Raw genomic sequence first — 71060 nt, forward strand, 5'->3', positions numbered from 1 at the left:
AAGGCAGAAAAAGAAGATCAGAAAAAAGAAGAGAGATTGCAGCTGTGACGTGGGCGTCGCCGTTCCATTCAAGGGTCCTCGCCATGGCAACGGGGCAAAAAGCCCCTTGGAAGCGTGCTACTCATCCACCCGGACAGATGGAAGTCGAGCTTTGACTCTTGTTAGATATCCCAAATATTTCTCTTGGCGTGACAGCAACACCGGAATACGGTGCCGTGAAAAAATATTCTTGATTTCTGTGGGGTTTTTTTTGCATATATTTCACTCACAAAGGTTTTATATCATCACAACAATTTTACCATTACACAGGGATAACCCAAGGAAATACAAAATGCAAATATAAATTCCGTTTATTGGGAGACGAACAATATCTAGGCTTATCTGGTCCTATGTAAAAAGTAATTGGTAATTGGTGATGAACTGTCAAGAACCGGAACAGGATCAGGACCCAAATGCGTGACGTTTCTCACACAAGCTTTTTATCTTATGGGAAATGGGGAGACATGCACCTTATGCAGCAGTCTGGTGTGGAATGACAGGAAGCCAGAGGCCGACGAGATCGATACCAATTGCCCGAGCAGGTATCGGACGGATGGACAGGATTGAAGTAACAACTCAAAAACCTCGGCGTGAGGAAAAAGAGAAACCTTGAGAAGGGTTCAGGATGACCATGAATTACATTTAGCAGTATAGTACACAAACATAGTAAACACTAGGTAACATGTTGAAAATTTGTCCGGAAAGTGCATGACAGCAGCAACGCCCCTAGCCTGTAAACTTGTCCAAAAAGTCTATGACGGCCACGACGCAGCTTCCCATCTCTGCCAGCTGGTCCATGCAGGCGTTCACATGCTTCAGGTCAAACGCTGGTCCGCTGACTTATCTCAAATCGTCCTTCTCCTTCGTATCACCACTAGGCAGGCAGTCGGAAAAAGACAGGACAACACAGAATATGAGGTGGACATCAATCATAAGCTTTGGAATAGAAGTGTGTCGTAAGCCTTGATTTAAAAACTTCCTTTGAGGTTGCAGATCTTATCTCCGGAAGCAGGGCATTCCATAACACCCGGATGGAGAACGCTCTCAAGCCAGCAGACTTCTTGGCTCTCGGAGTCACCAGTAGACCGGCATTTTCCGAGCGCAGACTCCGTGCAGGAACATAGGGGGAAATCAAATCAGAGAGATAAGAGGGTGCAAGTCCATGCAAACATTTATATGTTAATAAGAGAACCTGAAAGTCAGATCTTAAGTGGACTGGGAGCCAGTGCAAGTTGGCCAATACAGGAGTAATATGCTCAAACTTTTTGGTCTTAGTCAAAAGTCTAGCTGCCGCATTCTGAACCAGCTGCAAACTTTTGATGTTAGACATCGGAAGACCAGAAAGCAATACATTGCAGTAATCAAGACGAGAAGTAATAAACGCATGAATTAAAACCTCTGCATCTGATTGGGACAGCATCTAACGAATCTTCGCAATATTACGGAGGTGGTAGAAAGCTATTTTAGTAATATTTTTCACGTGTGACTGAAACGACAGATTAGGATCAAATATAACACCTAGATTTTTGACCGAGTCACTATGGGTGATATTACATTTGTCTAGGGTAGTGTTTGAAAACTACTCACGATAGTGAGCTGGACCAATAATCAACATTTCAGTTTTTTCTGGGTTAAGGCGTAAAAAATTATTTGACATCCATCTTTGAATCTCAGTAAGGCAAGCCTCCAGATTTCTACAACTTAACTGTCCAGTTGTTTCCAGTGGCACATACAGTTGAGTGTCATCTGCATAGCAATGGAAACTAATATTATACTAATGTCACCAAGCGGGATCATATAAATACTAAAAGGAAGGGGGCCAAGTACAGAGCCCTGTGGAACACTACAGGGGACATTAGATTGTTTAGAGGTCAGATTGCCATAGTTAACACATTGCATCCTGTCTGACAGGTAGGACCTAAACCACAAGCGTACAGTTCCTGAGATACCAACGAATTCCAGACGAACAAGTAATATTTTGTGGTCGACAGTATCAAAAGCAGCACTGAAATTAAAAAAGTTAAAAAAGGCCCTTTGTTTGGAGAAACTTGCAAAATGTGATCATAGAAAACAACTCCGAAGTCAGTGCATTTTTAAGCATATTTTGGGTTATTTATCACCCAATAATTATTAGAGCATAGCATGTACGGTATTTCAAAGAAGAAAATCCTTGGACCAAGTATCCGCCTGATACTAATACCTGTTGTCAGTATGCATTATAAGCCAACACTTTAAAATAATATGGGTAAAAAAATAACCCAATTTGAGTTAACTGTGGATCGATCCATTAATAGCATTAAGTTGACCCAACCTCCTGGGTTTCTATGAAAAAATTCAACTTATTTTTTTAAACTACTAAAAAAAAACTCTACCCTTAATTGGGTTGTTTCTAATACAATAAAATACTGGGTTCATAATGAACAAAACAACCATCAAAACTGGATCATTTAATAAAAATATTGGGTCTTTTCTCTTAAAAGCCCACCAAAAATGGTTGTTAAGCACAAAACAAATGAGCAAAATTGGATATTTGTCTTTCAAAATTCAGGTTTCAAAAAAGCCCAAAAGGCTTGAGAAACTCTCAAAGTTGTTTTTTTAAATCTGAAACAACAAGTAATGGGTCTGACTATTTTTGAGCGTATTTTGGGTTATTTTTGACCCACAATTTTTCAAGTCATTAGGCCAAGGATCAGTCTGATACTGATACTAGTTGTCAGGACACATTATAGGCCCACTTTGTTGGGGAAAATAACCAAATTTCAGGTAAGTTTACATCGATCCATTTCTTGGGGTAATTTGACCCAACGTCCTGGGTTGCGATGAGACAAAAAAACACTCCAAATGTTTCTTTTTCTCTTTATAAACGACTAAAAAAAGGCTCAATTTCTTTTCAATTCTGTTGTTTTGAAAAACTCGTGTCTTTTATTCACCCAAAAGTGGGCAAAATTGTGATTTTCTTCCTTTTTTCCGCCACCCTCCAAAAAAATACCTCAATTTGTGCAAAACAACCCGTTAATTGTAATGTTGTTTTTTAAAAGCCAGATACTGGGTTTTTTTGTCTGGAGAGACTCACAAAATTCGGTCGTTTCATTCAAAACAACTCAAAATTGATCAAAATAATGGGTCTATTTCGTCGCACATTTTGGGTTATTTTCGACCCGAGAATATTTAGAGCCCAGCACACACAATTAACCGTTGGTTGTGTCCGTGTGTTTTGTGCTTCTGGTTGTTAGGTTGGGGAAAATTAATCAGGGGATTTTGATTTCTTGTTGTACGCTACATTTTTTAGACCAGGGGTCTTCAACATGGTTTCCAGGGGCACCAGAGTGCCCCCTAAGGGGTTGCATGGGGACGTTTTTTGATTTATTAGTAAAATGACTTTTTATTGGTTGACTGAGTCTATTTAACCCCATTTTTAATAAAAAACATGGTAATAACATGATAATTTGGCATTTTAGAAATTCTTCATGGACGATAAATCTAAGCAATTGGTTAAGAGAGTAGACTGAGAATCTATTTATGTATTAAAATGTACCTTTTCATCTTTTCATTGAGTTATTTTACAGGAAATACAACAAACTAAATTCCAATTTATGGTTTTTATAAACAAATGAGTGAAAAATGTGTAGGTTTTTTTTAAAGCTGTCTATCCGGCTACCTTTTTAACTTTGTAGCTAGCTATCTTCCTACCTATCTAGCTATTTAGCAAGCTATCTGGCTAGCTTTTTTGCATGCTACATAGCTAATATTGTATATTTTTGGCTGACTTCATGCTAGCTGTCTAGCTTTGTTATTATCTTTCTATCTGGCTTTTTGGATAGCTTTTTAGCCTTTTAGCTAGCTAGCTCCTTTTTAGTTTTTCACCTGTTTTATTTTCTAGATAACTATCAAAGCTACCGTTTTAGCTATTTAGCAAGCTGTTGAGGTCAGTTGCTATTCAAGAACTGTATATCGAACTGGGTGCGCTTGTTCATAACAAAAAGTAGCTTGATGCTTGAAAAAGGTTGGATACCCCTGTTTTATACAGTACTTTGAGTGTTTTTCAAATAAAGTACGATTTGCTTAATGTTTTATATTTTTGAGGTAACAAAATCCCAATACTGACATCTGTTGTCAGTAGCTAAGAAATTAAAGGCCGAAGACAGCCCCTAAGTAGGGCGAAATGAAGGATTGATTGATGGCCCTCTAAGTGATTGGCGGGGGATCAATCCCAGTAGGACCCCATGAATGAGATCAAGCCTCGCGTTTGTTTACACTCTGCCGTAGTGAGCTCCGGCACGTTGCAGGGAGCGCTCGTAGTATCGCAGGGGCCGAGGGGAGGCGACGAGCAGGGAGAAGGGGGGGATACTGCGCTCGTGCACAATCTCCCGTGACCAATGAGCGGGGTGCTGTCAGGGGTAACCGCGTGTGTCAGCCACTCTCGGCCAATAAAGAGCGGAGCCAGGCGGACTGCAGGCGGGGGACGCGGGGTCCCGGAGATGCTGGAGAGAGACGCTTCCTGCTCCCTCCGATTCTTAGCCCCCCACTACGGTGGTGATGGCGACCGCCACCTCCAACCACTTCAGCGTCCTGAGCAGCCCCGGCAGCCCCCGGCCGCAGTCGGAGTCCGGGACCATGCAGCAACCGCAGCAACAACAACAGCAGCAGTACAGGGACGCGCACGCCCTGCTCCAAAACGACTACGGCGCGCACCCGCTCAGCCACGCGCACCAGTGGATCGCCGCACTGTCTCACCACGGAGACGGCGCCCCTTGGCCGGGGGAGCAGGACGTTAAACCTGCGCTGCACGACGCCGAGCGCCGGGAGGAGTCGGCAGGGGAACCGCAACAGCGACACCATCACGACGGCGGACCCTGGCGCGCGGGGAACACCGCTATGACGGCGTCCGAGAGCCAGGGCATGCTCTACTCGTCCTCGGGTTTCGGGTTGATTCCCGGTGCCGAGCAACAGGGCGGGATGCACCACCACGCGCACCCGCACCACCACCACTCCCTAGGTCGGGACGAGGAGCAGCACAGCCCGCACCTGAGCGAGCACGAAGGCGGTCCCGCCGCGCAACCGCCGCAGGACCATTCCGACGAGGACACGCCGACCTCCGACGAACTGGAACAGTTCGCCAAGCAGTTCAAGCAACGGCGCATCAAACTGGGTTTCACCCAAGCCGACGTGGGCCTGGCCCTGGGGACTCTTTACGGGAACGTCTTTTCGCAGACCACCATCTGCAGGTTCGAGGCGCTGCAGTTGAGCTTCAAGAACATGTGCAAGCTCAAGCCGCTTTTGAACAAGTGGCTGGAGGAGGCCGACTCCACCTCGGGGAGCCCCACCAGTCTGGATAAGATAGCGGCGCAGGGCCGCAAGCGCAAAAAGAGGACCTCTATCGAGGTGGGCGTCAAAGGGGCCCTGGAGAGCCACTTTCTTAAGTGCCCTAAACCTGGCGCGGCTGAAATCAACTCCCTGGCGGATAGTCTTCAGCTGGAGAAGGAAGTGGTCCGGGTCTGGTTCTGCAACCGGAGGCAAAAGGAGAAGCGGATGACGCCCGCCGGGGGGGGCCTTCCGGGCGGGGAGGACATGTACGGGGACAGCCCCCCGCACCACGGAGGACAGACCCCGGTGCAGTGACCTCATGTTTGAGAACCCCCCCCCCCCCCCCCATCGTCCTTTTTCAACCTTTTCTCGAATTTTTTCGAGCAGGATTTACAAATTGTGGACGGAGGCGCTGCGGAACTATTATGGGATGTATTCGTCTCAGTAATGGGTCATTCGCAAACGAAACGGCACGATGGGCAGGCTCTTTGAAAGGAACGACGAGAGCTGGCTCCATATCGAAATGCTCACTCTCTCTCTCTTTCTAACTCTGATTTTTTTCTCTCTCTCTCTTTCTTTCCCCCTCCCCCCTCTCTTTCTTTCTCTCTCTCTCCCCCTCTCTCGCTCATTTTCTCCCTTTCTCTTTCTCTCTGTATCTTTTTCTCTCTTTTACTCTCTCCTTCTTTTCTCTCTCTCTTTTTATATTTCTCTCTCTTTCACTCTCTCTTTTCTCCCCCTCTCTCTGTACCTTTTTCTTTTTCCGTTTCCACCTTTCTCTATTTTTCCTTTCTTTTTCTCTCTTTTTCCCACTCTCTTTGTCTATTAATGTCTGTGTTTTTCACTTTATCTGCCTCTCTTTCCCTCTCTCGTTCATTCTTCTCTCTCTCTCTCTCTCTCTCTCTCTCTCTCTCTCTCTCTCTCTCTCTCTCTATCTCTATCTATATATATATATATGTTTCTCTTTTTCTCGCTCTCTTTCGCTTTCTTTCTATCTCGTTCTCTCTCCTTCTCTCTATCTCTACCTCTTGTTCTCCTTTTCTCGCAATCTCACCTTTCTGCCTCCACGACTCTCTCTTTCTCTCTCTCTCTCTCTCTCTCTCTCTCTCTTGTTCTCCCTTTCTCTTTCTTTCTTCAAGGCGCTCGTGACTTATCAATATGCGTAGCGTCATCCTTGTGTTGCTTGCTTAGTATCAAGATTTTTCAATTTCCGATTAGGTTAAAGTTTGCCATTTATGGGAACAAAAAAAGGCTATTATCATATAATAGCAAAATACATTTTCAAAATGAATTAATACGGTGCATATTTTTTCATCGTTAAATATTTCTTTCAAAACAAAAATCTGAAGCCAAAAGAGTCAGCTCTTCTCAGTGAGCCTAGCCAAAAAAGCCGCTTCTCTAAAAATAGACGGAATTCCCCTACTAATTCATCTACTTCATCAGTGCGTGTATGAAGACTTGGGAGCCAGCAACCCCCCTTTTGGGCGCCACGTTTTTGCGAAACACACAAACACTTACGTACACGAAGAAAAGGGAAAAAAAACGTCCGTGGGGGTTGTGTGGGAGAGGGGATTTTTTTTTGCGTGGGCTGGAGGAACCGCAGTGAGTAAAAGTGGGTAAATAAACGCCATCTTTGCGTGGAACAAAAGCAACAGTGGCTCCAGCAGCCTTAGACACCTGCCAGCTTTTTTTCTTACCAGTTATTATCATTATTATTATTATTATTATCATTATTATTATTATTATTATTATTATTACGGAGCGAGGACAAATACCGTGCGACTACCGCTGTTCACCCCCCTTTTTTAAATAAAATCTATCATTTTATAAAATTCAAACAACCTAGAAACAAATCTTGACCCAAGACTAATATTTTAGTTTACGGCTGCATTATTTAACATTACAATTAAGAATAGATCGCTTAAGGTTTTCGTTTCGGTAAAAGTATATTTAGTTGTTTTTAATTATAATATTTTGGAGACGGAATGTGTTTCGCGTGTAGAAATAGAGTGCTGGGGGTAAAAAGTAACGCTTTTTAATGTCAAAAATTAGAATGTATTTACGTATCTTTTATTTTTATAATTATTATTATTGCTATTATTACAATTACGAATAGCATGCTAACTTCACTAGCTATTTTTTTTATAAAACTTTATTGAACAGCGATTTACAAATTGGTGTTTGTTCATTAAAAATAATTTATTTCACGAGATAATTTTATGATATGATCAAATATGTACAACAACGTGGTTTCTATTTAATTTCAATATTGTATTTGAATGTATCATTATTATTTTTATTTATTTATTTCGAACTACATTTTGACGTAGGTTACGCCGTCGTTGATTATTTATTATTAGTATGGTTATTTTTGCATTTCTTACTTAAGGAGTACAACAATCCGGCAACAACAAGGAAGTATTCTTATGACTAATATAGCTTTTTGATTGTAATTATTTGACTTGAACAATCGTTTAAAAAACATTTTTCTGTGACATTTCCAACAGCAAAAAAAGACGTTTATAAAATACCCAACGAAGCGGCCATAATCACGGCATTATCAACAATACACCGATTTAGTTGAAATTTCTATTAGAATTACAACAATAATAACAATGAGAATGATAATAATAATAATAATAATAATAATTCTGGAAAGAGTTTAAAACTATTCGTGTGTTTAGATGTTTGTTAATTCTGTACTTTTCGTTTCTAAGTGAAGAAAAAAAAATCTGTGACACTCCTAAAGCAATTCAGTCCGCATTTGCCTTTTCCTATGGAGATAGAAGACATTATTTCATACGAAAATATAATAATAATCATTTTGGGGGACATTATGAATAACTCCCGTTTACCAGCTGTGACGTCATCGCCCCCTCCCCCTAACTCTGTTATGTGTCTCATTATTTGTTGTTGTTTCTTTTGTACAGGGTTTGTTTATGTACAGTCGTTAGTCCGTGTACACAAAAACACACACAAAAAAACACTCATTTCTACGCTACTGTGTTTTTCCATCCTTTTAACTGACGAAGCTCTGTGAATGTACGAATACGAGATTTTCACAGAAATCTTTTATAATGTCTATACGAAATAATCATGACGTGGGGATTTTTATTTGATGTATTTATTTCGTAACGAGTGTTTTTTTTTGTGGCCTCAATTTGAGTTTCTGCCTAAACTATGGAGGAGTGATCCTACCAGAAGTAGAAATATATGTATGAATAAATAAATACCTAAAAATAGATGATATACAAATAATTGAAAACATAAATAAATCACTTTATACCTAATTATTTGACATAAATGTGGTTGATCATCTATTCAAGCGATTAGTCGTTTAGTTCTTTTCTTGTCGTAATTTGTCGTTGTAGTATATTGTGGTCGTATTTCGTTTATTCAAATGAGGGGGCGTGTCAAACTGGCTGAGCTTTTCGCCTATTGGTTGATAGTCACTGAACCGCCCCCTCGTTTAAACATTTGTTATGACAAAGTACAACTAAATAAAATGACTAAATACGATGACCAAATACAATGACGATATACGTTGACAAATTACAACAGGAAAATATAATAACAAAATAAATAACAAAATACAGTACGGCGACAAAAAAAGGACATAATACAGCGACAAAATAAAACAACCAAATACCACGACAAACTTCGACGACAAAACACGTAGACAAAATGCAATGACAACATACGATGACAAAGTACAACGACAAAATGCAACAATGAAATACGATGGCAAAATACAACGATCAATTACAACGACAAAATCGAAAAACAAAATTCAACGACAGAATGCAACAATACATTACGATGACAAAATTTGACAAAATAAAACATCAAAATACAGCGACAAAATGCAAAAATAAAGTGCATTGGCAAAATACAACGACAGAATACATCACCAAAATACAAAATGAAAAAACTAAGTACAGTAAATAGCCAAATACAGCGATAAAATACAACGACAAAATCAAAAAACAAAATACAACGACAGATTACAACAATACATTACGATGACAAAATTCGACAAAATAAAACAAAAAACAGCGACAGAATGCAAAAATAAAGTACAATAGCCAAATACAATGACAGCAAACATGACGAAACACAACAGAAAAATACAAAGAGAAAAATTAACGACAAAATGCAACAACAAAGTACAATAGCAAAATACATAAATAAATGAAAGAATCGCATTCATGTCATACATTTAGGTATTTCGTGATTTATTTATCCGTTCATTCATTTGTACTGCATACATTTGTGGGTATTTCTATCTTAATACGTTGATTTCTACTTCAGGCAGGATCGTCCCTCCTTAGAAACCAAAACTTATCGACCTGAAATCTGTGAAAAGGAAAAAAAAGAGAAAGAAATCGACAATTGCACAATTTCTACATGCTTTTTTGTCATTAAATTGCATTGGTTTTATATGACAACATGGTGCTCATTAACGTTCTTCCTTTTATCGTTTTCAAATTGTATTTCTAAGCGAGTTGTTGTCCTATTCTGAAGCCAAATTTCAGATATTAGGTTTTTAATGTTTTATTTATTTTCGTGTGAAAAATCATACGATACATAACAAACACATTCAAACTATTTAAAAATAATTCACAAAAATATAAGAAAAAACCCATAATCACTTACTTACGAAAACACATTAAAAAAAAAAAAAAATGTTTTGAAAAAGGAATGTATCTGTGTGAGCCACTTTGGCGTTCCCGTAAGATGACGTCATAGATTTCAATACGAAGGTGAAAAGCGTCACCTTGCGGATGGAAACGTAAATGCAGCTACATCAAAAATGAGAGATTCCATTTTATATTGTCACGTATTTCTCGTGTAACTCAAGACAAGATGTGCAGAATTTACACTTAATATTCTTGTTATAGGAAGGAAACATAAGTGACTTTGATATGAGTGATTTATACAGGATCTTTGTTTGATCGAAAATATATTTCTGTACTAAAGGAAAGTGTCTTAAAGGGACAGTGTGTAAATGGTAAATAGCGAATTATTTAGTGCGTGTTTGTGGTTTGAAAACACTATTGATTATCTACATGGTAAATCTACATGGGATATCATATTTGATCATATATCATATACATTTGTATGTGTTTGATATAGCATGAGTCTCACCTTGAAGGAGCTGACAGTGTCGGCCATTTTGTTGCTACGGGTACCCAGAAAACCAAATACCTGTCTTTTTTATTTTTGTTTAAATCTTGTCATTTGTTTTTTTTCTTTCTCTTGTTTCTTTTTTTCTTCATTTCTTTTTGTATTTTTCTTATTTTATACTTATTTACTTCTTATCCTTTTTCCCCCTTTATCCCCTTTACTTTTCTCTTTACTTTTTACATTTATCACTTCTTTTTTTCTTTTCTTTTCGACTCTTGTACTTATTTTTTCTTTTTCCCTTTTAATTTATTTCTTCTCTTTTCTTCGTTTTCTTTCATTCTTTCCCTTCTATCTTTTTTTCTTTCGTTTTACCTTCCTTTCGTTTCTTTTTCTCTTTCATTCTCTTCCCTTGCCCTTGTTGTCTTTTTATTTTTTCTTCATTTCTTTTATTTTGTTATTTTATACTTATTTACTTTTTATCCTGTTTTTTCTTTGTCCCCTTTCCTTTTTTCTCTTGACTTTTTACATTTATCACTTCCCTTTTCTTTTTGACATTTGTACTTATTTCTTTTCTTTTCCCCTTTTAATTTCTTTCTTCCTTTTCCTTCTATCTTTCATTTTTACCATCCTTTCTTTACTTCATTTTTCTCTTTTTCTTTTTGACTTATGTACTTTTTTTCTTTTTCCCTTTTGATTTCTTTGTTCCTTTTCCTTATATCTTTTTCTATCATTTTACCTTTCTTTCTTTTTTTCCCTGGTCCTTGTTTTCCTTTTTCTTTCAATTATGTTTTCTTTGTCTTTCTTTTCCCCTTTCTTTTTCTTTCAGCAAAAGGCTGAAAAAAAGGAGAACATATATGGTGCAGTATGGTCAGTTTGAGTCTGCAGGGTTTGTGTTCTTCTTTGTGCTTTATAGCAGTCATTGACGGCTTCACAAGACAACATCGCTACACCTAGTGGTCAGATGAATCCGTTTTTCCTTCAACTCATCATCCCAAATAATACACAAGTCAAATATCACACATTTAATCAGTCATCTCTACAGACATTCATAAACATATGATGACATATAATCTCGTTTGGACCATTTCTTCTTATACGTCCTTGACCTTGATACTCGTCAAGGTCACACCAATAAAACACCAGCGCCTTACACTGGTTTCCTTTTCGATATCAAGTCAATGGAAGAAATGCTCTGATAGTTTTCTATTGCGTGTATTTACAAGCCAGGAGATAACACGATGCACACGTACAACATACAAGACACTGGCATATGGCTTCTAAGGTCTACGAGAACAAGTAGGTCCCTGGAACGGTGTTTTTGTTTCCTACACTACCTCAAAAAAGTCAGCTTTGACGACGGAAAATGGCTGGAACGTGTCCATGTTTGCATTTACGCGTAGTGGCGATCAACGTGGTCCAATTGCAGAAAAAATACACAAACAAAACCAGAAATCAATACAAACATGGTATACAAAAAAAAAAAAAAAAATCGAAAAAAGGACAGTATTCCTTGCTGTATCGCGGTTTACTTCTCGCCTTTCGCATTTTCAGAGTGCGTTGTGTTCTGCATTCTGATTGGCTAATCAGAGGAAGATGATTTCTATCGCCAACAAATTTGGACTTTTCGACCCGCTCTAAACTTGCACTGGAGCCACATTCGGTTCTTTGGCGCTTCCTAGGCGCTTTTGGTCTAATCTTTGGCTTTCTGTTGGACAGTCCCGGGAGGCAAATGCAGTTTCCGTTACTGCCACACGGTGGCGGCAAAGTCGTGTAAAGCGGATCTTTAATCCATAGAGTTGGGCAATAAAAAAGCAAGCTTATTTTTAATATTATAAGTTGACTGTACAGAAGTTATTTGTAAGAAAGAAAAAGGTGAAAATAAAATTAAAAAAAAACCAAATAGAAAGTACAGTACTTTTATTTGTTAAAAAATATACTTGAGCCTTCAAATATGTTTTTTTACTTTGCAGGTTTTGAAAATGCCAGGACGCAACCCACTCAAAAACAAGGAGTAACTGTATTTTAAGTTAAAAGAAAGGTACATTTTTGAAACAATAATGGCACATACACACATAAAACGAAATCGGCAAATAAATATATTACCACACAAGGCCAATTGTGAATTCAAGTGACTAAGGCAAGACAACAAATACAAATAAACGTCAAAGCATTAAAAAGAGTGGACCAGCCTTCAAATTTGCTCCCTAAATACGTTATTCATAACTGGTTATGAAGCCGCTGCTTGTCACTTTTCCAACATTCCCATTGAAACTATCCATTTAGAGCCCCCCGTTGTGCACATCTGTTGAACGACAGATGCGCGTGGTGAAGCCATCATGCGAAACTGCCTTAGTGCAGGGGTGTCAAACTCGTTTTAACTCGGGGGCCACACCATAGAACAAACATTCTCTCGGGGGCCAGACTAGTAGATTAGAGAGAAGGAAAAACAGAGAGAAAGAAATAAGAGAAAGAGAAGGACAGAAGAGTGTGGGACGAGGAAAGAGAGAAAGGAAGAAGGCGAGAGAGAGAGAGAGAGAATGTAAGAAACAAGAGATAAAAAGTGAGAGAGGGGGAAAGAAAGAGAAAGAAAGAAATCCAAAGAGAAATTGAAAGAGAGAAGGAGAGGAAAGAGTAGATAAAGAGAGAAGGGTAGAAAGAGAGAAGGGGAAAGCAAGTGGGCGAGAGGAGAGAAAAGAGAAAGAAAAAAGGAAGAGCGAGCAAAAGAAGGTAAAAAGACACAGAGAGAGAAAGAGACAAAGAGGAACAAAGAGAAAAAGAGAGTGTGGGACAAGGAAAGAGAGGAAGGGGGAAAGCAAAAGAAAGAGAGAATGTGAGAAACAACAGATAAAAAGAGAAATAGTGAGTAAGGACGAAAGGAAGAGGAAAAAAAGAAATCTAGAGAGAAATTGAAAGAGAGAAGGAGAGGAAAAAGGAGGGAAAGAGGGAAGGGTAGAAAGAGAGAAGGGGAAAGCAAGAGGGAGAGGGAAGGAGAGAAAAGAGAGAAATAAAAAAGAGCGAGCAAAAGAAGGTAAAAAGACACACAGAGAGAAAGAGACAAAGAGGAACAAAGAAAGAGAAAAAGAGAGTGTGGGACAAGGAAAGAGAGGAAGGGGGAAAACAAAAGAAAGAGAATGTGAGAAACAACAGATAAAAAGAGAAATAGTGAGAGAGGACAAAAGGACGAAAGGAAGAGAAAAAAAGAAATCTAGAGAGAAATTGAAAGAGAAAAGGAGAGGAAAGAGGAGGGAAAGAGAGAAGGGTAGAAAGAGAGAAGGGGAAAGCAAGAGGGAGAGGGAAGGAGAGAAAAGAGAGAAATAAAAAAAAGCGAGCAAAAGAAGGTAAAAAGACACAGAAAGAGGCAAAGAACAATGAAAGAGAACTATTTAAAATAGTCTCAATGTGTCTCTTCCAGGTTGTCCACCCACTGGCAATAAGCGAAGGAGAGAGAGAGAGAGAGTCAGAAACACAACTAAAGCGACAAGTGGACAGCTCGTTTTTCTCTTGTGCTTCCCTCAGCGTTGTCTGGCAGGCCGGATTCAATCCCATAGCCTGATCCGGCCCGCCCGTTTGACACCCCTGCCTTAGTGGGCCACAAATGGTCACCATCTCGCCCAAAAAAATACATTTTTAAAAAAAAATCCAATTTCATAATTTACGGTAAATTCAAGAACAAAATGGCACTTCAGTTCGGTGAAGTCCTTCACCAAGGCCAAACCATCCTGTCGGGAATCAAATTGCACAGCAAGGTGACGCTTTTCACCTTCGTAAAAAATAGAGAATAGAAGAGAAGAAAAACAAAAATAAATGTAAGAAAAAGCATGATAGAAACGGCCTTAGTGTTCTGTTTTAGAAAAAATAAAGGGGCCATTTTGACTGCTATGTGCATCATTATGAGGGATCAAATAGTCAATATTTACAGATTATCTCTACTCTATACAGGGGATGCAAATCTGGTCTATTTTAATACATACAATGATATATTTCCCCTTCCACTTATCATTCAGTTTCTCTCTCTTATATCAAGTATAACTGTACATACCGTTAAAGATTTCAGTTTTTGTCAGGTAACTTTCAGAAAATACAAGAATTTGATGATCTTCTAACGTGTAAGTATATATTTGATTTAGATTCAACAAAAAGATATTAAATCCCTTTTTTGGAATACATAAAAAAATAACTACTACTAGGAATCTTTGCGTTTAATCCAAATAAATTATATGCAAACATCTGTTTGACTTTAAATCCAATTCCATTACAATGATGCCATCTGCTGGCGAGACCGTGTGAAGGTTTGGGGTATCGGTGCTAGATTGCCGCTTGAGAATGAGATGCTGGGATGCCGGCTGGCTGCCGATAGTCTTATGTGTTACTGGGCTGCTACGCGCAGCCGTGCCAGACATCGAGAGAGAGAGAGGCAGAGACAGACAAATAAAAAGACGGAAAGAGAGATATAGAGAGACAAAGAAAGTTAAAAAGAGAGAGGGGGAGATAGACATAGATAAAGATACAGATTGAGAGAGATAGAGACAAAGAAACACAAAGACAGAGAGAAAAAGAGAGGGAGAACGAGGGGAGAGAGAGAGAGAACAAGAGAAAGACAGAGAGAGAGTGAGCACGAGAGAGCGACAGAAAGAGACGTAGATACAGAGAGAGGGAAAGAGAGAGAGACAGAGAGACACGCACACACACCACACACATGCAGATAGAAAAACAGAGACCGAAAGAAAAAGGTAGAAAGACAAAAAGAGGGAGGAATAGAGAGACAAAGGGTGAGACATAGAGAGAGAGAGTGATAGAGATGGACCGGGAGAGAGAAGGCAGAGTGAGAGACAGAGAGGGGGGGAGACTGAGAGAGATAGACAGAGAAAGAGCCATGAGACGGAAAAACAGAAAAAGGCATAGACAAAGATAGAAACAGAAAGAGAGAGAAATATAGACCGATAAAGAAACAAGGAGAGGTGGAGAGAGAGATAAAGAAAGATAAAGAGAGAAAGAGGGAGATAGACATAGACAAAGAGACAGAGTGAGAGAGCGATAGACAGGGAGAGAGAGGCAGAGTTAGACACACAGAGGCAGAGTGAGAGAGACAGAGAGAGAGGGAGAGAGACAGAGGTAGAGAAAGAGAGAAGGAAACAAACAGAGAGCTAGTGAGGGATAAACAGTTTGAAGATCAACAGGGAGAGAAAGGGTAAGACAGAGTGAGACAGAGAGAGAGTAAGTGAGGGAGAACGATAGATAAATATACAGAGAGAAACGGAGAGATTAAAAGGTAGAAAGAGAGAGACTGAGAATCTGGGGTAGAGACAGACAGAAAAAGTGAGAGAAATAGACAGACACAGGGAGAAACAGAGACAAAGAGTAAGTGAGGAAGAGAGAGAAATATAGAAAGAAAGAGACGGACAGAGATAGAGACACAGAGATAGATTAAAAGGTAAATAGAGAAAGAGAGAAAGAGAAAGCGGTGTACAGACAGAGAAGAGAGAGAGAGAGAGACAGAAGGAGAGAGAGAGAAGTAAACTTTTGTCCTTTGTCCTAGTAAAAGCGACATCTTTTCTACATCAACGGTCACCAAATTGTTGCCAGGGTTCAGGTGACATAACACCGATATATATATACACACACAGAGAAGTACCTGCAGAACACAACCACAAGGGGGGGACTTCCTTCTCAAACGGGAGCTATTTGAAAACTTTGGTCAACACGTGAGCGGCTCCATTTCCGAGCACTCGGTGTCCATGTCCGAGTCGTAGAGCGAAACGCCCGTCGGGTCGCTGCCCGGGGAAGGGGGCGCCGTTCGCGCCTCGTCGGGAGAGCGGGCGTCGTCGTCGGAGGTTTCCGAGCGAGAGTGGAGGCCGAGGTCGGGGAGCTCGCAGGGAGACGGCCCGCCTTTGGGGGCGTCTCCGTAGACCAGGTCCTCCAAGTCCACGAACCACTCGGGCCAAAATCGCCGGCGGATTCGCTCGCAGTACATGGCCAAGTTGATCAGCTCGCCTGGATGCCGACACAAAAGATTCTGGTTTCCACATACGAGCGCTTCCAAACACAAGAAATTCGATATACGAGTTGAATTTGGATGATATATCTTATTCGACGAAATCCGGTCCACGTGCGGTCCCAGAAGCTACCGCAAGAGATTGCTCACGACAGCTCACTGCCAGCATTAGTTTGTTCTAGTAAGCGCATGAAAACTACTCCAGGCGGAAAAAAACAATGACGCGTTCACAATTTTTCATGTGTGTACGTAAATTTAAAGATGCAGTAACTTTAATTTTATGTGTACGGTAAGCTCTTACGTATCATCAACAGTCTCTTGTTTTCATACCTGTCAACCTCTTGTTAATGGTTGCAATTTCCCATAATAAGCGATGAGCAATCACAACGCGGCACCTATTTACTCGTAGCAAGAAACATATGTAGAACACAGCGACAATATTAGCATTATACGATGACGTTGTCATTGGCTTACGGTGACCAAGACAATCCTGATAAGAGCTGAAATAGGCAGTCTTTCTTTTCAATTTTTTCCTGATAAAAATCGTTATGTGGCATACACAATTTGAAATGATCCCCAAAAAATACAAGGAAAACTCCGTCACTCCTCCTAGCAAAAGTAGACATACAAATTGAACAGCAGTCGAATATATCTCTCAAAAACGCTCCATCTGTATCATATGAGTCATATTCAAGTCGCCAAAGTCTCCTTTAATACTTGAAGAACGTTGACAATCTAATGCGTTACTGAGGCAGCTACCAATGACAAAACACTAAAAAGTTGACTTCTAACATCTGTGTTGCAATCTGGCACTATTCTCCACAGTATGGTTGCCCTAGTGCTGTCATCTACAAATGTAGGGCTCCAGTTTTACGTGACGCAGCACCCTTTTGCGTTTTGTTTCTGAGGATAAGTAAATAAGTAAACAACTTGGAAGAGAGCTAAAAGTGTCTCCGCTAAATAAAGCCTCACTCGCCTTTGATGAGTTGCTCGGGTCGTGTTCCGGGTAGAGTCCACATGGCAGGGGCCAGGTGACCAAACACTGTGGCGTCTACCGTTGAGATTCTGGAGCCCATGAGGTACTTCTTATTACCTGAGACACAACAGCAACAGTTGAAATATAATAAAGTCATATTTTTTGGAGTATTGTAATTGATGCAAAACCTTTCTGGAAATCACATTTAGATAATGTCCAAAGAAAAATATCAAAAACGTTAAAAATCCTATACAAAATCAAAGAGCTTCAGAAGAAAATTCCGGTTGTGCATTAATTCTTGTCTATTTAAAGGCACAGTGAGTATTTTTAGCACCTGCTAGTGGTAAACCGCAACTTAATTCATTAAGAAAAACAAAAACGATTCGAAAAAATAAGCAAAAATACACCAACTACCATATAAAAGGTCAAGAAATTAACATTGATTTTACATAAGATGAGCCTCGCTGATAAATGTATTGTGTATTTTATTATTGGACAGCTGCACGCTTGTAATTTTGACTGTTACGAACTATTTACATCAGGTATGTTCAAAGTCTAGCTTTGCGGGCAGTAATGGCGATTGCGTTCCGGCTGACGTGCACGAAACGTCATCCCTCACGGCCTCGACGATGACAGAGGCAATTTGTCTATTTTTAAGAAAAAAAACTATCTGTACTTATCCATTTATTTACCTATGTTACACAACACTTCACTACTGGGGCTGCCTACACACTTCAACCGCTGGACACAGAATGCGACACTAGAAAGTGGGTGACCCCCTCGATGTGTGGACAAAGATCTGATCAAAGCCACTCCTGCCATCGAATGGTGATATTTCTTACTGAAATAATTCCAGAGACTTGATACTTACTGATGAGCAGGGAATTAATTTTTTAACAATTTCTTTAGATAGTGCGTTTCGAGTTTTTTAATAAAAAGGTTAGGAACCCAGCACAAACTCTCTCTACAGGCGTAAGTTCTCATTGGTACCAGTAGGAAGAGGTCTTGTGAAGCGATGGCTCACCTAGCAGGGTGGCGAGGGTGCGCATGTCCTTCTCCATCATGGCGTAAACTTCATCCTTTGAGAAACGTCCCATGCCGTGGCCGTACATTTCCCTCTGGACGATGCCCCCGGTCACGTGACTCAGGATCCACTTGAGCAGCTCGCTCAACGGCCCGCTCACGGAAAGCATCTTCTGCGTCTCTTCCAGGTTGTCCACCCACTGGCAATAAGCGATGGTCCTAACAGAGAAGAACCAGGGATGGAGGTTACAACGTAACAGCTTGTCTGACCTAACAGAAACAGAATAATTGATGGCTAGACCAGAGGGTCGGGAAACTTTTTGCCCCAAAGAGCCATAATAGCAATATATAAATATATATATGTATATGTTTATTTCTAGGGCAGCACGGCGGCGCAGTGGTTAGCGCTTGTGCGGCACAGTTCATGTCATGGGAACCTGTCGTGGGTTCAAATCCAGCTCCAGACTTTCTGTGCGGAGTTTGTATGTTCTCCCCGTGCTTGCGTGGGTTTCCTCCGGGCACTCCGGTTTCCTCCCACATTCCAAAGACATGCATTTCAGGTGAATTGGCCGGTCCAAATTGTCCCTAGGTGTGAATGAGCGAATGAGTTGTCTGTCCCTGTGTGCCCTGCGATTGGCCGGCAACCAGTTCAGGGTGTCCCCTGCCCACTGCCTGATGATTGCTGGGATGGGCTCCAGCCCCCCGCGACCCTACTGAGGATAAGCGGTACGGCTAATGAGATGAGATGAGATGAGATGTTTATTTCTTCCTACCCCTTGGACTTCCTTAATAGTTGTGTCTTACAGTTAGCTCTTCTGTGTATTTATACATAAAAACACCTCACAAATATACATATCTACATTGGTTCATATTTCAAACCACGGGCAGTGTCTGAAAAAACGTCTGCCCGGACGCCCGGGGCGTTCATCTTTTACGTCGGGCGTACAACTTGCAAAACGTCTCCGCCCGGGTGGCCGACAACTTATTCAAGAAAAAATGAAAAAAGATTTTTTTTCAAATCAAACGTTTGCTTTATTCTGATTTCGAAATGTTCGTTCGGTTTGGAAATTTCGGGATTTCGGTTTGTTTGGTAATTTGCATACTTTGCAGCCAATCAGAAGCCTGCATCGATTAACTTCGTGCTTCCGGACTTTCCCGAGCGTTATTATATCGTGCATTTGCATATCATTTTTCAAAGTAGACGCACAGAGAACACGAGAAAATGGATAAGTGGTTAGGAATCAAGCCAAAACCTTAGCCCCAGAAGAACGATTCAAAAGAAGCTAACAAAATTGAAGACGCTACAAAACGTAAATATACATTTAAAGCATCGTGGAAAGAGGAGTTCACGTGGCCTGTAGCAGACGATGCAATGCAAACATTGCATGAATGAAGATGAGTAAATACAGGTACATACTGATGGCAGATGGAAAACAGTGATGTCATATACATGCAATGAATGTTATAAGTAGATTTATAATAAACTTCATTTTAAAGTGTTGTTCTGTTATATATTCTGATTATCAATCCTTAATACTTTGCAACTATATATATATATATATATATATATATATATATATATATATATACATTTTTTTTTACAATGAGTAGTCTTATTGAGTTTCAAGTTGTGAAAAATGGGGCAGGCAACTTTTCAGAGTTGTCTGCCCTGGTGTCCAGTAACTTCTTCTCATGAGTTTCAGACACTGCCACTCGGGGAAAATAATAATTAATAAAAGTAATAAACCCTATTTCTTTTTCTTTTATTTTACGCGCAATACAAAAAGTAAACCCCCAAAAGAATAACTTCGAGGAGAGTCCTGCTTATTTGGTCCAAGCTCCTCTTCAGTCTCTTATCTTCTGTGGATGTCACTTTTTCAACATCATCAACATAACCACCACTATTATCACTGTCATCACCATCATCATTGCCGTCTCCATACATGTTTTGAGAGAGAGCCACACCATCCATTTTAAGACAAACCCAAACCCGCTCTCCAGGCAAAAGCTGTATTTTCAGCGCGTTTTATTTTTCTGTGTGACATCAGATGATTTCATCAAATATGAAATAATAAGACCAGAGCCTGTGTCTCGAATCAACCACTTTAAACTTGCTCCCCTCCCAATGTTACTTAAAGTCTTGGAGGCTTATTTTGACCGTCATTTTTTTCATAATCGTCTCAAAACATGGTGCAAGCAGAGTTCTTGCGTAAAAATGTCACAAAAACTTGCTAAGGAAAAGTTCATGCATGAAATTCCATTCAGCGCAGGAGCCGCGTGTGAAAGGGTACTGTGCCGTGTGCACAGCTCTGGCCACCCCTACACCCACCCAATCGAATTGTTTTGTGTGCTTGGCTAGCGTTTTTGGGTAATAATTACACTTTGTTCTTTGGATTTATATCATTATGTGTCAAAACAGTGACTGTATTGTTGGACACACTACGTTGACAGATTCCACTTATCCACAGTCAATTTACCAGAGTTAAACATGCATTGTCAAAGTTCTTTAATAATGGATAAAGTAAAAAGGAACACAATAACCTTCCAGTGTTGCGTTAGTAAAATTGAGCTCCTTGCCAATAGCTCACAAGCTTTACAAAATTTCTTCCTGCTTTAGGCCAAAGATTTCACAATTTGCAACTTGTAATCTGGAGAATATGATGTTCTGTTTGGTGCCATTTTGTCCAGTTTCACTTTCATTTGCTGCACGCCGCCGAGATGCACACTTGATTTGAGGGCCTTGTGTTTACTTTGGCAGCAAATTAAAGCTTCAGGTTTATTTTGGGCTCGTTCATCAAATCGAGTTAATACGCCAGGTTTGGCGGGTTCGGGTTTATGTACCCGCGACTCGGGTCGTTTCGGGCTGAATTTTTCAGGTCCGATTTACCTCTCCTGTCTATCTCTTCTGCACTGTATTAAAATAGATATTGGAGGCCAAAAGATGATATCATGCAAAACCTATGGCTGTACTTACCAGTAGAAGTGCTCCTCCACCATTTTGGAGACGGCACGGGACACGGCCTTTTCTTGCGGAGTCAGGCTGTCGTTGAGGCTGACGCCAAGATGCTCCTCCAAAAAATCGATGATGAAGTCGGAGCCGCAAACACGCTCGTGGTTGTACTCGATCCAGGGCATCTTTCCCTGTGGTGAAAGCTTTCCATCGAAGTAGTTCTGCAAGTTAAGGGAGATGAGCATGATATAGATTCCCCTCTGTCTTTGCAGGACTTAATGCTACTTGATACAATTTCCATTCATTCTTTCAATTGCGTTCACCGTAGATCACAATGTCCTCTCCAGTCTGACTTCCACTGTCAAACCAAACATTTGTGCCTGTCTTTATTTAAACCGTAACGCTACTTACTTTGTAGGGCAGGTCTACCATGCGGAGGTAGGTCTCCATCTTAAGGCAGAAAGGGGACAATGACGGGGCCCCACTCTTGGGTCGGGAGAATTGATGCAGAATGATGGCGTCCGTAGAGTCCAGCGCTTCTTCTTTTCTGTGCCAACCAACAAAAACACAGTAAACTACAGAACCTGCAATGATTATTTGACGACACCGACAAAAAAAATCATTATAGAAATAGTTGACGATGAATGCCAGACGCGTTTTTCCAACAGAGTCAGGTATCTTTACATGAATTTCTTTGCAGATAGTCACTCATGCTCAATAGGGTCCCTGTTTGGGAGCAATTTAGCAGGGATAAGGCGAATGAAAAGACACCTTGCAAAGTTAGAAAATCAGACCTAGCATATCATGGCGGTAGCTTGGTGGCACACCAACATTTGTTAAGCCCGTCAGTCAGTTGGGCAAAATGGAGTCTGACTCGCCTCGGTAAGATTCAAGTAGCGTTCAAGCCGATATGGCTTTGATGGCATGCATTGTACATTTTATACGCGTATATCTCGCGATACAAAAATAATTTGAGAGTTATGCCAGACTGTGCCTGACAAACTTATTTTAAATCAAATGCATGAGATCCGAAGAACAGACGTCAGTTGTTAAAACATTGAAAACGACCAACGTCAGTTGTGAAATGTGGAGAATCGTTAAGTGCTTTTGTCACAGACTTTGCAGTTGACCATGGAATGTACTTTGCAAAATGAACATACTATTTGTTTTAATTTCTGTTCTACTGCTGCTAATGAGCATGTTCTTGGTTTACAGAGATAAAAGATTGTTTACCTGATTTTAATTCTTATTCATATGTTGTCCATAAAAAATAGACAGAGGTCTATTTATAGATATATTTCCCTACTGACCAAGCACTGCGTCCAATTGGTTTTAGATTGCGTTTTTATTTAATTTCTGTTTTAATCCGCAGTATAATCAATATAACATGTACTTTACACTTTACCCAGTTTTCTTTTGTTCATCATAAATGATCACGTAAATAAATAAACTTCATGTTAAATGTAAGAAAAAATATCTGATTTTTCGACTAATCGTTTCAATAGTCGGTGACTGGTCAACTTTTAAAATAATTGCTAGCTGCAGCCCTAAACATTACATTAGGAGATGTAAGACTGTCTTGTATCCTTAGTCGTGTTTTCTAGCCCTTCAGTTGATTGACAGGAGTAATAAATTGGAATTTCTTGATAATACACAACAGGGCATGTCACTCCGAGCAGGAAGAGGATAGCCATCTTACTCAGTAAACATGCATCGATGTAGAAATCACATGTGAAAACTATAATTAGATGTAAGCACAGAACACAATTATTTTGCTTTGACTAGAGATGAATGCAAACTTAACACTGCAAAATAAAAGTACACAAAATGGTTCCTCCCACTGCAAAACATTTCCGACAGGCCAACAGGTAGCATAGATTACGGCAGCTTTTCAATTTCGTAAACAACAGATCAAAAGTAAATTGTGTTTACTAATCGTCTTGCCCTCTTTTAAATAGGCAAACAACATGATTGCATATTTATAAAGGTGTTCCTCAATGTTACCCATTCAGCCTTTTTCAACAACGTATTGGGACGTTGTGTACCCCCAGGGTCTTACCCAACAGTGTAACAGTGTAAAATGGCCACTGGTTGTTTTACATACGTCTGTGGCTAATCATGGTATTATGGAATGTTTAACCATTGAGATCGTTCATGGAAAAAGAAAAGAAAAATGGCAAAAGTTGCAATAATGAGTTTGATACCCCTGATTTAAAGAAGGGAATGCATTGAGGGCGTTGTGTGATGTCACACCCTCCCACTCACAAGTGCGTCTTCTTCAAACAGAGGGTAGCTCTCACTCCTTCCAACCCAATGTTCTGCCATATTTTCCTACTCGGGTAAATTTTCCTACCGGAGGCTGATTCGGCTATAACATTTTCGTTTTTCGTGTGTATTTTATACAATGTATATTCAATGAAATATATTCATAATCTCACCAAGTAGCAAGGAAGGGTAGAACGCCTGTGGCATCTTTGCAAAGAAGAAAATTTAGCGAGCCACAAAAATGGCGCTTTTGTGTGACTTGTTTGCCTCCTTTACAACACCGGTCCATATCGGTCAAGTCAGGTCATTTTTGTTTGTGAAGCCCATAATCACAAGGAGTCTCAAAGGGCTGCACAGACCACAGGCTATTGCAAACTACAGACTATCATTTTACCCAGGGTTGGGTAGGGTTACTTTAACTTGATTACTTTCAATTACTTTTGGATTACTCCAATACCAAATATGCTAATAAAAGACAAAATAAACTAAATATGAATAAAATTATGACTCACAACACGTGGTAAGCTTTCTCTCCTGGCTTTGATCTCTTTGATCTGCGGCCAAACTAACATAAAATGCGACAGAAACAAAACGAAAATAAATCCAAACAGCTTGCCAACATCATTTTTGCCGTTACATGTATTCCGTTACTCCCCAAGCCTGCACAAAATTTAGTAATTTTATTCATATTTAGTTTCCTTTGTCTTTTATTAGCATATTTGGTATTGGGAGTAATCCAAAAGTAATTGAAAGTAATCAAGTTAAAGTAACCCTACCCAACCCTGATTATAGCATCTCCTACATGAGGGCAAGGAAAACTCAAAAACCTCAGTCAAGTCAAGTCCTGTTTATTTTTTACGCCCTTAATCACAAGGAGTCTCAAAGGGCTGCACAGACCACAAAGTATTCCAAACTACACATTATTATCACATCCTGATTTAAAACCTACATGAGGGAAACTCTTTTGGTCTCTTAAAATAATAATAATAATAATAATAATTTCCTTGTATTGTCATTCTGTGTAACAATGTACACAGAACGAAATGTCGATTGCACCTGACCCGTTGTAGCGAGCCGATGCAGCCGCAGCCAACAGAGGGCGCCGCCGACCACTTTTTAAGTCTTAGGAATGACTCGGCCGGGGCGCGAACCACCGACCTCCCAGTCTCAAAGCGGGCGCCTTACCATCTAGGCTACTGAGCTGGTACAAAAGCCAAACATCTTGCTTGCTCGCTGGCTTCTTTCACTCTGAGGAAAAGTTGTCACGGCAACCTGTCACGCGCACATGCGTTATAACGCCATACTACCCCAAACGTAAGATAACAAATATCCTGCCCGGTCTTAACCGATAACCCGGTCACTTTGAATAATTCATTTAAAGTGTAGTATTCAGTTCACATGTTCCGACTTGGTCCCATCATTTTCTTTGACATAGCAAAACAAAATGATAAACCACCTTTGAATGCGCTATAGATGTCATAATCCACTGAATTAATTCAAAGGCTAGATGTAAATATCTGTCATGAGTAAAATATTTTATGAAAGCAAGGAAACTGGTGGCTCACATGACCAGTTCACATTTACAGTAGCTTAGTTCCATACCTGTCAACCTGTACGTTTTTGCCAGTACATTTATTATGCATTTTAAGACGTGTACGTACAAGAAAATCTGCACGGAAAAACGCAAATTTGTTAATTATGGGTACCATGCGGTATACACCGACTATGACGAAACGGCAAATCAATCAAGTCAAACGAGTTCGCCGCGGTAGCCTCTATCTCGGTATAGTTTTTTTCCCTCTTGCAAACGAAGCGAGCGGTTTGATGCTACTGTACGCATGCATATGCCGCCTAGGGTTTTCATGTGGTAGTTATGTAGTGAAAGGAAGTCCGTCTCTTTTTAGAGAACCGGCTTTTTCGGCTCAATCATTAAAGAGAGCCGGCTCTCAAACAGCTCACTTACTTTGATGCATTATATTACGAATTATTATGAAAAAAAGACAGGTTTGCGGTTATCACTTTAATCAGTATATTACCAACAATAATTTAATGCAGAAAATGAATGAATAATATGAATTGTATTATTCTACTTAATTATATTTGCATGTATTTTTCCTTCTGCAGTGAACGTCCAAGCTACTTCATTTTTGAACTTTTTTTTATAATAAACCTCATTCATGTCGAGCAACTCAGAATCTCACAACAAAATGTTAATTAACAATATATATATGATATAAAGAAACACATGTACAATATAAAATGTTGAACTACATAAATAAACACGTTTGAAAAAAAGATATGGTGTAAGATTATTTTGTATTTTGTAAGGGAAAATACGACAGTTTGTAAGGGCATGGAGCCCTGTAGCTTGACAGGTATGTAAATACATTATTGTTATTATTGAACCCATCAACACTAACAATAATTACTGAAATTTATTATACAAAATACACGCGAATAATGAAAATGTTATATTATTGTTACAGTCGAATTAGCCTGTGGTACGAAAATGCGGGCGAGTAGGAAAAGATGGCAGAATACGGGTAAGATTAAGTAAGAAGAGCCCCCCACCCCCGCTCCTCCTTCCCTCCGTGTGTTGTTTTGTTACCTGATGGCTAACAGTTCGTGTAGCAAATAAGCAGCAGCAGCTAGCAGAGCTCCTCCGGTCAAATAGAGAGTCTTCCGCCACCACGTATCCGACATGATAGCGTCTCGGCCGCCGCCCAGGGGAAAGGCGACAATGGCCCCATAAAAGGACGGTTTCCCCCCGGCCGAGAAGCCCTGACTCCGGCCGAGGTCAACCGCGCACGACCGCGTCCAAGCGAGACCCAAATGCCAGCAGCAGCACATCTTCGCCGCCGTCCGCGGCCACTTTCCGCCTCGCTGTCGGCCTCATGGGTGCCGCAGGGTCGAAGGCAGCAGGCCCGCAGACAAGAGGGGCAAGCCGGCGGAGGAGGAAGCTGGTCCCCGCTGCAGGCTCCTCCGCATCCTCCCCGGTCACCGCGGAGATATTTTCCGCCTCCTCAGCGGAACTGACAAGAGTGTGTGTGATAGTCGGAGGGCTTCCGGTTGTGCACTTCAAAATCAAATTCTAGTACGACACTAAAATGTACTAGAAATGTATCAACTTAGGTAAATTCCACTTAGCAAAATTGTTCCCGATTTATATCAATAAAAATGAATATATTTTACGTATTTTATATACATATGTACAAGTCATGTTTATTTGTATACAGCCCTTAATCACAATAAGTAAAATGGCTTGCACAGACCACAAACTATTATGACACCATCCCCTGGTCTAAGACCTACATGAGGGCAAGGATAAACTCAATAACCTCAACATGAGGAAAATGAAGAAACCTTGAGAAGGGGCCACACGAGGTTACCCCTTTATCGGGATGAGCAGGCTGCAATGGATGTTGCAGTACAGACACTGTCAACATGAAACATAAGTCATTCATAAGCTATAGAATATACGTTTGTTTTAAGCTTAGATATCACCGTTCCACTGAGATTGCAGATCAAATCATAGAGGGCAGAGCATTTTACAGCATCGGAGCCCAAATGGAGAACGATTTGCAACCTGTGGATTTCTTCTTGGCTCTTGGGATAACAAGAATACACCTTGATGTCACTGGTGGTACAATTGTATGTAGGACCAAGAGTGCCATAAATTTAATTCATATAATGAACTTCAAATTAAAAAAAAACAAACAAACATTAATTTGATAAATACGGCCTGAAAACATTCACTTAAATAAAGAACGGCTTTTAAAAATAAAAAGCTTGTAGCAAAATATCGTAATTAAAACGGTATCGTAATTGATTTTTACATAATTGCAATGATTTGTTAATCTTGCCATGAGAGGCGGGGCTAATAGCAATTGTCATTTGGCAAAACAGCATTTGGAAATACAGAAGAGTAAGTACAAAAGGGACGTTTTGAAATAAAAGATTTATTAAAAAAAAAAGTTTTTTTTTTTTCTTTTTATTAGAACCGCTAACTGAAGAAAGCCATCCAGAGTTGCGACCTCAGTGGTGCCCCGACAACACAGGGGGTTAAGGGATTTGTAATACCATGATATAGACACGATAACATGTCATTCAACTGTGGAACAGTGAAGATGGTCCATCCATCCATCAATCCATTATCTGCACCGCTCAGCCTGAGTAGGTTCGCGGGGCTGCTGGAGCCCATCCCAGCCATCTTCAGGCAGTGGGCGGGGGACACCCTGAACTGGTTGCCAGGGACAGACAATTCGCTCGTTCATTCAGACCTAGGGACAATTCTGTTAGGCCAATTAACCGGACATGCATGTTTTTGGAATGTGGGAGGGAACCAGAGTGCCCGGAGGAAACCCACACAAGCACAGGGAGAACATGCAAACTCCACAAAGGAGGTTGGCTCTCTTGACCTCAGAACTATGAAGCACACGAGCTAACCACTGCCCAGTGAAGATGGTATTGTTCCAAAATGATTACACTTTTTTTTATCAGTTCTCTAATTTTGACCTTTAATGTACATAACAAGTGAATGTAGAGAAGTTGACTCTTTAGGGCCAATCAGAATGCAGTCAATACAAAGCACAATGCAAATCAGTAAATATGTTAAACTGTAAAAAATGAACTATAGATTGGAATCACTGTATAATTATGTTGGATGTGTATCTAGAGGTGTATATTTGGGTATAATGAGACCTATTTGTTCATTTACTCTATGGCATTTAAGCATTTATCTACACAGTACATTTATTTCTGCATAGGCCATATTTTCCATTTTATTCTGAAGGCTAGCAGTAATTCAGGAAGTCATTTTTGTAGTTTCACATATCCGGTGACAACGGCCCACCTTGCCCTCACTAAAGCTTTTGTAATCCTTACGTTTCAGTCAAAGTCACTCAAGCTTTACACCAAGCATTTTATTAGAATTATATTCAAGTAGACAAAGCAGTTTTACGAAACAGAATATTCCGATCGGGTGAAAGAAAGCCCTTTTTTAATTTTAGACTCAAGTGACAACAGTCATGTAGCAGATGGACACTGCCGTTAAGTGCCTCCAAACGCCTGACACACAACTCAATCAGGAATGTTTCTCTTTGTGACTTCAACGCACGAGAGTGCGGTAAATGTCGTGTCTGTGGAAGATAGAAGTCACCCTGGAAGAAAAAAACAACCCACTACAGTAGTGTGTTGCAAAATCCTCCGCTAGAAAAACACAAACCCTTTACTGGTTTGCACCCCCAAATCCACAGTTTCAACTAAAAAATGAGCAGCTTTCATTCTGTAAGGCTTAAATGTACCTTAACGTTGGTACGCACTGCAACAAGACACAATCTCACCTTTATGCACAGGTTATTAAATAGATGCAAAAAAAGTTGCAAGGGTGGAATGCGTGACACCAAAGATTCAAATCATAAAAGAGGAATCGTGATTGAATTTTTTACAAAACAGAAGCGGGCAAAAAAATAAAGGATCACATGATTCCTCATGGACAATACTTCAGCACCCTGAGCTAAACACTCACGATACACAACATGACTCACACAAACGCATGTTATGTCTCATAGACACATTCGCATACTTATCCGAATTCACAGGTTCGTCCCATAAAGGCCGTGATTGAATCTTGTTTTTGAGGGTGGTCTCCGGTGTGGTGTTCAAGGACGTCAGGATGATCGACACAGTGACCGTAATCATCACTCCTTTTGTTCAGAGGAGGAACAATAAAGGTTCATTTGAACCCTTTTCTCTTTTTTTGTAGTTGTTTTTACGACATACTACAAAGACGCTACGACTGGTTATACGAGTTGCTTTGGTTGCCGTTGGAGCTCTGATCATTCTCGCTGGAAAACAAAGGAAAAAGAAAACCAATCATGATTCTCAAGGTGCCCTCGACTGCACCCCCCTTAAATCAACAACAGATACAAGGATGCATATTTAAAAATAAAGTGAGTGCCACACAACCTTGCATATGTATAAATAGATCATAATTATCATTATTTTTTGCATCCTAACTGAATTGTTGCGACTCAATGTACCTGTTGGGAGGTGGTTTAGGTTTGGGCATTTTGTTGAGCACAGCAGCGATCTCCTTGCGGTCATCAAAGTTTTTCCACTGGTCGTAGAGCTTGAGGATGACGCGGATGATCTCCAGGATCTAAAGAAAAATGTCAATCGCGTTGTTGCATGTAAGTCACGATGATGGTGGAAAAATGGGGATGTCTTGCAGCCTAATCATTAGGCTATTAAAATAAAAAAAGCGAATGATTGAGAAGTTCATAGTTTAGTAGACACCCAAAATAAGGAGAGAAGACATCAATGGATATGAGACCTGAAAAGAGACCAGGAGAGGACTGTACTATAGCTCTAGATAAGAAATCCTGTTCTGAAAGGTCCTCTCACGAGCCCTTTCTTTTTATTAAATCTCCTGGGTGAAAAAAAAAACAGATCAGCTCTGAGCAAGATGGAAAACAAAGAACAGCAACATGATTGGTCAATAGTGACAATAATGTAAACAGCGAATAACATTAAAAATAACAATTGTGCAGAATAAATTGCCGTACGGAAGATTAGTAGCACTGTTGCATAAATCAACCACTATTTTAAGAAATAAAGCAATCACCTAAAAAAAGAATGAGATAATTTATCACGCATTTTTTCTCAATTTAGATTTAAAGGTGATGTACGCAACTTTAAGCTTTGCTACTCTCTGCTGCCATCTCCTGACTTAAAGTTGTGATCCAAGCCTCAGCTCATTCCTCAAGTACTTAAAAGTAATATCGGGCCTACAAAATTACAGCCTGGCCTGTGAGTATTAAAGCCCGGCCCAGCCCAGCCCCCACCAATTAACTTGATTTGAAGGACCAAGCCCAAAGGAAACCCAAATTTACATATGGTAAAAAGCGGCCGAAAAAAAGCAATCCATCCATTTCTCAACTCCATCAAGCTTTCTTAATCCGCTTTAATTTCAAAAGAACGCCTCGCCTCTTCTTTACACCAACCATATTGAATGGATGCACGAGATATTAAACGATAAAAATATCAAAGTTCTTAGCGCGCTGGAGATACAGTATAGAATGTTTACACACAAACTAGGAAGTAGAAGCCGGATTTAGAGCAATGTCCGAATATTTTTCGACATCCTGAAAAAATGTTCGTATCTTCCGATTTTCGTATGTCGAATGGTCGTTAGTAGGGCAGCCCCTGTACTTAATAGAGAAAAAAATTCTACTTTCAATTTTTAAAGAGCCCTCTGTTTCTAACGATAGAGAAATGTAGCAGTGAAAGAAATAATTGACCTAAAAAGGTGAACCCACCTTGTCCATGTCAACAGACAGCTCTGCAAACCACTGCCTGGCATCCTTCTGCTGCACCACGCAGGCCACGTGCAGGCATGCTTGGTTGGGGGCAAACAAAAAGCCATGTGAGGATACCTAAAAAGCAGGTGCTGCTACGCTACTCCGGTCATTCTCACCCAAAGCTATCATGAAGGGAGGGTATAGCAGACATAGGTCGGTCCTGTAGGTGTCGTTCACAATGCGCCTGATGACAGACAAGGTTGACCACTTCAAAATCAGGGCAGAAATTGGACAAAAGCAAGAAAAAAAGGGCTGCAGGGACTGACCAGGCCAGCGGCAAAAGCATGTCCTCCTGGCCCATATCCTGCACATACTGCAGGAGTGGTCTGTATGGGTGGTACACAATCAGGCAGCAGTCCTAAATATCAAAACAAACACATATATAAACTCTTTCTAGCAGAAAATAAATACATTCTCATCTCTCACAAAAACAAGATTCTCATGATAAACATAATTGTGTATCATATAGCGCCCCCTCGTGGTAAAAAAATGTCATTCAATCCAAAAACTATGATTTTAATAATAAGCAAAAATACATGATCTATTATAGAAGCATGCATGTTTCAAAATACTCATAGGTCCAAAATTTGCATTAATTTTACATCACGAGCCTTATATAAAAGGAAACTAGTTACAATTGAGGTGCTGGCTAAATATTGTATTAAAGAAACTAAAGGATTTAGCTGCTGCAGTATTTGCACTGGGATAGTCTCTGAGCTCTCTGATCTTCTTTCACGAGTAGTTGCATCGTTTCTTTTAAACAAAGGCTCTATTGACTCACTCATGAATGAGTTTAATGCTACCCTGGCTAGTGTCCTGGATTCAGTAGCGCCCCTCCGGCTTAAATCACGACCTAAAAGACGCACCCATTGGTTTACTGATGAAACTTGATCGCTTATACAAAACTGCAGGAAATCATCTGAAAGAAAATGGCGCGCTACCAAGCTTAAGGTTTTCTGTCAAACCTGGTGTGACAACTTGTTAAAGTATAAAACAGCCATTGCCTCTGCAAAGTCAGCCTATTTTTCGAAGGTGATTGCGGCACAAAAGAATAACCCCAAAATCCTTTTCGACACTGTAGCATTGCTAACGAGGCAATAGATTCTCATGTTGAGGTTTTTGAGTTTTCCTTGCCCTCATGTAGGTTTTAGATCAGGGGATGGTGTAATAATAGTCTTTGGTTTGCAATAATCTGTGGTATGTGCAGCCGTTTGAGACCATTTGTGATTAAGGGCTATACAAATAAACATGACTTGACTTGACACTGACATAATTGTCTACGGGTACCCAAAAAGCTCAAAAAGCCTGGGCAAAAAGAGAAGTAAAATTGAGCGTTTGTGTCACTAAAAGAGTCTCTGTAGTTTGAATATTCATAGTGCTTTTTCAAGGTGGGGTGCGTCCTTAAAATGTTGAAAGTTAAATATTTGTCGATTAAGTATGTGTTAACAATGCCCAACCAAGTTCAAAGAGCCCTTAAGTTTCATTTATTTATTTTATTTTTGCAATGTTTTTTGTATTGAGAGTGCATGCGTTGTGGAAAAGAGCAGCTCCCCATTGTCCCCTGTGCCCCGAAACTAGATTAAAAGATGTGAATGAAGAAAATGTTTGCCAAATTTATTTTCTTTTAAAATTGTTTCAACTTGTTGCTAACCACATCATTAGGTCCAATAGATTGCGATCAAACATTCGCTTCAATGGATTAAATAAAGCCCGCAAAACAATGCTCAGAGCAGCACGGGAAAAAATAAGGCGCATACTAGCAAAAAAGCTGTAAGGGAAGATATGTGTCGCAAAATCATACCTGGACTTTTCACAACTGTTGCTTTTCATACTTTTTAGTACTCTTTCACAAATGTTCATACTATTTAGTACTTTTTCAGAATTTTAAAACATTTAGTACTTTCACTTTTATTTATTTATTTTATTTCAGAACATTTTTCACTTTCACATTTCAGTTCATACTATTTTGTATTTCTCATACATTTCAGTTCTTTTTTTTATACTTTACAGTACATACGTCAATTAATTAGATCAAAGCGGCGCTGCCACGAGCGGCTGCCTTTTCCAGCAGCTGCCCTGTTGTTTTATTGTTTGCTCCTATCTTCGGTGTTTTTTCTTCCCGTTTTGACAACTACACTATGGATTACTACTATCCTATGGACATGGGTTTTAACGCACAAGAAATGCGTGCCCTTAAGAATTCTCGTGCCGGCGTGATGAAGGGGCCCATCGTGGGGAAAAGCCGGAGCTAGCGAAGCGGCTAGCGGCGTTATAAGTCTTCGGTACCATCCGTAATCATGGTAAATGCGAACTCACGACCAAATAAGATCATCGAGTGCTTTTGGAAAACATCGAAGCGCATCATCGAGTGCTTTTGGAAAACATCGAAGCGCACAGGGAGCGCAGTTGCTGTGTTTTTGCGGAAACGTGGCTCACGTTTAGCATTCCGGACGCTAACGTGTAGCCACCCGGAGCTACCCGGAGCAATCCGGCTTCAACGCTGCTAAACAGAGACACGAAAGCCGGGGGGAATCGGAGAGAAGGCGGACGGACTTGCTAACACGAGGTGGTGTATCCCTGGATTTTCGCAAAGAAAAGTTATCCATCTGCCGCAGGGATGTCGAATTTTTGGACTGGCCTGACGTCATCCACTTCGCTACAAGCACCCCACGGGCATCATGTTCATCTGTTAATAACAACAGGGTAGACTGCTGGAAGTGTGAATTTCCCTACGGGGATGAATAAAGTATCTATCTATCTATCTATCTAATTACTTATTTTTTGTATTTTTTTTGTGATTTTTCATACTTTATAGCATGTTTTATACTTTGTTTATACTTAAATGTTTTTGTACTTTTCCATGCTTTATCAGTATTTTAGCAACCTTATATACTTTTCATCCATCCATCCATTATCTGCACCGCTTATCCTCAGTAGGGTCGCGGGGGTGCTGGAGCCCATCCAAGCTGTCTTCGGGCAGGGGACACCCTGAACTGCCCAGTCGCAGGGCACACAGGGACAGACAACTCACTCATTCAAACCTAGTGACAGCTTGGTTAGGCCAATTAACCTGACATGCATGTCTTTGGAATGTGGGAGGAAACCGGAGTGCCCGGAGGAAACCCAGGCAAGCACAGGGAGAACATGCAAACTCCACATAGGAGGTTCGATCTCATGACCTCAGAACTGTGCCGCACACGCGCTAACCACTGCGCCGCCGTGCTGCCCTTATACTTTTCACTTCTACAGTACATTTTTTTTAATCCTTCCATATCTTTTTTTTTTTACAATGTCATTCCAAAGCAAAAGAGGGTTTGACATCCCTGGTTGAATATCTTTGAATACTTTGGATTAGATTTGTCAAAACATGCAACTCACCATCAACTCCAAAAGGTAGAACTCACACTCTAATATCTGCAAAGAAAAGACAGTCAGAAAATGCCAACTTCTGAATCCTAACCCGCCCGGCAAATACTCATTGTAGAGATGTTAAATAGACGAAAAGGTTCTGTCCAAAGGATGTATCCATTTGAAAAGATAAACATAAAAACACTTAAAAAACACCCTCTTTTGGCAACCCTTTTGAGCTAAATTTAGACCACATTGGAAGAGTTTAACATGCCAATTACCATTTTGGGACTAGAGATTTGGATTGCGGGGGAAATTCTGAACACAACACGATTTTAGGCATCTATTAATGGACCAAATGAAGAAAAAAAAAAAAAATTTAGCCAAGAATCCATTGTCTAAAATTAATGTTCCAGAGTTGGATCAGTTTGAAAATAGCAAAAACATGCTCAAAGCGGTTTCACAGAAAGACACACAGTGTTTCAAGTACTTACCATATACACTCGCATACAAGCATAATCGCATATAAGCAGACCCCCCAAAACTGCTTTTAAATAGCCACATACTAAAAGAAATAAGTATCAAAAATATTAATAAACATGTACCTTAAAAACAATTATTTAAATGTGTAGATAATAGAGATTAATATACTGGTAATAAAGATTTTTTAAAAAGTTCAACATTCAATGTACCTTTAAGCAGCGATTTGTTAGAAGACACCATTTCTGTATTTCGCAATAATTTCCTTCTTTGACTCAATCGATGTTGTCGCTTATTTTCACTTTTCCTTCCCTTTAACCCTAACTTTTTTGGGACCCATTATTAAGAGAAAAAAGGGCAATAAAACGCACTAAACCACAATAAAATGTGATGTGGTCCCTCAAACACAATGGGACGGCGCCTATTGACTCAAGAGGAAGAAGAGATCAGGTGAGAGATTTTTGGTGCACGTATAAGCCGCCACCCTTATTTCAGTATTACATTATAGTACTCAACTCAACTTAGTGCGAGTATATAAGGTAGTTATCCTTTCATTGTCTGAACTGAAGGGTTGTTTTCACAGAGCGACTGACACTGGCATTTCTCACGTCTTTATATGACATCTTGGAGTCTTAGAGACCCACTCCCGAAAGCTTGTCGAAATGAAATACACCCGTGCTATGAATACATTTTTACATGTGGCGGCTAAACGTCAAAGCGGTGTCGGGAATCGGATAGCGGATGCTGACAGATCAAATCTGTTCTCCAAATTCTCTATCAGACGTCCTTCCCTACTTACATGACTCATCCTGTACGGAAACTCCTTCGGGAAGGCGTAAGAGAATCTTGTTTTCACTAGTGTAACCAGACAAGAAACAAGTCTAAATCATTATATGTCATCATTAACGAGACATCAAGTGAAAGTGTGGGTTGACTTACATACAGACGTGGCGGCAGATATCAGCCTCGTGTTGGATACGACTCCAAATTCCTTAAAATACAAAAAGAATGGAGTTACCAGTATCTGAAATAACGTCTGCCCGGACACCCGCGGCGTGCATCTTTTACGTCGGGCGTACAACTTACACAACGTCTCTGCCCGGATTGGCGATAACTTTTTAGAGAAAAAAAAATCTTTCGTTTTTTTTTTTTTCATATCAAACGTTTGCTTTTTTTCCAATTTCATATTTTTGTTCGGTTTGGAAATTTCGGTTCGTTTGACAATTTGCATACTCGGCAGCCAATCAGAAGCCTGCATCGAATCAATTTGTGCTTCCGGACCTTCCCGAGCGTTATAAGGTCGTGCATTTGCATATCATTTTCCAAAGTAGACGCAAAGAGAACACAAGAAAAATGGATAAGTGGTTAGGAATCAAGCCAAAACCTTTGCCCAAAAAGAAATATTCAAAGAAAGCTAACAAAATTGATGACGCTACAAAACGTTAACGTGCATTAAAAGCATCGTGGAAAGAGGAGTTCACGTGGCTTGTAGCAGACGACGCAATGCAAACGTGGCATGAGTGAAGATGAGTAAATACAGGAACATACTGATGGCAGATGGAAAACAGCGATGTCATATACATGCAATGAATGTTATGAGTAGATTTATAATAAACTTAATTTTAAAGTGTCGTTCTGTTATATATTCTGATTATCAAGGGACAAAAGCGTGACCAACTTGGGTGATGAGGTGCTTAACTTGGGCATTTTGGGTTGGCCATGGTCAAATGTTTTGTTTCTTTATTTTTGTGTTTGTCTTGCTGTCGGTCACCCCTCTCGAAGCATATGACCAGGGTAGATCGATAGATGGATAGACATATCATTGAGGACAAAAGGGTATGTTTCAGCAAAAACCCTTACCTCCACTTTGGAAGCTAAAAAAACACAAGTCGGAGCCATGAGAACCGGGTCGATGCTTTTGAGCGAGTATCTGCAAAAAGGCAAACACATACTAGATCCAAATGTACAAAAACGACTTTGGTAAGTGACGATATCACATTTCATGATCCATTCTATATCAATGCGATTTCCAGGCTTACCTTGCATAGAAGCGTTTGAAGTAGACGGTGGCAGTGGCGATTACTTGCTGTCTCAACTTTAAGTGCTCCCCCAAAGCCTGAATGACTAACAGGAGCAAAATGGGTGGCAGTTGCCGTTATTCATCCAAAGATTTGGCAACATTTGCTAAAACGTAACATTTTAAAATGTATTAAATTGCAAAATATTCTGAAATTAACTTAAACATGTTTCAATGTGACTCAAAATCGTTTTAAACCGAGATAAAAGTAAACAATTCAATAAAACGAAGCTTGAATTCAAACATTTAGAAACTAGTACGTTGACACATACATACATATCCAAATATATATATATGCACAGGGTTGGGAGGGTTAGTCCGATACAGTTACCTGTTAAAAAATGTAACGTAATCCAAATACCATAATATTGCAGTAAAGTAACTTGATCACTTTCAATCACCTTTGGCTTACACCAATACGAAATATGCTAATTAAAGACAACATAAACTAAACATGAATAAGATATTAAAATTTGGTTTAAGATAAATGTACAATGTGACCTAAAAAGAAATTAGAGGAAACCAAGTTCAGTTAGTTTCTTGTAAGTCCTACAAAAAAAAAATAGCTCAAATTTTTACCGTGAAGTGATGTTTATTAAGTAAATTACCGTACAACTTTCTCTTTAAGATAGAAGATAAAATATGCAGTTTGAGTTTACAGTAATAGCACATTCAGAAGACTAAATGTTTTTGATAGAGAGAGAGAGAGAGAGAGAGAGAGAGAGAGAGAGAGAGAGAGAGAGAGAGAGAGAGAGAGAGAGAGAGAGAGAGAAGAGAGTGAGAGAGAGAGAGAGAGAGAGAGAGAGAGAGAGAGAGAGAGACGAGAGAAGAGAGAGAGAGAGAGAGACGAGGAGAGAGAAGAGAGAGAGAGAGAGAGAGAGAGAGAGAAGAGAGATGAGAGAGAGAGAGAGAGAGAGAGAGAGAGAGAGAGAGAGAGAGAAGAGAGAGAGAGAGAGAGAGAGAGAGAGAGAGAGAGAGAGAGAGAGAGGAGAGAGAGAGAGAGAGAGAGAGAGAGAGAGAGAGAGAGAAGAGAGAGAGAGAGAGAGAGAGAGAGAGAAGAGAGAGATACTTTATTCATCCCCTAAGGGAAATTCACATTTCCAGCAGCATCCCGGAGCTGAGAACAGTACAATAACACAACAACAAAAACACAACACAACAAGTGTTTGCAAATTTTCAATTAATTCTGGGATGTGTTATGTCAATATTCACAGTTCACGTATCCCTTAAGCAACAGGATCGTAGAGGCACCACTTCTTATGGTGTGTCGTGGGCAAACCGAGCCTGGTGGTGCCCTTCCATCTCCAGGCCTTATATTTTATCTATCTATCTACCTTGGTCAAATTGCTCAAGAGGGGTGACCGACAGCAAGACAAACACATACAATAACAAAGAAAATAAAAGGAAAAAAAAATAGCAAAAGAAAAAACACACACAAATGTTTTTGGACTATGGCCAACCCAATTGCCCAAACAAGTTAGGCACCTCGACACCTAAGTTGGTCATGCTTTCGTCCCTCCAGATGAAATGGGACACCAGAAAGCGGCCATGTCACTTGGGTCAGGGTGACACAACACACTCTTTTGCTCAACAGCAGGGCCCGACAGCTTTCACTGGTTTACCCCTGCCGTATTATACGGGTGCCCAGCCCATCCTTAAGAACGCGTCCACAATTCCACTATCCTTTCACAACACCTCTCCACTCCTTTCTATCACCAACAAGAGCTCTAACTTCCATTATATTTAGACCTCTTTCCTGCAGTGCACTCATAACACCATCCATCCACGTCAATCGCGGCCTTCTTCCATTTACTTCTGCTCTGTAGATCCTCTTTAACATTCGCTCCTCATCCATCCTCTCCATGTGTTCAAACCAACAGAGAACTCTCTTATCAACACGCTTGCTCAGTTCCACGACTACTCCAGTTCTGTCTCTCACAATTTCATTTCTCAATCTATCCAATCTTCTCACTCCTAACATAGTCCTCAAACACTTCATCTCAAAAACATTCAATTTCCTTCTTAAATCTGCTTTTCAGGCTCCAAGTCTCTGCACCATACAACACAGTCAGCACAATCACACCTCTCATACAGTCCCCCTCTTAACATCCATACTCGTACTTTTGTTGTTCATCACTCTCCTCAGAGCTTACCTCTAGTGTGTGTATATCTATAAATCCATATTTAAAAAAAAAATATTATCAACTAATAAGACTTATCCAAACTTGATTTTTTAAATGAATATAAAAAATCTAATGCAGACGCTGCCCTACTTACGAACAAGATGGACGGTCGTCGTCTTAAGTTAAATTTGTTCATAAGTTACTTCAGTGCTATACTTTGTATGTTTAAGGTTTATATAAGTATGTTTAAGGCTTGTATAGGTAACCTGTATTGTTTTTTACTAAAAATTATTTCCTCAACCGCATCAAGCTTTCTTATTCCCCTCTCATTTCAAAAGAAACAGCTCGCCTCTTTTTTACACTTTACACCAACCATATTTAATGGATGCACGAGATATTAAACAATAAAAATGTCAGAGTTCTTAGTGCGCTGGAGATACAGTATACAATGTTTACCACACGAACTAGGAAGAGGAAGGGCATTTCTTCTTCAGGGTGGATGCTGGGTGACCTCTCACAGCGCCACACGCCGGTAGCATTAAGAAGCACTACAGTAATGTCCTGTACTCTGAAAAAGGTGCACACGATACGAAATCTAACTTACAGCAATGTCCGAATATTTTTCGACATCCTGAAAAAATGTTCGGATCTACCGTTTTTTCGTAAGTCAAATGGTAGTAAGTAGGGGAGCATCTGTAAACAGATGACAATGTATTAAAAATAAAAAGTTGGAATCGATTCATGGTGACATAAGTCAAGGTTTCGCTTAATTAGAGAAATTAGTTAAAAACAGCTCATGATCAATTTCATGATATGTTAAATAGCAAAGATTTTATAAGAAAAATGTCTCTAACCTATGATGTTTTGAACCTATTTCAAATGAATGTACAATTCTTCTTTTTTTTGTAGGACTATTTGAACGGAAACCGTAGGGATAGTTCTTGTTTGCACTTCCGAGTTTTTTGAGCAAAACAGAAAATAAAAACCATTGGCAAAGAAGATCTGAAGCTTCCAGTATTCTTCCTCGGAGAGGAACTTGAGGTCCTTCTGTCGTTCCTTGATGAGGTCCTGCTTGTCAAGCACCCACTGCAGACTAGGCCAAAACAAAATTGTGCATTTCAGAGACTTTTTCAAGATGGATTACCGATTTTTAATTGGTTCTCTAGTTTTCAAACAGGGGTATGCATATCATGGGGTTGTACTTGAGATTTCAAAACGGATCAAGATGAACTCAAAATCAAAACACATGCTTCCAGTGTGACTACACTGTGGAGTAGAAATTTCTAAATATCAACAAGATTATCGGATACTTCTGCTTTTTTACATCTTTTATTTTATATTAGTTCATTTGAATTTTTGGTAAATACAATTATAACTTATATAAGGATCGTTTCTCCGGTTACTATAAAAATGAGTACTATAGTTTCATAGGAAAAATGAATAAAATGGCATCTTATGAAAAATTAAAAGATAAGTAAGATAAAAATGATTTCCCCCTATTTTCTTATAATTTCTTGATGGGCAGCACAGCGGCGCAGTGGTTAGCGCGTGTGCGGCACAGTTCTGAGGTAATGAGATCGAATCTCCAGTGTGGAGCTTAAATGTTCTCCCTGTGCTTGCCTGGGTTTCCTCCAGGCTCTCCGGTTTCCTCCCACATTCCAATATCATGCATGTCAGGTTAATTGGCCTAACCGAATTGTCCTAAGGTGTGAATGAACGAGTTGTCTGTCCCTGTGTGCCCTGCGACTGGCTGGCAATGAGTTTAGGGTGTCCCCTGCCCACTGCCCGAAGATAGCTGGGATGGACTCCAGCACCCACGCGACCCTACTGAGGATGAGCGGTGCAGATTATGGATGGATGGACTTTGTTATGCAAAAAACAACTCAACCTCATTATTTTAACCACTAAGTAAAATGAGAAAATAACATAAATAGTACAAATAAGTTACAATAGAGAATCTAAATTATTTACAAATAAGAAATTATTATTAAAACATGTGCCCTGCGATTGGCTGGCAACCAGTTCAGGGTGTCCCCTGCCCACTGCCCGGAGATGGCTGGGATGGGCTCCAGCCCCCCCGCGACCCTGATGAGGATAAGCGGTACGGCTGATGAGATGAGATGAGATGAGATTACCATTATCGTCTTTTTGCTGAATACACTGTTGTAAAATATTCTACCAGGGGTACGCCGATCAAAAATCGGGAAAATATGCTCAATGGAGTAAATTCCTTATTTAGCACTTAACAATCAATTGAAAACTCGTTTTTGAACAGTGTGGGTGAAATTTTATACAGAATTCGCATATGCCAATTGATATCTGCGCTACACCCAGAGAAAAAATGAAGATTCAAAAGTGTGAACATCAGCTTATGATATCATTATTAAAAACACAGTATGTCCTATTAGAAAATTAGATTTTGCTGGATTCTGTATTGCAATTGAAAACGAGTGCCAAAAAGCACGGGAAAGAATCCCAAAAACGCAGACTCAAAGTGACCGAACCGCACCACTTTTCTTCTCTTTTTTTTTGGGCAGCAAATTTTGGAGAAAGATTCAGAAAGAAAACAGGAAAAGGAAAAGAGCAAAGGGAAGGAAATATATAAACTAAAAAGAAGGGGTGGAATAAAGAAAGAAAAACAATCAATATGGAAGGAAAAAAGTAAAAGTAAGAAGAAAGCCAAATGAAGGGAAAATAAAACGTATAAGGAGGGAGAGAAAAAAAAGGAATTAAAAAAGAAAAGGGCACGAACAAGTAATAGGGGAAATAAAAATAAGGAAAAGTAAAGCAAAAAGGAAGGGAACTTTAAAGAGGAAAGGGGAGGTGGGAGAAAAGGAGAAAGAAAATGAAGGGGAAGGGAAGAAAGAGGGAAAAGGAAAAGAAACAAAATGAAAAAAAAAATAATATAAGAAAAAAAAAACAAGAAACAAAAAGGAAAGAGAGGAACAATAAAAATGAATAAAGTCAAGAATATGGAATCAAGTTAAAAAGGGAAAAAAAGAAGAAAAACGCAAAGATAAGCAAAATATAAGGTGGAAATGAAAAAGAGGGAAAAGATAGTAAAGGAAAAGGAGGAAACAGGTAAAAAATAAAAAAGGAAAGGGGGAAAACAAAGGAGAAAACGGACCATAGAAAGGAATATGGTATAAAGGGGAAAAAGGAATTAAGAAAGATAAAAGAACAAAAGAATAAAGAAATAAAAAATGTGTAAATAAAGAGGTGGGAAAAATATGTCAATTTTTTTTTTAATTTCTGGTACCAATAGTAGCAGAATGCAAACGTGTCAGTTCCCCCTGGGTGAGGCTCATGTTAGGTTAAATAAATCGACCTCTGAGTATTTTAATAAAACGCACATTTAAATGATCATATATAATTCCTTATCATTTAAAATCAATCGTTTAGATTGCTTTTTATTACTATAAGGCTTTAAAAATTTCACACTGTCCCTTTAAAAATATTGCACCTTGATTTTGAACGCCTAATCAAATAAACACCACGGCTGCAAGCAATTTTGCATTAATCTGATATCAAACGGAGGTACTTTTGCGTCCTTTCACACTACCGCTGCCTAATTAATTATTTTATATCAATTCCGAATTTTTGACACCTTCATCTTGAGCAGTTAAGGAGCACATTTAAGAGATAGTTACGTCCATTTTAAAAGCTTCTCTCGTCGTATTTGGAGACTCTGACTACATATTATCTCCTAGGAAGAGTTCGAAAGCGGCTGCTAGCTTCCGCGCTGCTACTGTCAGGCCTCGGAAAAAGGCGGCGGCTACGGCTATACAAACATTCGGCGTCCGTTCCGTTGCTTCGGACTTACTAGTGAGAACTTTGCCAGAAGTTTCCAGCCATTGCAGAACAGACGGGGTAGAAAAAAACACTTTAAATTTGCGTTCATTTACTGAAAAGAAGTAGACGCCGGAAACGGAGAGCAACGCCAAAAACATTCCGGGGGGGAATGAGCGGGCTAAGCGAATATGTGGTTCCGCTTGTTATCACTTACTTACAAAGGTGAGTCAGTTCACGTTTAAATGTTTTTATTTTTGAATGGCGGTTTTTGTCAAATGACTTCGATTTAGAATTACTGTAGTGGTAGTTTTTAACATTTTTATATATTTTTTTTCTTTCAAAATTTATAGTAAAATGATAGGTGCTTATCTTGGTGTGTGAATGGTTAAGTGTGAAGCACATTGTAAAGCGCTTTGGGAGGTCTTCATTGACTTGAAAAGCGCTGTATAAATGCAGACCATTTACCATTTGATATCAAGTTTTGTTGTATTTTTGAAGAATAACTTGTATTTTAATAATTCTTATATATGAAGTGCTATGTTTGTAGTATGTATGTGGTATTTTCGTAGTAATACTGCAGTTGTATTTCTGTAGTATGTTTTAGTATTTATGTCGAACTTGTTGTATTAGTACAGTAGCATTTTTTTAATATGCCCACAGTAATAGCTTTTATAGTATTACTGTAGTGTTTTGTACTTATGTAGTGATTTTTTTTTTTGTTGCATTACTGTGGGGGTTTTTCTGTAGCAAATATTTTTGTAGTATTTCAGTAGGTGTGTTTTTGTATATATATTTTTTAGCAATTTTTTTTTTCCTAAATGAAAGCAAAATATTGGGTCCTTGCCTCAAGCGCTCATTTTCATATTCAGTTGTGTAGTATATCTGTAGTGTTTTTGCAATTTTATTGTAGGAGAATTTTTGTAGCATTTCTGTAGTAATAATTCTGTGGTGTATTCTTGTGGTATTGTTTTGTTTCAAATTTAAATAAATATAATAGGTCCATGCTTCTTAGCACTAGATTTTATATTTCGTTTTCCAGTAATTTTGTAATATTTATTTTACAGTTTTTTTTAACGGCAATATAATAGTCGGAATGCAAAGACAATGTGGACACAGCTTGCATCCCCAAAAAATGTTTATTAGTGGTACATGATTCGTCCACTCGGTCGCTTTACTTCCACATCCTCTCACATTTAGTGACCCTATAACTAGGGTTTGCGAGACCTTTCGGTCTCCCGACCCCCTTTCTTTGCCTTGCTGTCTCTTAGGGAGTAGAGATAGGAGAGGATCCCCAGTCCCCTCGCTCCCTCCACTTTAGTCACCTCTTATAACACATTTAGCGGACCACGGTGGGACAATTCTCACACCTCCCAGGGGGAGAGGGCCCCTCACCACAGGACAAAATTGCAGAAGTAAATGGAAGGAGACCAAGAGGAAGGCTGCGATTGACATGGATGGGTGGATGGTGTTATGAGTGCTCTGCGGGAAAGAGGTCTAAGGCCCAATCCCATTTCTCTCACTCGGCCCTGAGAACCCTCCAGTGAGGTCCCTCGATAGAGGAGTGCCCTCCGCGAGTGGAGTGCAAAGTGGAGATGGTTTGGACAAGACTTGCAAGGTTCCACCCCTGTCCAGGAGATGGCGGTAATATTAATTGGCTGTAGACCTTAGTGACGTATAGGCCTACGTCACATGTAAACAACTCGAGTCTCAACCTGTAGTGTGTCAGTTGGAGAGTTCGTGCAACGTTAAAAATGCCCGCTACAGCTGTGTTATTACCGATTGCCTGAAAGCTCTTCATCTTTTCCGTGTCTCCAATCAACAGAGGAGAAATGTGCTATACTGAAGACAGCTTCGGCGCTATGTAGTGCTGATTCATCTTTACAAGGTACGTACACTCATTAAAAAAATGACCCGTTCGGTCAAATACAGTAAGGTTAACATAGAACACACGTTTACATAATACCCTATGTTTGTGTAGACATAAATGGCAATCTACTTATTAGTATCTTAATGCCATTTTATGACATATAGTAGGGGTCTTGAATGTGTGACATGACGAAAAGTAAACAAACACAAGAACAGTCCACCTGACCCTTAAGCTGACATAATATCGTCACCAAACTTCCCTGTACGACCCAAAAACCTTAGTTCATAAGGAATTTAATTCAAAAGAGTTGTCATTGGATATAAAAAAGGTCATTTCAACATTTTTTCATGATGCTTACATCACAGTTAAAGCGGTCTTTTTCTTTTCTATGCCCACATTTATGTCTAAATTGTTTGTTATCTATTGTGTTCCAGAGTGGCTGTCCCATAAGCGTGGACAGGAATGTTCCCATCCTGTGCTTATGGTTGGATGTGGAGTCAGAACTCATTCAGGACTTAAGGTTGAGCAAGAAGGTTATGTGGGCCCTTCAGGAGCTGTTAAAGAGGGAACAGGGCCGTGGCTGGAGGTCCTGATCTACGTGTACTGGCTGGCCCACGCTCTGTCCTACCGTGTGGTGTCACGTGTCTTCAGGGTTCCCAGGTCCACCGTACAAAGAATTGTCCACAGTTATTATGGAATAAATTGCCCAAAAGCCATATTTTAGGCTCTTTAAGTCAGACCCACATTTGCATTATGTGCTTTTCTGCATTACTATTCAATAAACATCTTCATTTTGAGTAACACTTTGGTGGTTTATTTCATAATGATGTGAGATACTGTGTGTGAACTATGTGACTGTTGGACAGAAAACAACTACAAATCACTCCAGCTTAAATAATAGTTTACTTACAGAAAAACAAACTCACATTGGGCCAAAATACATAATAGTAAATAAATAATGTGTCACAAATTTTAACAAAAATATACCAATACTTCCATGAAGCTGGAAAACCCAAACTGGAACTTCATTGAGTTCTTAATAAAAGAAAACTTTTATAAAACAAAGGGAAACATTGCAGAGATGTCACTGTTCTGGAAATTTGTCCACGACCTTCCCAAAAAGGACAGGAACCGCTCAGTTTTGGCCACAGTTTCTTCGAGCCTTTTCCTCACTCCGGCAGACTCCGCTTTCAAAAAGTCAAGGAGTGTATCGTGCTTCCTTTTTTTTTCTGGGTGATTTGGGGTTTGGCGCCGGATTAGAAGGTGCCAACGACGTGCCCGGTGGTGTGGATGGCGTAGCTGTGATGGTGACCAGCTCTTCCACGGGACGTTCTACAGTGGCCTTTAGGTTGGGTGGAAAAAACAAGAATTAATGCTGATGTATTGTACAAAAACAACTGTGTATAGGATGCTCAACAAGTTGATGTGAGACAGGAAATTATAGGATGTGTTCTGGATAATTATTTGATAGTGAATAGATACACAAAATTGACATGTTATTCTTATGGCTGTATGAGCCTTCTATTGGCCAGCATCACATATGCTTTAGAATTGTCTCCACATTTGGACAACATTTTGAGAAGGTAATTAGTTTACTTAATATGTGTTTACAGAGAAGGCAGTGGACTATGTGATAGTAGTTTGTTTCAACTGTATTTCCATGTGAAATTCGGAGACATTACTCATAATGCATGATGAAAACTAATGCATTCTGATCTCACATGAAAGAATCATATTGTAAATAAAACACGACACCCGAAATTGTGTGCAGTAAACAAGCGCTTATGTCCAGAACGTTTCTGACTATGCTCCTTTAGCGACTGGCCATGTACAGTAGATGTAAAAGCACGACTCGTTTAAGATAAAAACAGGGATGGACTGAACCGTGAATTTCTGCACAGTTATCCTACTTTACAGTTTGTAGCGTGAAGATTTTTTTTTGCCAGCTCTGGTAGATTAGTGCACTTCGTAAAGTAGCGATTTTGCAATGTTCGTGTTTTAACGCGAAAATATGATTTTCTATTGCATTTACGTCTAACTAAGATATTTCAATACATTTTGTTGCAAATACATGCGTGGTTGTGGAAAACTACTTACATTTGTGCGGTTCCCTTTCGGGCATGTTTGTTGATATTGAGAATTCGTAAAGCCTTCTGGGTAGTCACTTCGCTGCCAAGTGAGGTCGAGAGCCCCCTCGGTCTTGAAGTGGTTACGACATGGTTTGAGGGCACTTCTGCCTCGGTCTTGAGAGTATCGGGACACACCCCATTTTCACGTGAACGCGCAAACCGAGTGACTAGGGCACATAGCGAGTGAAAGTGCGAAGAATGGGACGCAGTCTTAGGCCCAATCCCATTTCTCTCACTCGGCCCCGAGAACCCTCCAGTGAGGTCCCTCGATAGAGGAGTGCCCTCCGCCGGTGGAGTGCAAAGTGGAAAAGGTTTGGACAAGACTTGCAAGGTTCCACCCCTGTCCAGGAGATGGCGGTAATATTAATTGGCTGTAGACCTCAGTGACGTATTGGTCTACCTCACATGTAAACAACTTGAGTCTCAACCTGCAGTGTGTCAGTTGGAGAGTTCGTGCAACGTTAAAAATGCCCGCTACTGCTGTGTTATTACCGATTGCCTGAAAGCTCTTCATCTTTTCCGTGTCTCCAATCAACGGAGGAGAAATGTGCTATACTGAAGACAGCTTCGGCGCTATGTAGTGCTGATTCATCTTTACAAGGTACGTACACTCATTAAAAAAAATGACCCGTTCGGTCATATACAGTAAGAGTTAACATACAATGCACGTTCACACAATACCCTAGTTTGTGTAGACATAAATGGCAATCTACTTATTAGTATCTTAATGCCATTTTATGACATATTGTAGGGGTCTTGAATCTGTGACATGACGAAACGTAAACAAACACAAGAACAGTCCACCTGACCCTTTAGCTGACGTAATATCGTCACCAAACTTCCCTGTACGACCCAAAAACCTTTGTTCATAAGGAATTTAATTCAAAAGAGTTGTCATTGAATATAAAAAGGTCATTTCAACATTTTTTCATGATGCTTACATCACAGTTAAAGCGGTCTTTTTCTTTTCTATGCCCACATTTATGTCTAAATTGATTTGTTATCTATTGTGTTCCAGAGTGGCTGTCCCATAAGCGTGGACAGGTTGGACAGGAATGTTCCCATCCTGTGCTTATGGTTGGATGTGGAGTCAGAACTCATTCAGGACTTAAGGTTGAGCAAGAAGGTTATGTGGGCGCTGCAGGAGCTGCTAAAGAGGGAACAGGGCCATGGCTGGAGGTCTTGATCTACGTGTACTGGCTGGTCCACGCTCTGTCCTACCGTGTGGTGTCACGGGTCTTCAGGGTTCCCAGGTCCACCGTACAAAGAATTGTCCACAGTTAATATGGAATAAATTGCCCAAAAGCCATATTTTAGGCTCTGGAAGTCAGACCCACATTTGCATTATGTGCTTTTCTGCATTACTATTCAATAAACATCTTCATTTTGAGTAACACCTTGGTGGTTTATTTCATAATGATGTGAGATACTGTGTGTGAACTATTTGACTGTTGGACAGAAAACAACTACAAATCACTCCAGCTTAAATAATAGTTTACTTTCAGAAAAACAAACTCACATTGGGCCAAAATACATAATAGTAAATAAATAATGTGTCACAAATTTTAACAAAAATATACCAATACTTCCATAAAGCTGGAAACACAAACTGGAACTTCATTGAGTTCTTAATAATAATTAAAAAAAAATCCTTTTATAAAACAAAGGGAAACATTGCAGAGATGTCACTGTTCTGGAAATTTGTCCACGAGCTTCCCAAAAAGGACGGGAACCGCTCAGTTTTGGCCACAGTTTCTTCGAGCCTTTTCCTCGCTCCGGCAGACTCCGCTTTCAAAAAGTCAAGGAGTGTATCGTGCTTCCTTTTTTTTCTGGGTGATTTGGGGTTTGGCGCCCGATTAGAAGGTGCCAACGACGTGCCCGGTGGTGTGGATGGCGTGGTAGCTGTGATGGTGACCAGCTCTTCCACGGGACGTTCTACAGTGGCCTTTAGGTTGGGTGGAAAAAACAAGAATTACTTAATGCTGATGTATTGTACAAAAACAACTGTGTATAGGATGCTCAACAAGTTGATATGAGACAGGAAATTATAGGATGTGTTCTGGATAATTATTTGATAGTGAATAGATACAAAAAAATGACATGTTATTCTTATGGCTGTATGAACCTTCTATTGGCCAGCATCACATATGCTTTAGAGTTGTCTCCACATTTGGACAACATTTTGAGAAGGTAATTAGTTTACTTAATATGTGTTTACAGAGAAGGCAGTGGACTATGTGATAGTAGTTTGTTTCAACTGTATTTCCACGAGAAATTCGGAGACATTACTCATAATGCATGATGAAAACTAATGCATTCTGATCTCACATGAAAGAATCATATTGTAAATAAAACACGACACCCGAAATTGTAGGCAGTAAACAAGCGCTATGTCCAGAACGGTATTCTGACTGCTCCATGTAGATGTCAAAGCACGACTCGTTTAAGATAAAAACAGGGATGGGCTGAACCGTGATTTTCTGCAGTTATCCTACTTTACAGTTTGTAGCGTGAAGATTTTTTTTGCCAGCTCCCTTGGTAGATTAGTGCACTTCGTAAAGTAGCGATTTTGCAGTGTTCGTGTTTTAATGCGAAAATACGATTTTCTATTGCATTTACGTCTAACTAAGATATCTCAATACATTTTGTTGCAAATACATGCGTGGTTGTGGAAAACTACTTACATTTGTGCGGTTCCTTTTGGGGCATGTTTGTTGATATTGAGAATTCGCAAAGCCTTCTGGGTAGTCACTTCGCTGCCAAGTGAGGTCGAGAGCCCCCTCGGTCTTGAAGTGGCTACGACATGGTTTGAGGGCACTTCTGCCTCGATCTTGAGAGTATCGGGACACACCCCATTTTCACGTGAACGCGCAAACCGAGTGACTAGGGCACATAGCGAGTGAAAGTGCGAAGAATGGGACGCAGCCTTAGGCTGCGTCCCATTCTCACTTTCCCTCGATATTTGCCCTAGTCACTCGGTTTTGCGCGTGCACGTGCAAATGGGATGTGTCCCAATACACTCAAGACCGAGGGAGAAGTGCCCTTAACCCATTAAATAACCACTTCAGGTGGAGGGAGGTCAGGAGCTGACTTGGAGCGAAGTGACTTCCCAGAAGACTTTGGGAATTTTGAAACCAAATCCACATGGCTGGAAAGCAACCGCTCAAATGTAAGTAGTTTTCCACAATTAAAGCACGTATTTGCAGCGAAATATATTGGTATCTTAGTCAGACATAAATGCTGTAGAGAACCCTTTTCTTCCCGTTAAAACATTAACATTGCTAAATCACTACTTTACACAGTGCACAAATCTACTCCAGACCTTAGCGTGGGATTATTGTGCAGGAAATCACTGTTTTCATCTTTAACGAGTCTTGCCTTCACATCTCAATGGCCAAAACGCCAGTCGCTAAAGCAGCATAGCCACAATAACGTTATTCATAATTGTAATTGCACTTTATTTTACTGCACACATTTTCATCTGTCCTGTCATATTTACAATATGATGCTTTCATGTGAGACCTAAAATATTATTGCTAAAATGCATTAGTATTCATCATGAGTAATGTCTCCGTATTTCACGTGGAAATACAAATAAAACAAATAACTATAACATAGTCCACTGTCCTCTCTGTCAACACATATTAAATAAACTAAGTAGCTTCTCGAAACGTTGTCCAAATGTGGGGACTTCTAAAGCACATGTGATGCCGGTCAATAGAAGGCTCATACAGCCATAAGAATAACATGTCAGGTTTGTGTATCTATTCACCATTTAATATGTTTTCAGAACACGTTCTTAACTTTCCTGTCTCACCTCAAGTTGAATTGGCCTATTAGTGAGCAACTCATGTCTAGTGTGCTCATATGGGCTAATGTTTCAGGGACTGTGGAGCACACCAAACCCCGATCCAATTCAGGGCAGAAAATGATGAAAAAGTTACAAGAAAGAAGTTCACCACAACTGTGGGAGTGGGTAGCCTGACCTGCAGTTCTGCAATCATGTTATGATAATATATTAATCCACTAATGTCATAGGACAGCTGTCAAAGTGATCGGCCTGGATGGGAAGATAACAGGACAACAAGAAGCAAAAAAAATGGGAAGACCTAAAGATAAATACAAAGTAATCTAAAATTCAATGTGATCTACACCTTTCTAACCTCTTTGCTGTCATTATGTTGATCCAGTTTCAAATACATACACAATATACTACGGTGTCATGTAACTCTGTGTGTTGTGATTTCAGAACCTAAAAATGCCCAAAACAGGATCAGGGACCTCTGATGGGGAACAAACGGCATCTAACTGACCTTATGTGGCCATCTATACATGACACCTGAAACCACAGAACCACAAACGGTAAGTTGAGAAGAGCCCACTAGTAACGTTTTCTTTATTTACAACAGTATGTAAATGACCATGTACAATACACTGGCATTAATTGATTATTCTTGTTTTTACCCCCCGAACTCGATGCCAGTGTAGAACGTCCCATGGAAGAGCTGGCATCCATCACACTACCAACACCACCGGGCACGTTATCTCAATCTTGCGATCTGGGACCAAACTTCACTTTGTTTTTCTGGAAGTAATTTATTATTTAACTCAAAGTGATTTTTAGTTTTCTTCTGTCTGACGATCACACAGTATGTCACATCATTATGAAATAAACCACCAAGGTACTACTCAAAAAAACACGTTTAATGAATAGTAGTTGTACTTAGAGAAACAATATACCAAATACACATGACACACAGGTCAAGTATGTACATTTAGTTGTGAAGAATTTAGGACAAATACTGCTGCAGTAATGAATAGTGATCCAGAACAAGAGAGGAACAGAACTATTTACAAGTTGACCTAACTATATAATACGGGGCTTGCGCTTTGTCACATCAGTGAGGCGAGTCGATCCCTTCTGGCAGTCGCAGAGGTTTCATTTGGGTCAGGATTTTCTGGAATTGGTAGCTGCGGGTCCATTTTTGTTCTGATATATTTTGATCTGGTTCTAAGATGTCCCCGTTGTCTATGCACACATTATGCAGAAAGGCACAGGATGCAATTACTTGGGGGTCAAATGTGGGTCCAACGTCCTTAGCCTTAAACAGTGTCGACCTCCATGTTTTCATGATCCCAAAAGCTCTCTGACTAATCGTCCCTTAGAATGGTGGTGATTGAACCTTTGTTGCATCCTGCCATTAACAGGGTCCCTGTTAGGTGTGATGAGGCAAATCGGTGTCTCTAAACACTGGTATCCTCCATCACCCAACAGGAAGTACCCGCTTGGTGGATACCTTTGATCAGTATAAAAGGAGCTGCTCTTCAAAATCCGTGTATCATGGACAGACCCTGGATATCCCACAAATATATCCAAGAACCGCCCTGAGGAGTCACAAATGGCCTGCATGTTTATAGAATAGAAGCCTTAGTTCAGGTATTCCAATCTATGGTGTGTTGTAGTCCAATCTATGGTGTGTTGGGGGCTTAATACATATGTGGCATCCATCAATTGCGCCTGCAGCTTTGTACCACATAGTTGTCCAAACCCATGACCCACAGTGTCCAAATCTGCAGGGCTTGGAAAGTGTATGGCTTCTGGCAAGTTCTTCCAGATTAACTGGGCAACCCGGTGGACAATTCTGTGTACGGTGGACCTGGGTACACTGAAGACCTGTGACACTGCATGTTAGGACAGACCGTGGGCCAGCAAGTACACGTAGATCAGGACCTCCAGCTCATGGTCCCAAACGTGGTCCTGTTACCTCTTCAGCAGCTCCTACAGTGCATGCATGGCCTTCCTGCTCAGCCTGAAGTCTTGGATGAGTTCAGACTCCACATCGGCTGGATGGGAACATTCCTTTCCAACCTACAGTAGCTTATGGAACGGCCACTCTGGAAAACAATAAACATTTTAGGAATAAACGTTGGCATGGAAAAGAAAATGACAGCTTTTCAACTGTTTACTCTGACTATATGCATATTAAAAAATGTAGGAATGATCTATTTTACGTCTAATGACAACTCAGTTGAATTAAATTAAAAACAAAGATGTGTGGGTGCTTTGGGGAAAGTTTGTTAACGATATTACGTCAGTGTCATGTGTACTGTTTTTGTTTGTTTACTTTTCATCCAGTCCCACGTTAAACACCCCTACTATATTTCATAAAACGCCAATAAGATACTAATGAGTAGGATATTATTTATTTCTACAGAATCATAGGGTATTGTGTGAACGTGGGTTGTACGTTAACCCTTCCTGTATTTTACCAAACGCGTCGTTTTTTTAAATGTGTGGACGTACCTTGTAATGATGCATCAGGGCTGCATAGCGCCGAAGCCGTCTTCGGTTTAGTGCATTTCTCCTCCGTTGATTGAAGAGATGGAGAAAAGTGATAAGCACCCAGGGGATCGGGGATGACAAGGCTGTAGCTGGCATTTTTTAATTTGAACGGACTCTCCAACTCAAGTTGTTTACATGTGACGTAGGCAGATACGTCACTGAGGTCTACAGCCAATTAATATTACCGCCATCTCCTGGACTAGGGTGGAACCTTGCAAGTGCCGACCAATTTCTTAGGCGACAATGTTCACTTGCACTCCTCTCACTGAGGGGACTTCCCTATAGAGGAACCTCACTGGAGGGTTTTTGATGGCCAAGTGAGAGGAATGGGATTGGGCCTAAATAAAGTGGAAGCTAGCGCTCTTGTCGGTGATAGGAATGAGTGGAGAGGTGTTGTAAAAGGATGGTGGGATGTTTGGACGCGTTCTAAGGGAAGGGCAGGGCACCTGTATGATGCGGCAGGGGCAAACCCGTGAAAGCTGACGGGCCCTGCTGTTGAACACAAGAGTTTGTTGTGTCACCCTGGCCCGAGTTTTTTGGTTTGAACAAATTTATTGACACTAAAAACAGAAAACAATCATGACAATCTCAACAGCAATTAAGCACATTCACAATATTATATTCCAATATTACGTTTTTAACAGCAAACACAAAGTATGGTTTGAACAAACCTTCTCGAAAATCAAACATATTCACAATTTCATTATATAACATCTTTGTTAGTGTCAATAGATCCGTCCAGGCCAAAGTCGATTGTCCTCGGTCTGAACAAATCCACTGACACCAACAGCAGCAAAACACAGCCATCAAGCATATTCACATTTTTTTTATATTTGACAATATGACGTGACGATATGACGTTTTAACATTTTTTCCTGACATTTTCAACATCAATTAAACAATTTCAGAGTTATTTTCTTTTAACAGTAGTTAACCAGCGTGTAAAAGGCAATACTATTGTGCAAGGGCATAGCTCTGCCATCGAGTGACATGGCCACTTTCTTGTGTCCCGTTTCATCTGGAGGGACGAACTTGGGGGCCGAGGTGCTTAACTTGTTTGGGCATTTGGGTTGGCCATGGTCCAAAAATTTTTGTGTGTGTTTTTTGCTACTTTTTCCCATTTTATTTTCTTTTCTTATGTGTCTTGCTGTCGGTCGCCCCTCTCGAGGGATATGACCAGGGTTGATGGATAGACATGATGCGTATTTAGTGTTTTTTATATATATTTATATAATATATATTGTTGTGATATATTTTTAGTTTTTGTTCAACTGGCCGGATTAAAAAGCCTGATGTGCTGCATGTCATTGAATGAATGCTTGTTTAATGTTTGAATAATGATGCACAAAACATGAAGAATGTACTGGGAAGATTATGCTTACCGGTACTTGTTAGTTTTGTTTGTATACCCTGACGCACAGTTTTCACAATGCTGTTGAAAAAGAGGATTCTATTGCGATTAAAATCAAAGACATCTCTAAAAGAATGCAGTTTGTTTTCACTGTCACATCGTGTCCTCCACACAGTTATGAGGCCAGTCTATCATACGTGTTAATTGCTTTGCATAACCTCGATAGATCCTTTGCTTGCAGGATACGCCACGCATGGGATGGTCACTTCTGACATTCCTGCGGAATTCCAGGGAAGGGCCGGGAAATGTAAAGACTCGCTGATGCCTGTTAAAATGTGAGGGACTCGCAGAAGAATCGGCATGATGAGCTCAACCACGGACAAGATTTCTTCCTACCGCCGTCAATTTGATAACAATATCATGAACAGGACTCCGATGGGGCAGGAAAACCAACACGAGTCTGCCAACCTCACCTGGAAAGGGCGGAAGGGGTTATCTGAAAGGTCTCAGCAAATCAGGTTAGTCATTTTTCAAAGGAAATAGTTTTGTTTTAATTATATTATAACGCTGGTGTCTAACTTATTTTAGGTCAGGGGTCACATGGTAGAAAAAAACTCTCTTACGGGGACTAATCTTGTAAAGTAGTGGCATAGAAAGTGTGCCGTAATGCTGGTCTACTAGTGATCCTAAGAGCCAAGAAGAGATCCGCAGGTTCGAGAGCGTTTTCCATTCGGGCCCCGGTGCTGCCACTGAGGTTCGATCTGCAAACTCAGTGGAACTGTTTACATCTAGGCTTAAAACACACTTATAGGTGATCCGTAAGCTATAATTATATCTTTTACGTTGACAATATCAGTGCATTGTTATCACAACTTCCGTTGCAGCCTGGTCATCCTGGAAGGGGGATTACCTCATGTTTAGTTCTTTCTCAAGGTTTCTTTATTTTCCTCATATTGAGGTTTTTGAGTTTTTCCTTGCCTTCATGTAGGTTTTAGATCAGGGGATGGTGTCATAAAAGTCCGTGGTTTGCAATAATCTGGTCCGTGCCCTTTGAGACTCCTTGGCCATAACATATTACTGGTTCGTCTGGAATGCATTGCTATCTCAGGCACTGCACTCTCATGGTTTAGGTCCTACCTGTCAGACAGGAAGCAGTGTGTTAACTATGGCAATCTGACCTCTAAACAATCTAATGTCCCCTGTGGTGTTCTTTTTAGTATTTATATGATCCCGCTTGGTGACATTATCCGCAAGAATAATTATTGTCTTCCATTGCTATGCAGATGACACTCGACTGTATGTGCCACTGGAAACAACTGGACAGTTAAGTTGTAGAAATCTGGAGGCTTGCCTTACTGAGATTCAAAGATGGATGTCAAATAATTTTTTACGCCTTAACCCAGAAAAAACTGAAATGTTGATTATTGGTCCAGCTCACTGTCGTGAGTAGTTTTCAAACACTACCCTAGACAAATGTAATATCACCCATTGTGACTCGGTCAAAAATCTAGGTGTTATATTTGATCCTAATCTGTCGTTTCAGTCAGACGTGAAAAATATTACTAGAATAGCTTTCTACCACCTCTGTAATATTGCGAAGATTCGTTAGATGCTGTCCCTATCAGATGCAGAGGTTTTAATTCATGCATTTATTACTTCTCGGCTTAAATACTGTAATGTATTGCCTTCTGGTCTCCCGATTTCTTGCATTAAAAGTTTGCAGCTGGTTCAGAATGCGGCAGCTAGAATTTTGACTAAGACCAAAAAGTTTGAGCATATTACTCCTGTATTGGCCAGCTTGCACTGGCTCCCAGTCCACTCAAGATGTGACTTTAAAGTTCTCTTATTAACATATAAATGTTTGCATGGGCTTGCACCCTCTTATCTCTCTGATTTGATTTCCCCTTATGTTCCTGCACGGAGTCTGTGCTCTGAAAATGCCGGTCTACTGGTGACTCCGAGAGCCAAGAAGTCTGCAGGCTCGAGAGCGTTCTCCATCCGGACCCCGGTGTTGTGGAATGCCCTGCCTCCGGAGATAAGATCTGCAACCTCAATGGAAGTATTTAAATCGAGGCTTAAGACACACTTCTATTCCAAAGCTTATGATTGATGCCCACCTCATATTCTGTATTGTCCTGTCTTTTTCCGACTGCCTGCCTGGTGGTGATACGAAGGAGAAGGACGATTTGAGATGAGTCAGCGGACCAGTGTCTGACCTGAAGCATGTCTACCCCTGCATTTACCAGCTGGCAGAGATGGGAAGCTGCGTCGTGGCCGTCATAGACTTTCTGGACTAGTTTACAGGCTGGGGGCGTCGTTGCTGTCCTGCATTTTCCGGACATTTTCAACATCTCACCTAGCTAGTGTTTACTATTCTGTGTACAGTAATGCTAATTGTGATTCACCCTGGTCAATCCTGGAAGGGGGATTACCACATGTGAGGTCTTTTCTTAGGTTTCTCTTTTTTTCTCACACTGAGGTTTTTGAGTTGTTCCTTGCTCGCATGCTGGTTTAAGATCAGGTAATTGTGCAATTGTAATCCTGTGCAGTCCTTTGAGACATTTTTGTGATTAAGGGCTATATAAATAAATGTGACTTGACTTGTGATAAAGAGCTGTACAAATAAACATGACTTGAGTTGACGGGAGGGCTGTTTTTTTTTCCGGAGAATCAGTTAAATGATGGTCATAAAATGATCGAGGTAATAGCTGTCCTTAAAGAGCCTGATGTTACTTAGAAATGTGACATCTAAACGGTTTGTAAAATAAATGAAACTACTACATGTAAAGTAACTCTGCATTTATTAAATATTGAAGTCATGAACATTTCAGTTGCATTGAAAAATTCACTACTCATGTATACCGGTAATGTGTTATAGATTAAATACAGTGATGACTATTCATATGAACTAACAGAAATTCGAGATATGAGATGTCTTTCCAGCCAAAAATGTTCCCGACATGCGAGAAAAAAAATAAGTTACGAGAATATCCAGACTTGCGCTTTTTATTATCTTATTTATCCAGACATTATCTGGACCGCTTATAAGTAGGGTTGCGGGAGCTCTTGAGCCCATCTCAGCTGTCTTCGGGCAGTGGGCAAGGGACACCCTGAACTGCTTGCCAGGCAGTTGTAGGGCACATTTTATTCATCTTATTACTGTATTTTTTTTATGTCAAATTACTATTTCAAAGCATTCTTAATGATCAGGAAGAGGTGCTTAACAGCAATTTGGTGTTAATTTGGATGATTTGGGGAGTTATTTGTAGATATGAACCTGTCCTCCCCCCCCTGCTAAAACAGATTCTGTTGGAGATATGAACCTGATGCTCATATATATTTATATTATATTATTAAGAGGAATCACTGAATAACAAAAATCTTGTTGGACAAGGTTAGGATCATTTAATTCCCAATTCCACTTAGAGATGCTGGTGTGCTAGCGTGCAGTGGTGCTGAGCTGTCACTTTGCAGATATTGTAGTTGACTGGCATTGTGGGAAATATAGTTTTTGGTCAAAGCACCTTGTTGCCCCATTTAGTTTGAGAGGCTCAGACATTGTAAGCTCTCGCTTGCCACATAAAATGATGCGGCAGGCCACATTGAGCCCAGAGACCATGAGTTTGAAACACGTGTCTCATCAACTATGCATTTGTAAAAATGAATAGCAAACCAAGTGAACTAATTTCCACTACAGTTTATTTCTCTCTGGAAAACTCATGCAGGCTGGAAAGTGACAAAAATGGCATACAAACACTAATTTAAATGTTTGAGCTAATGATTAGAGATTAGTTCTGCTTTTTATATTTTTATGTAAATGTCTACCTGAATATGGAAGCTTGACTGTTCAATTTCATATGTTTTGTAGAAAGGAGCTAAATCAGGGGTCTCAAACTCAATTTATTTGAGGGCCATTGGATCTAGGATTTTGATGAGATTGAGCCTCTACAAGAAAACCTCTCATTAAAAAAATTGACCACTAGATGTCAGTGTTGTGTAGTGCTAGAAATTAGCGCTAAAAAGCACCGCGAAGAATACTAACTACTGAGGCTCGGGGACCAAAAAGCGGTTGATTAATGGCAGTTGGCATTTAGAGGGCGCCTAGCTTTGTCTACATCCAGTACAAATTTAAAAAGGCAAGTCATTGTGTCTCCTTTTTCTCTTGTGCTTCTCCCAACATTGTCTCTCAGGCCACTTAAAAGTGATTTAGTGTGCCATGAGTTTGACAGATGTGTATTTGTCGTATTTTTGCAATGTGTGCTTTTTTTGGAAAGTATCAGCGTGGGGGCCCTGTGCTATGGCATGTCAGGAGGACTCGGACAAAAATTGGACTTGGACATGGCTTCGGCCGAGAATCAGGCTTTCATGACAACCCGGACTGGCGAGCACCAGGAGATGATGGCCCTCAATGACCGTCTGGCAGTGTACATTGAAAAGGTCTATGTTAAATTTCGTAGTTGATGATTATTACTGTACTTTCTTGTTACACCTCGGTCAGCGCCTAGCTGCTGACTTGGAACTGGTGCCGACCAGGGAATCCGACTATTTTGATCAAAACTAAACATTGCGTGGGCCAAGGCTGGTGATGACGCGATGTGAATTCTGACCAGTGCTCTGAATGTCAAAGACATTGAGGTAACTATGACTTTATTCCGTAGCCAAATGCCTCATTATCTAATTAGTGATGCGCATGAATGTATGAACAATATTCAAACTGTCCCTATTCACCATCTAGCGAAACCACAGCCAAAGAAATGTACTTGGTAGAATCAGCGGGGAAATGTCTAGTACAGAAACGTAACACATTGTGCCAAAATTTAGACACCTGTTTGCGAATTATGTCTCTAGCTTTCAATCATAATCAACCAGCACACCTGTCAGTATTCATCAAATTTTCATTAACATATACACAGGAGCATGAAAAAAAACACGTAAAATGCAACGCTATGTACTTTAATCACTAAAATTCAGAAGCCTGACAATCACAACAGCCTGTAGACATGCTGAGCCATGCGACTGATTTCAAGCTCTCCCATCCCTTGCACACATGACAAAGTGATAGAGACGACACCAAGTAATGCTACTACTACATAAAATATCGTTATACATGCCTATACTAGGTACTTAATGAGGAGGGGTAGACAATAAGTATTGGGCTGACAGTAATCTAACTGATAACAGCCTAATATGACATCGTTTTTTTTTTCCATAGGAGTAACATACCCGATAATTAGTCACCTACTGCCACACTAGAATATTCAATCAGCCACCATTATTCAAATCAAAATTCATTTGATAGCGCCTGTTGTATAAAACACATTTACATAAAAAAACTGATTTTGTAAACTCAATCATGACATATTTTCCGTTCCTGATTTACTATGTGGTTGCAACTCAATTATTAGATACATAACTAAGCTTCACTGCAGTAGTTGCAGGTGCAAATTGAAATCACAAGTAAAGGAGAAAAATTAAATTACTAGTAGCTTTTAAGTCTAAAACCAAATTATCCATCCAACCCATGTACACCTACTACCCAAAAGTCAAAAAAATATTAAAACCGATTTGAATTTTCAGTTTAATGAGTCATAGGAAAACTGGAGTATGAGATAGCAGTGATGATGAATACAAACATGACAGGAAAATCATAAACCAGTAATTGAATTTACTGCTTCATAAAAAAGTTATATTCCTCTGTATTGTAAATACCCATTAGTGATCATTTTAAACAGCATATCCGAAGAGCGGAATGACACTTAACTCAGATAAAAACGGCGACCAGATGATATAAGTGCTGTATCTGAGGCAGATCAAGAAGCGTCTCCTGCTACTCATAACCATGGGAAAAAGTACTATCAATTTCATGCGGGAGCAAACCTCCCACCCAAAAAAACCCCTGAGGAGGGACAAGCGCCGTATAGACTGCTATATTTGCCCAAGATACACAACAGCAAGTGGTGCCCTGACGACGCTGGTGCTTAAGGGCTCTGTAAGCTATGACATTGGTTTATCTATTAATGCATATGTCAAAAAAAAAATGCATATACATAATATACAAACTATCTTCAAATTATTAATATTTTTATTTTAAATTTTAGATACAAAAATACACAAAATGTAAATTCCTTTACAGGCCAAAAATCCTTCAAGATGTTGTGTATTCATTTTTCATACTGAAATCAGACCCAGAGGCTTGATACTTACTGGTTAGCAGCTCCAAGGCCCTTAAAACCTTTTTTTTTTTTTTTTTTTAAATGGAAACCCAAAAAACATATTTTTACATTTTCGCGCTCTGGGACAATGCTTCTGAGAACGTATTTATGAATGAGTTAAGCATATAAAGGACGTAACATCATCACCATTAAGTTTGTTTTCAACAAAAATATGAAAGTATTGTTCAATGTGAATGTAAGCACAACAGGCCTGAAAGAGTTTTCTCCGTGATCTTGGTTTTGGTCCTGCTGACCAGTATTATCTTGTTTTATGTGAGTGAACAAACCCAGACTTAAAATATGTCATGGAGAGGGGCGGCAGCGAACCCTAACTTGTTAGAATGATACCAAGGAATTATGTATGACTTTGTTTGTAGTAGTCATACTTGGTCTCCTCTATCACTTTGCCATGTGCGCAAGGGATGGGAGGGCTTAAATCAAAGCTCCTGAATTCTAGTCATTACAGTACATAGTTTTGAGATTTTTTTTTGTTCTACTCCTGTGTATATGTTAATGCCAATTTCAATAATATTGACTGAGCTAGTTGATTTAAAATAGATTTATGGCCTGCAGCATGAAATTCAGTGCAGCTTGTACAAACATAAACTTAAGTTCCTTAAATGTATGCATGCTACTTTTAATCAGGTGAGCTCTGTACTCCAGAATATATGGTAATACAAACCTAATTTACTTTGTTTCTCTGCTTTAAGGTTCGCACTCTGGAGTCCAAAAACAAGATCCTGGAAGTTGAGATTGAGGCATTGAAGGGACACCGGGTGCGTCCGTCGGGTCTGAGGCAGCTGTACGAAGGCCAGCTGATGGACATCAACCGGGCTGCTGATCGAATCAGAATCCAGAGGGTCCCCAATCCAATACACACGCCTTTGAATACATGCACTTATACTAGTCGAGTCTTATTTATTTGTATAGCCCTTAATCACAAGATGTCTTAAAGGGCAGACTATTAACACACCATTTCCTGATCTAAAACCTACATGAGGGCATGGAAAAACTCAAAACCTCAGCATGAAGAAACCTTGAAAAGGGGCCGTGCAAAGAGTCAAAAACTCCCTACTTAAATTTTGTTTTCGTCATTACCCGCCCTCCTAGTATAAAAGTGATTTTTGGCTATTTGAACTATGAATTTGTGAATCAAACAACTTTGTTCTGTTCCTCTATTGTGCGCAGAATATAAAACCTTGACCGGCACCTCTCATACCTGTTTCACAATCCAGATGGGTAAAGGAAAAGTAATTCCCTTTCAATATATATGTATACATTTGGGGTCATCCACACAATTTTGTGTTTTCCATCAGAAGTCGCACTTTTATTTTTTAAACGAGCTCTTCTATGTCTGAGTTCTTTTGCCTATATGAATTTTCCCTTGGTTGTTCAGATTCAGATATGGCTTTTTCTTTACCACTTTACCTTGAAGGGCCGTATCTCAGTGTCGCCTCTTCAATGTAGATGTTGACGCTGCTGTTTTGAGGGTAGTATAGAACTAAGCACCTAGTTGAGGACCCGTGAGGTGTTTTGTTTTAAACTAGTCAAGTCATTTTTATTTTTGTAGCCCTTAACCACAAAGAGTCTCAAAGGGCTGCACAGGTTAGATAGATAGATAGATAGATAGATAGATAGATACTTTATTCATCCCCTAAGGGAAATTCACATTTCCAGCAGCATCCCTGAGCTGAGAACAGTACAATAATAAAGCCAAAAGAATACAATATACAAATACCCAGTGTGACGTGCAAATGCCCACTGTAGCGTGTTATATAGAGTAACTAAATAGTGCTACACAGAATACATATTGCAGTAAGATTCGGTAATATCCAATGTAGGTGGTGTGGTTTAATGTGGGCCTTTACTCTGCCGGGTGGAGTTAAAGAGCCTCATGGCATGAGGAAGAAAAGATCTCTTCAGTCTGTCCGTAGTACAAGACAGTGACAGCAGTCTGTCGCTGAAACTGCTCTTCTGTCTGGAGATAATGCTGTGTAGTGGATGCGATGGATTGTCCATGATTGACCTCAGCTTTTTCAGTGCTCGTCTCTCAGCTACTGTTGTTAGGGTGTCCAGCTCTTTGCCCACAACAGAGCTCGCTTTCCTAGCCAGTTTATTGAGACGAGAGGCATCCTTCTTCTTGACGCTGCCTCCCCAACACGCTGCCGCATAGAAGAGGGCGCTTGCCACTACTGTCTCATAGAATATTTTCAGGAGCTTTTTGCAGATGTTGAAGGAGGCCAGCATTCTGAGGAAGTAAAGTCGGCTTTGCCCTTTCCTACATAGAGCTTCTGTGTTGGCAGTCCAGTGCAGTTTGTTGTCCAGCTGCACACCCAGGTATTTGTAGGTCTGGACAAATTCTACACATTCTCCCTTGATGGTTACAGGAACCGGGTGAGTTCTGGTTCTCCTGAAGTCCACCACCATCTCTCTGGTCTTGGTGGTGTTTAGGTGCAGGTGGTTTGCGTCGCTCCATCGGACAAAGTCCTGAATCAATTTCCTGTACTCCTCCTCCTGCCCGTTTCTGATACATCCCACGATCGCAGTGTCGTCGGCAAACTTTTGCACATGGCAGGACTCAGAGTTGTACTTAAAGTCCGATGTATATAGAGTGAATAGGAACGGAGAGAGAACGGTCCCCTGCGGAGATCCTGTGCTGCTAACCACAGTGTCCGATGTACAGCCCCCCTGTTTCACATACTGGGGTCTGCCTGTCAGGTAGTCAGTAATCCATTCTACAAGGTGTGAGCTAACTCCCATCTCTGTCAGTTTCCTACTCAGTAGCAGAGGCTGTATGGTATTGAAGGCACTGGAGAAGTCCAAAAATGTAATCCTCACAGCCCCCTTCGCCCTATCCAGGTGAGAGAGGGATCGGTGTAACAGGTATACTATAGCATCCTCCACTCCCACCTTCTCCTGGTAAGCAAATTGCAGTGGGTCGATGGCGTGACGGACCTGTAGCCTCAGGTGGTGCAGCAGCAGCCGCTCCATGGTCTTCATCACATGTGATGTCAGGGCGACCGGCCTGAAGTCGTTGAGTTCCTCAGGTCTTTATTTCTTCGGGACTGGGATGATGCAGGATGTTTTCCACAGCTGAGGGACCCTCCCCTGTTCAAGGTTATTGCACAGACAATTATTTTAGACTATTATTTCACCATCCCCTGATCTAAAACAAACATGAGGGCAAAGAAAATCTCAAAAACCTCAACATGAGGAAAATGAAGAAACCTTGAGAAGGGACCGCACATGTGGTAATCCCCCTTTCAGGATGACCAGGCTGCAATGGATGTTGCAATTACAGATAGTATAGAGATATTGTCAACTAGACTCCAATGTACTAGTCCTTTTGCCACTTCTCTTTCGACCCTGGTTAGACCCTGTTTGTGATGTTCTCTGAAGGTAGTGGTAAACACCGTTGCAGGAGATCTTCAGTTTCTTGGCAATTTCTCACATGGGATAGCCTTCATTTGTTGGAACAAGAATAGACTGAGTTTCACATGAAACCTCTTTTTTTTCTGGCCAGTTTAAAAGTAGTCACAACCACAGATGTAATGCACCGTATACTTGACTAGCTCCCAAGGAAGGTTAGTGTTTTAGTCAAGTCATTAATACAGTATTTTTATAGCCCTTAATCACAAAGAGTTTTAAAGGGCTGCACAGATCAAAGACTATTGCAAACTACAGACTAGTATGACACCATCCCCTGATCTAGAACCTACACGAAGGCAAATAATACACAGATATTGTCAACATAAAATATATAGGTTATTCATATGCCATAGAATAGAAGTGTGTTTTAAGCTTAGACTCAAACATTTCCACTGAGGTTGCTGATCGAATCTCAGAGGGAAGAGCATTCCACAGCACCGGGGCCCGAATGGAGAACACTTTTGAACCTGCAGATTTCTTTTTGGCTCTTGGGATCACTAATTAACCAGCATTTTCAGAGCGAAGGCACATACGGGGTAATTAAATCTGAAATATATGACGGAGCAAGTCCTTGCATGATTTTGTATACTACCAACAGAACCTTGAAATCACATCTTGAGTTAACAGGAAGCCAATGCAGGTTAGCTAAAATCGTGGTAATGTCATCAAACTTTTTAGAGTTAAGGCGCAAGAAGTTGAGTGACATCCATTCTTTTATCTCAGTGAGGCAGGCCTCCAAATTTCCAGTTTAGTGTGGCAGATTCCTTCATCGGAAGATAAAGTTGAGTGTCTTCTGCGTAGCAATAGAAACTGATATTATACTTGCGAATAAAATCACCTAATGGAAGCATGTAAATGCTGAAAAGGGGGCCAAGTACTGAACCCTGCGGAACACCACAGGTAACACTAAAGGGCTCAGATTTTAAATGTAAATATATATATATATATATATATATATATATATATATATGTGTATAACAGACATATATATGTATATAAACAGACATTTGCAGCCAAAATAGTCATTTAAAGTGTTAATGTGAGAGATATTCAAGATATAAATTCTCTATTGGCAGAACTATTCAGATAAAAACACTTATTGAGGTTTTAAATCTACATTGTGGATATCCCAGCCCAGCCTGACAGGTGTTGTGTGGGCACAACAGGTGTCGGATTTGGGCACAACACCGGCCCCCCCTTTGTGTTGACTCAGGATAACCTCGTGCCGATCGCTCGCCCACCCGAGGCGGCGACGACTCATTCGAATGTCTGCCCTATCAACTTTCGATGGTAGACTCTGCGCCTACCATGGTGACCACGGGTAACGGGGAAACAGGGTTCGATTCCGGAGAGGGAGCATGAGAAACGGCTACCACAAAAAAGCCATCTAAATAGCCAGAACAAAAGCTAAAAACAAAGCTAGATAGCTAGCTCGAAAGGAGACAAAAAATTAACTTGATAACAAGCAATCAAGGTAAAACTTTAGCTCGATAGCATTCAGAAAATGTAAAAAACTAAAAATGTAGGGAGGATAGTTAGCTACAAAGCTAAATAAGTTAGCTAGCTAAAAAAAACTGCACAAACAGTATTTTACTCATCCACTTTATAAAATCCATAAATTGGAATTTACTTTGTTTATTACCTGTAAAATAAATTAGTTAAAAGATGAATGAATAAATATATTTGTTTAACACATGTTTTGATTCTCATTCAACTTGAATAATTGCTTAAAAATACTTATAAATACTTGAATACATTTTTTTTTCATAAAGCCCAAGAATTTGTATTTCTAAAATAACTTATCATGTTATTACTATATTGTTACTATGGTATTATTAAATAGGATTAAAAAGACTCAGTCAACCAATAGAAAATAATTTTACTAGAAAATCACAATGACCCAGCACTGGTGAGCTATTTTCAGAACAGGTCTGCGGGTACCTAAACTGTCTTTAGGGGGCACTCTCGTGCCCGCAGGCACCACGCTGGAGACCCATACACTACATCATCTAGAGGTCAAATAATACACACTGTCCCTTTAAATACTACTATAAATAAAATACAAATCTGAAAATTCTCATTTTCCATTCTGAAATGATTTCCATTGTTTGGGAGCTCTGTAACTGCACTTTTTGCCTTCGTAAACCACTCCATTGTTCCTTTTCCACTTTCTTCTTCACCACCAACTGGTGCTGAACACCCACACTTGATGTCACTTAAAACAATTACCGTAAATTCCGGACTATAAGCCGCTACTTTTTTCCCAAACGTTCAACCCTGCGGCTTATTCAGTGATGCGGCCAATTTATGTAATTTTTCTAACAGCCGCCAGCGGCGCTCGAGTTCAAGGCACATTTTTTTTTGGTTTGAACAAATTTATTGACACTAAAAACAGAAAACAATCATGACAATCTCAACAGCAATTAAGCACATTCACAATATTATATTCCAATATTACGTTTTTAACAGCAAACACAAAGTGAGGTTTGAACAAACCTTCTCGAAAATCAAACATATTCACAATTTCATTATATAACATCTTTGTTAGTGTCAATAGATCCGTCCAGGCCAAAGTCGATTGTCCTCGGTCTGAACAAATCCACCGACACCAACAGCAGCAAAACACAGCCATCAAGCATATTCACAATTTTTTTATATTTGACAATATGACGTGACGATATGACGTTTTAACATTTTTTCCTGACATTTCCAACATCAATTAAACAATTTCAGAGTTATTTTCTTTTAACAGTAGTTAACCAGCGTGTAAAAGGCAATACTATTGTGCAAGGGCATAGCTCTGCCATCCCACCCTCCCAAGCAGCATTCTTCCAGTCCTCTGTGTGGGTCCTTTCCCTTCTGCGTGGGTCCTCTCCCTTCTGGGTTCCACAACCCAGGCCGTTGCTGCCGGGACTCCCACAGCGTAGCTCCGGCTCCCCCCTCCGGGTGGGTACAGACGAGTCTTCTTTATGGCTGCTTCCTAGGCCCGCCGCTCGCAGATTGTATGGTATCTGCAGCCATTTGGAGCACAGCCACGGGGGGGATCTGCCTGCACCTCCATACCAGCAGGTTTCTGGAGGTCCAGATGGCGTCCTTGATGGCGGCGAGAGTGAGCCAGTCCCTGGCAAAGTCGTTCCGATGCCTCCTCGACCGACTCACCCCGTAAAGCACGTACTGTGCATCAGGGACCTCTCCTGCTGGCAAGTCCGGGAACTTTCCTAGTTGTTCGGCCATTGTCCACAAGACCTTGGCAGCGCTGCACTCACAAAAAAGGTGCCTCACCGACTCCTGGGCGCCACAGCCAGGTCGAGGGCACGTCGAAGTCGCTGACATTCCTCGGTGGTGCATTACAGCTCTGACTGGGAGAACTTCATGAGCCACCATCCATGACAAGTCTCGTAGTCTGTTTGGGAGGGCAGGATGATTGACGTTGCTCCAAACCGTTGTGGATTCGCCAAACGCAAGCCCCCGCACAGGGCTTACTGTAGCTCGCTCTTGCACAATAGCAATAAGGGCCCTGTGGTTTTGTAAAGTGTGACATTCTTGTGTTTCCAAATCAAACTTCTTCAAAAAAGCCCGAATAAAGAGATGTGTTGGTGGCAAGTTAAACGAAACTGGAATCAAACGATTGTTTGGTACAAGCTTTAGCTTCCGCAAATATGAGCCCATCCAAAAACGGGTCATTGCTTGACTTTTCGGGTTGTTGGGTGGGCCCACAGCGTTTTGGAAGTGGAGAGAGACATATTTGCTTCCCAGGAAAAGCTGGAGGTCAGGCACTCCTTTCCCCCCTTTTTCCTTTTTCTTTTTCATTGTATCTCTTTTTATCCTTTCCCACTTTGAGCCCCAGACAAAGCGAAAGATGGCTCGGTCCATTTGTAACAGCACGTTTCTTTTAGGCATAAAAATTAAACTGATTGACAAAAGCATTGGGAGGATGATCGCTTTGATGATTAGGACCTTCCCCTCTATTGTCAGTTTTCTTAGTGACCAAAAAACAAGTTTTTGCTTAACTTTCCTTGTCACGTCATCCCAGTTGGTCTCGCCTCCTCCATCCGCATTGAATTTTACCCCTAGGATTTTCTGGTCTGTCTTTAACACCGTCAGCGGGAGTCCTGCCTTTTCTGTCTCTTTCCACATTCCATAAAACTTCACTTGCGATTTTTCTCTATTTAGCCTTGAGCCAGACGCCCTCCCAAACAGGTCAGTCAAGTCAAGGGCTCTTTCAACAGATGCGCGGTCAGTACACAAAATATTAAAATCATCCATGTACAAAACACACTTGGTAATTTGTCCCCCACTTCCTGGGATATTGATGCCTTCGACAAATCTATCTTTTCTTAACATTTGTGCCAAAGGTTCAATGCAAAGAACATAGAGAAGGGGAGACATAGGGCAACCTTGACGTACACCGCAGTTGATCTCGATTGCTTCCGATAAATTCCCGTTAATCATGAATTTGCTGTAGATGTCTCGGTATAGCAGTCCTACCCAATTGATGTATTTTTGGGGGAAACCACATTTTTGCAATACCCTGAAGAGGTATTGGTGCGAGACTCGATCAAAGGCTTTTTCAAAGTCTAGGTTTAGGACCGCTAGTCGCATGTTTCTGTCTCTTGCATAACAAATGGTGTCACGGATCAGCATGAGACTGTCGCTGATCTTCCTTCCCACAATGGCACAGGTTTGGTCTGGATCAACCAAGTCTCCCAAGACAACAGACATTCGTGTTGCTAGAAGCTTGCTGAAAATTTTACAGTCTACGTTTAAAAGCGTTATGGGTCGCCAGTTTTTTAAGTCAATTTTGTCTCCTTTTTTGTGCAATAGAGTAACTATCCCGATGACGCAGCTTACAAGCTAAACGCATTCGAGCAGTCCGATAAGGAAGGAAACAGAGCTACTGCACGCAAACTTTACCTTGCGAGCGTGTTGCTAGCGTGTTTTTGATCAAGAGAGCGTGGGACGACGTCTATGTGACAAAGTTTCGTTCCTATATTAAAGGGGTACAACCTTGATGAGGTCAGTTATGTGGAGGAAGATGAGAACGGTTTACCGTGGTTTCTACATGCACGGTATGTTTTTTTTAACAAACCCGTTAACTCAATTGCGAGCGTGTTGTTAATAGCGTTTTGCTACCCTTCACAGGCACAGTTTGGGATTAAAGTTATAATATTATTATTAAAGCTTGATACGACAAAGTCTCTTCCCCGTTTTGAAGATAGACGACTTTGATGACGTCAGTCATAAGGAGTAGAATGAGTACGGTTTATCGTGACCTCTACATGTACGGTATGTGTTCTTTAACAGACACATTTACTGTGTCGCGAGCGTGTTCCTAGTAGCGTTTTGCTACCCTTCACAGCCACGGTTTGGGATGAAAGTTATGATATTATTATTAAAGCTTTGAAAACTCTCTCGGTGTACCGTCTTTCTTTGTAAATATGTGTAACCATGTGTAATATGTATTTGCGACTGTATATTTTTGTAATGTATTTATTTGTATTTATTTTGGACACTTATTCTGATAAGTCTTGCACTGACCAATTAAAAAGAAGGGGCATAACAGACGCGGGGATGACGGGAAGTGGAGACCAGTAAAGGTGAGTGTTTGAGGACACGGCAGACAATAGTGGATATATATTTTTCCCACCCTTACCTTTGGAAATATACACTTTTTTTCCTTGGATCACTTATAACGGGACCCGGACTCTGCAGGTCTGCATCACATGTTAAGTACCGGTATCATTTTCCGTTGTTTTGCCGACTGTGGTTTTTGAGCTGTGTACTTTATGATTGTGCACTGTCTATGCAGTTACTCCTTGCAGAATACAGTATGGTCTGGCCTTTGCCATGACCTTTGATTTTTGCAATCCGGAGATGGAATAAGAGCTTGCTCTGTCCACTCCACGCATCGGCCCGGTATTGCAGTACCTCCGGGAACGGTGCATTCGCAATGATCGCAACAAGGCTATAGGGCTAGGACCTTAGCTTAGCCTTTTGGCTGAGAGAAAGTGTCCCGGCTCCTAGGCTTCGTAGCGTATAATGAACTGACCGATAACGGATAATGGATAATGAATAACGAAGATAGATCAATAACCCTTAAAAACCCCTCAGTTAAAATCGCGGGACTCAAAATAGAGATTGGTTTAATATTGTGATTGTACATGTTATAATGTGGGCGCATGCGGCTTATATACAGGTGCGGCTTGTGTAAGTACAAAAGCGGTTATCCTCTTAAAATGTGGGGGGTGCGGCTCATAATCAGGTGCGCTCTATAGTCCAGAATTTACGGTATTTACACTTACCAACTTGAATACGCCTTTTCAATATGAAAACTGACCATATCTTAAACCACCATGCAATTGTGAAAATATCCAAAAACTGCAGTTGTGTTAGGAAGAATGTAAACGTTGTCCTTTGGCAGTGTGAGTAAAGTCCAGCTCTGGTCTTATAGTGCAGAAGAAGCCGGCGATGACTTTCTCAACTCGATTTTCAGAACCTGACTCTCACGGGATTCGTTTCCCGTCTTGTCCACCTTCTTAGACACAGGGATGTGAGTCATCGACGCCCAACTCGTCTGCAGCAGAATACATAATTATCAAGTTAGTATTTTCTAATAAATTCACAATAGTCTAGTAATCCTAGAACACTGCAGGAGAGAGAGAGATAGAGCTGTCAGTTGAATAAATAGGTAAGTCGTTCAGATTGGTAGATTGGTAGGTCTGTTGTTAGGATAGGTCGGTAGGTCTGTCGGGTAGATAAACAGGTAGGTAGGTTGTCGTTCGGATAAGTAGGGGGGTAAGGCCGTAGGCAGTTTGGTCGGATAGGTAAATAGGGTGGTCAGGTAGGTAGAGAGGTAGGTAGGTCTGTCGGTCTGA

The 71060-nt window shown here is 40.4% G+C and overlaps 4 protein-coding genes, 5 long non-coding RNA genes and 1 pseudogene across 11 annotated transcripts in view; 5 read left to right on the forward strand and 5 right to left on the reverse strand.

Moving 5' to 3' along the window:
- Nucleotides 1-4477: 4477 nt before the first annotated feature.
- On the forward strand, nucleotides 4478-6215 carry pou3f2a (POU class 3 homeobox 2a). Its single transcript, XM_088325421.1, has one exon. It carries the CDS (start codon nucleotides 4576-4578, stop codon nucleotides 5656-5658), a length of 1083 nt encoding a protein of 360 aa, XP_088181547.1. The 5' UTR covers nucleotides 4478-4575; the 3' UTR covers nucleotides 5659-6215.
- A 5259-nt stretch (nucleotides 6216-11474) lies between these two features.
- faxca (failed axon connections homolog, metaxin like GST domain containing a) lies at nucleotides 11475-26698 on the reverse strand. The gene is made up of 6 exons (XM_088324631.1): nucleotides 26282-26698; nucleotides 21820-21955; nucleotides 21433-21629; nucleotides 18460-18677; nucleotides 17436-17552; nucleotides 11475-16458 (listed from the first exon to the last, which is right to left on the reverse strand). Exons 1-6 carry the CDS (start codon nucleotides 26521-26523, stop codon nucleotides 16163-16165), a joined length of 1206 nt encoding a protein of 401 aa, XP_088180757.1. The 5' UTR covers nucleotides 26524-26698; the 3' UTR covers nucleotides 11475-16162.
- A 1879-nt stretch (nucleotides 26699-28577) lies between these two features.
- ccnc (cyclin C) lies at nucleotides 28578-43050 on the reverse strand. Its single transcript, XM_088324895.1, has 12 exons — nucleotides 42886-43050; nucleotides 40049-40155; nucleotides 36902-36986; nucleotides 36723-36792; nucleotides 35802-35853; nucleotides 35662-35717; nucleotides 34413-34448; nucleotides 31301-31392; nucleotides 31151-31218; nucleotides 30993-31072; nucleotides 29715-29833; nucleotides 28578-29519 (listed from the first exon to the last, which is right to left on the reverse strand). The coding sequence occupies exons 1-12, from the start codon at nucleotides 42915-42917 to the stop codon at nucleotides 29465-29467; spliced, it is 852 nt and encodes a 283-aa protein (XP_088181021.1). The 5' UTR covers nucleotides 42918-43050; the 3' UTR covers nucleotides 28578-29464.
- Nucleotides 43051-44358: 1308 nt separating this feature from the next.
- On the forward strand, nucleotides 44359-45518 carry LOC148346154 (uncharacterized). Its single transcript, XR_015848310.1, has 2 exons — nucleotides 44359-44739; nucleotides 45156-45518. It is a non-coding gene; the product is annotated as an uncharacterized LOC148346154 (long non-coding RNA).
- Nucleotides 45519-47063: 1545 nt separating this feature from the next.
- On the forward strand, nucleotides 47064-48244 carry LOC148346155 (uncharacterized). The gene is made up of 2 exons (XR_015848277.1): nucleotides 47064-47451; nucleotides 47869-48244. It is a non-coding gene; the product is annotated as an uncharacterized LOC148346155 (long non-coding RNA).
- An 83-nt stretch (nucleotides 48245-48327) lies between these two features.
- Nucleotides 48328-49666, reverse strand: LOC148346156 (uncharacterized). The gene is made up of 2 exons (XR_015848278.1): nucleotides 49535-49666; nucleotides 48328-48795 (listed from the first exon to the last, which is right to left on the reverse strand). It is a non-coding gene; the product is annotated as an uncharacterized LOC148346156 (long non-coding RNA).
- Nucleotides 49667-49913: 247 nt separating this feature from the next.
- Nucleotides 49914-57186, forward strand: LOC148346157 (uncharacterized). Of its 3 annotated transcripts, XR_015848260.1 has the most exons (6): nucleotides 49914-50019; nucleotides 50641-50822; nucleotides 50889-50976; nucleotides 51100-51212; nucleotides 54786-54879; nucleotides 54973-57186. It is a non-coding gene; the product is annotated as an uncharacterized LOC148346157 (long non-coding RNA). The 3 variants fall into 3 exon arrangements; XR_015848257.1 differs by having other exon boundaries at nucleotides 54786-57186; XR_015848258.1 differs by having other exon boundaries at nucleotides 50894-50976; nucleotides 54786-57186.
- Nucleotides 51537-53313, reverse strand: LOC148346158 (uncharacterized). The gene is made up of 2 exons (XR_015848261.1): nucleotides 53155-53313; nucleotides 51537-52745 (listed from the first exon to the last, which is right to left on the reverse strand). It is a non-coding gene; the product is annotated as an uncharacterized LOC148346158 (long non-coding RNA).
- A 12807-nt stretch (nucleotides 57187-69993) lies between the features above and the next one.
- Nucleotides 69994-70135, forward strand: LOC148346159 (U2 spliceosomal RNA; annotated as a pseudogene).
- A 369-nt stretch (nucleotides 70136-70504) lies between these two features.
- LOC148346160 (filamin-A-interacting protein 1-like) overlaps nucleotides 70505-71060 on the reverse strand; it is a 7216-nt gene continuing 6660 nt past the window's right edge. Inside the window, exon 5 of the mRNA XM_088325125.1 lies at nucleotides 70505-70759. Within this exon, the coding sequence (XP_088181251.1) occupies nucleotides 70631-70759 (129 nt within the window). The 3' untranslated portion in view covers nucleotides 70505-70630. The remainder of the gene's footprint in view (nucleotides 70760-71060) is intronic.

The sequence above is a fragment of the Urocampus carinirostris genome, chromosome 20, assembly GCF_059441175.1.
Source record: "Urocampus carinirostris isolate Australia breed hairy pipefish chromosome 20, RoL_Ucar_1.0, whole genome shotgun sequence".
In the NCBI taxonomy this organism is placed as follows: Eukaryota; Metazoa; Chordata; class Actinopteri; order Syngnathiformes; family Syngnathidae; genus Urocampus; species Urocampus carinirostris.

What these genes read in the sequence shown, in the direction of transcription:
- pou3f2a (XM_088325421.1), top strand. Translation starts at nt 4,576, where the DNA reads ATGGCGACCGCCACCTCCAACCACTTCAGCGTCCTGAGCAGCCCCGGC.
- faxca (XM_088324631.1), bottom strand. Translation starts at nt 26,523, where the DNA reads ATGTGCTGCTGCTGGCATTTGGGTCTCGCTTGGACGCGGTCGTGCGCG. An exon ending in CACCCTCGCCACCCTGCTAG is followed by an intron (nt 17,553 to 18,459) that starts GTGAGCCATCGC and finishes GTTGTGTCTCAG; the next exon opens with GTAATAAGAAGTACCTCATG. An exon ending in ACCCGAGCAACTCATCAAAG is followed by an intron (nt 16,459 to 17,435) that starts GCGAGTGAGGCT and finishes GTCGGCATCCAG; the next exon opens with GCGAGCTGATCAACTTGGCC.
- ccnc (XM_088324895.1), bottom strand. Translation starts at nt 42,917, where the DNA reads ATGGCTGGAAACTTCTGGCAAAGTTCTCACTA. An exon ending in TCAGATCTTCTTTGCCAATG is followed by an intron (nt 36,987 to 40,048) that starts GTTTTTATTTTC and finishes TGCTCCTGTTAG; the next exon opens with TCATTCAGGCTTTGGGGGAG. An exon ending in TTTTAGCTTCCAAAGTGGAG is followed by an intron (nt 35,854 to 36,722) that starts GTAAGGGTTTTT and finishes TTGTATTTTAAG; the next exon opens with GAATTTGGAGTCGTATCCAA.